General features: G+C 32.9%; 3 protein-coding genes and 4 long non-coding RNA genes across 8 annotated transcripts; all 7 read right to left on the reverse strand.

Annotated features, from left to right (window-relative positions):
• Positions 1-336: 336 nt before the first annotated feature.
• On the reverse strand, positions 337-22,236 carry LOC132742749 (serine protease inhibitor Cvsi-1-like). 2 transcript variants are annotated; one of them, XM_060731213.1, is made up of 3 exons: positions 22,135-22,236; positions 1,253-1,381; positions 337-489 (listed from the first exon to the last, which is right to left on the reverse strand). In XM_060731213.1, exons 1-3 carry the CDS (start codon positions 22,172-22,174, stop codon positions 383-385), a joined length of 276 nt encoding a protein of 91 aa, XP_060587196.1. In that variant the 5' UTR covers positions 22,175-22,236; the 3' UTR covers positions 337-382. The 2 variants fall into 2 exon arrangements, with proteins under 2 accessions (XP_060587196.1, XP_060587195.1); XM_060731212.1 differs by lacking the exon at positions 22,135-22,236 and adding an exon at positions 2,358-2,516.
• On the reverse strand, positions 5,045-9,702 carry LOC132742755 (uncharacterized). The gene is made up of 2 exons (XM_060731216.1): positions 9,561-9,702; positions 5,045-7,693 (listed from the first exon to the last, which is right to left on the reverse strand). The coding sequence occupies exons 1-2, from the start codon at positions 9,568-9,570 to the stop codon at positions 6,849-6,851; spliced, it is 855 nt and encodes a 284-aa protein (XP_060587199.1). The 5' UTR covers positions 9,571-9,702; the 3' UTR covers positions 5,045-6,848.
• On the reverse strand, positions 19,462-20,097 carry LOC132742750 (uncharacterized). The gene is made up of 2 exons (XR_009627468.1): positions 19,982-20,097; positions 19,462-19,572 (listed from the first exon to the last, which is right to left on the reverse strand). It is a non-coding gene; the product is annotated as an uncharacterized LOC132742750 (long non-coding RNA).
• An 848-nt stretch (positions 22,237-23,084) lies between the features above and the next one.
• LOC132742751 (uncharacterized) lies at positions 23,085-28,724 on the reverse strand. Its single transcript, XM_060731214.1, has 2 exons — positions 28,636-28,724; positions 23,085-25,787 (listed from the first exon to the last, which is right to left on the reverse strand). The coding sequence occupies exon 2, from the start codon at positions 25,783-25,785 to the stop codon at positions 24,064-24,066; it is 1,722 nt and encodes a 573-aa protein (XP_060587197.1). The 5' UTR covers positions 25,786-25,787; positions 28,636-28,724; the 3' UTR covers positions 23,085-24,063.
• Positions 28,725-30,315: 1,591 nt separating this feature from the next.
• LOC132742752 (uncharacterized) lies at positions 30,316-33,591 on the reverse strand. Its single transcript, XR_009627469.1, has 4 exons — positions 33,435-33,591; positions 32,449-32,577; positions 31,091-31,199; positions 30,316-30,432 (listed from the first exon to the last, which is right to left on the reverse strand). It is a non-coding gene; the product is annotated as an uncharacterized LOC132742752 (long non-coding RNA).
• Positions 33,592-45,721: 12,130 nt separating this feature from the next.
• Positions 45,722-46,820, reverse strand: LOC132742753 (uncharacterized). Its single transcript, XR_009627470.1, has 2 exons — positions 46,699-46,820; positions 45,722-45,834 (listed from the first exon to the last, which is right to left on the reverse strand). It is a non-coding gene; the product is annotated as an uncharacterized LOC132742753 (long non-coding RNA).
• Positions 46,821-53,900: 7,080 nt separating this feature from the next.
• On the reverse strand, positions 53,901-55,687 carry LOC132742754 (uncharacterized). Its single transcript, XR_009627471.1, has 2 exons — positions 55,549-55,687; positions 53,901-53,964 (listed from the first exon to the last, which is right to left on the reverse strand). It is a non-coding gene; the product is annotated as an uncharacterized LOC132742754 (long non-coding RNA).
• Positions 55,688-58,842: the final 3,155 nt, after the last annotated feature.

A 58,842-nucleotide genomic window follows, 5' to 3' on the forward strand; every position in this document is an offset into this window, starting at 1 on the left:
TTTCGTTTAAAACCACCAAAACAATGTTTTGTTTTAACATTTTTCTATTCTTCTAGAAAATCCCGCGATGTCATCATGAAATAGTGTGATAATATGCTGAATTCGTTCATAAATTTTGGAGCTAGCTTTCACCCTAGGAATGATTTGATTCATCATTTTCCATTGCTTTCTTTTTTTCGTGGAATTGATAATAAATGTTCCTAGTTGTACAATACTTTATCGGTTTTTTTTCATTTAATATAATAGTACTTAGGTCAATTAATGAGCTTGTATAAAGTATGTATTGTTTTAGTTCAATTTAAAATATTTTCTTTCGCCATGCTTTAGTGAATAAAAATGTATAAGCTATAATCATGGTAAAATGTCTATTTTATTTACCATATCAATTAAGTCGTCGACATTCACAATGGCCATCGATACAATGTCTGCTATTATGTCTACAATGATTTCCAAACCAGTAATTATGGCAGTCATCCAAGCTATTGCACGCTGAAATACATATGTGCATGTATCATTTAAACTATAACATTTATTCATTTCATTTATGTATAACTTGTTGAAATCCGGCACCATTTGTCAAATATTTGTTCTAAAAGCATCAAGTTGACACGGTTTATGTGGCTCTTGATTCTGCGGCATTTGCATGACAAGGGTCTTCACTTTACTTATTTATCGCAAGTTCAAGATTTTAATATAAAATGCTCATAAAGTCACAGAAATGAATACAAATATCTATGTAAAAGGCAAACCCGTGTTGCTGTGTTTTAATGTTATAACAATGTGATATATAATGTCCTTCATACTGAAAACTAAAGCAATAGCCAAAACGCAAAAGATGACCAATGAGTATCATAAATTAAACACTTGAAAAAAAAAAATAATAAAAAACTTCGAATTATAAAAAGTATTGCTTTTTATGGTTTTAATGAACCTTATATATTTATATATAGTCTATGCATAATATAGAGCAATTCATATTAAGATCACCTTTTTGTGATATTCAATGAATAATTGGAGTAGATACGTGGTCTATTTATTGTATCCAAATTTCCAGACAGATTAGATTTAAATTCAAAGCCCTTTGCTCGTAAAAAGGGGCCAGTTGTGTATGCTAGAGAACTGTAAAACGCAATTTTACTTGAAAATAGTGCCGCAACAATTTAAATGAATGAAGTTTAAACACAAGTGATGAAGAAGAAGTTGGCAGTCTTGATAAGTAACCTAATACGGTAACGGCATTTAATCGTTTTACCTGATTGGTCGGGAGCTGTGATACATGTGCAAATATTTGAGTCACAGGTTGGCGTAAATCCGGGAGCACACATGACATGTCCGCATGTTGTGGTGTCCGTGTTGATACAGTCTTCTGCCGCAGAGATGCCTAAATTGATTTGTGAAATTTTTATTAATCTTAGTAAACGTTTTTAAATTCATTTGCCGACATTCCAGTTTTACAGTTGAAGGGTTATTGTGTGTTATTTCTAACACGAACGAGTATCTCATAAGAGCGGAATTGTTGCCTCGATCAAATAAATGAAACGAGCTAGTTTAGTTTTGGAAACAAGCTTAAGGAGATGAGGCTCAAATTTTATTGTCAGTCAGTGACCTCAAACAAGGAAGCATCTATTAAATGAGACTACAATTATGTAAAAAATGTAATAAAATATCATTGTAAATATTATTATGTATTTTTTCATTATTTGAATTGTTACAAAATACGGCCTGCATGGGAAGAATCGATTATGAATTGATATGATTTTATCCTGAACTTCTATGGATAGTCATAATTATATAGAGCGGGTTTTGTCTAGTAAATAAAAGTAGTTCTCTGCCACTTTACACACATGAAACGTATATATGAACATATTTAACAATCAACAAAATATAAACACTGCTATATGAATGATTACATATGACTTTTTTTTCAAAACTATGAAATATTCTACCAATGTCTTAATGCATTGTTACGTGTGCATGCTGCATTTATTGTAGCTATGTATGTGCTAAGATAAACTCTAACGGTTGTTGTAGGCGAAACATTTGCTTCTCGCGGGACCATAATCATCGCCTTTTATTATCATATCAAAGTCTAATTTGTGACATAACAACTTGAAAATAAACATTTGGTCTAGCCAGGTCACCGCCAATGATTAAAGTGGTGCACTGAATGATGGCATAAGATATACTTCTTTAAAAGTAAACATACAAATTTTACAGTGCCCGTTTGAAACAAAAATCCGTTAATAATAATAACAAACGAATAATCAAAAAGGAAATAAAAACAGTATTTTTAGAAAAAAGAAAAAAAGTACAGCAGCTATCAACAGATTTTATACGGAAGATAAACGTGTACTTACCGATACAGACAACTAAAAGAAAGGCTATCTTCACGTACATGTTCAATTGACGTCCTTTAGGGAACAAATTGTCATAATGGAACTGCCAGTTGTGAAAATGGCTTTTATATGATATGGTATGAGAGGTGCGTGCGTTAGATTCTATAAATAGATTTTCTTTTCTCATGTAAAGCAACAATTTATTACATTTGAGCTTTGATCTTTATTCACGATTCGCTTCTTTTGGACAAATATGACTGAAAACATGCTCAAAACGTCCGTACTTTTATCAAAATATAACAAGGTTTATGAACTTATATGTGACAAACTTAAACCGTAAGAATTCGATGTCTCAAAAATGTTCAATAAAACTCAATATATCTTCGACCGGGGCTTGTATACTTTTTTGTGAAACAAATATAAGATGATAAAGATAATTTTGAAACCAGCAATGACTCAAACGTTTTAAGGATTCCTTTTTGATTACAAAGTTGATATAATTTTGGCTATTTAAAGGAAGATTATTTTGGCACATTTTGTTATGTAATGTACTGAATTAACATTAAAGATAAGAAATTGGATAAATGCTTGCATTAAGAAATATTACCAAAGTTTAAACAAAGTTTAAACCTATCAATGTGAAATGTTATATCCCCCAATCTCATTCATCACAAGTATCGCACTGAAATTGACAGCATCATCTCAGTTAATCATCTATAATATTCACCGGGTCTGGGGAGTTTGAGTTGGGGGAGCGTTGGACGAACCATACCTGTGTCTTGTAATAGAACATTGCTAAAATATATATTGTCGCGTATACAGAAGTGCACCAGAGCCCCCATATAATAATTCGAAATCACGTCATTCACATTGTAAGTTTTTTACTTTTTAAACATTTTTTTTTAAATAAAATTTAAAACTTTTTTAAGAAAAACGAAATGTAATTCTTCTCTTCTGACATTTTCGCTATCTGTACCCTTTTTTGTTTTAGATTTACATATAACGTTTATGGAGATATTCTTTCGGCGCTGGTCCTGGTGAGTCCAAACCATGCAATGCGTATACAAACAGAAAACGAACTTACAAGAATGTTTTCATGAAATCTGTTCACAGATAGATGCCAAACAAGGCAAGGCAAGGCTCGAGATAATTCAAATTCATTTTGTTTTTATTTTTTCAATATTTGTTTTGTTTTCTTTTCTTTTGGCAGAGGGTCGTATTTATCAGTTTTTCAAACGTTCATGGGGTACCACATGTATTTCAAAAAAGCATCAAAACACCAGAAAAATGGTGCCCGGTTTTCATCACCGAAGTAACTTTTCCGTTATGTTAAGTCCATTACTTTTCATGTTTTTTTCCGACTAGAAACGATGACATTTTCTATTATCTCAGAAGAAAATATGCTGCCAGATCATTTTTTCGCTCGCCTTCGTTTTCATTCCGACGCCTTTTCACATTTTCCCCCGAAGGTGAGATAACTCTAGCATTTTAAAACTGTGCAATTTACGTTTTGAATAAGCGGTGTTGTACGTTATCAACTTACAAATAATACTACAGTAAACAGTACAATCGGAAAAATGGCTTTAAGTTTTCAGAAATTTCAAACGATTTTGAAACGATTGAAATTGAAAATCTTTTCGTTTTTGAACGACAGCATTTGGAATTTAATTCGTGTTTGGTGACAAAGATAAAACAATGCCTATCTCTGGAGCCCTGGAAATCCTTATGGTACTTAACAAAGTAAAATTAACTCGTTATTTTCTCGCCATCACATAAAATAATTATATTGAATAAAATTCAACTTTTTTAATACTATATTATAGAATCTCATACTTGGAGTACAATGTGGATTTGATATGCAACTTTAGGACTCAGAACAAGGTGTGTAATATAATAGTACATGTACTACCATCATGCTGTTGTATTTATCGTTACTTATGTTGATTTTCTTTACTAGAACCCCTATCGCGGGACTTAATTGCTGTAAATATATAAATAATGAACAGAACTGATTGAGATGTAGAGAAATTATATTTACAAAAAGAAATGAACATACAATCATACATGTAAAGTAATATTTCATTCGTAAAATGTATTTAAGTAAATATGTATTCAAATATGAACTAAGTAAAGTTATTTCCCTTAGTTTATTATACATATTCTTTATTCATTACATCAAAAGTAATGTTTGTATAAACATGTTACAGTTAATTTCATTAAAACATGATTTATTTTTCAAAGAGCACATTAACTCTACACTAGCTTTTCTCTATATATGTTTTCATATGTCAATATTGATATTGTACAATCATATTTACGGGGCTGAGTAATTAACTGATCAATTAAATAAATAAAAATCTTTATACACATTGTCATGATCTGAATTCATCCTCTAATATTTAGACGCAGCCAAGATTAAAGGACTCCATCTTATGTGTTTCATTAAAACATGATTTATTTTTCAAAGAGCACATTAACTCTACACTAGCTTTTCTCTATATATGTTTTCATATGTCAATATTGATATTGTACAATCATATTTACGGGGCTGAGTAATTAACTGATCAATTAAATAAATAAAAATCTTTATACACATTGTCATGATCTGAATTCATCCTCTAATATTTAGACGCAGCCAAGATTAAAGGACTCCATCTTATGTGTTTAGGCTTTTTGACATCAGTTGAATTCCTGTAAGATTTCCCTAAGTAAAATCAAAGCACAGAAGGCGCTGAATTTGTTTGGGTCTCAGAATGTAAGAAAGGTGCAGGTTGTGAGATTATATGTATAGTGCCACCAATGCTTTCCAGCGTTTTAATTGTAGTAAATTGGCTATAAGACTAATTGCAACACTGATATTCAATCCAATGTTTATTTGACTTTAACAATTTGAAAAAAAAATGAGTTACCTTTACTGGGATTTGAACTCCAGACCTCTCGCTTCCTAAGCGAGCCCAAAAACCCTTCAGCCACGGTGAATTTATATGTGAACGGGCTGAAGAAAACCATATTATTCTAAATTAGGGCTTGTAACGACTTTAACTGTTGTTTAACACAGATGTAAATAATCCTGGAGCTTACTATAAGCATTTATATTTATAAAGAATCAAAGGGCTGCAAGTTCTGTGGTATTTTCTGATCTTTGCAATCTAAATCGTACTGTATATCTGTATGCATTTTCCTGTATAGGTATATTTTTATGTATTATAATTCATTTTGCAAGGCACCAGAGTTTGATACATACGGAATTCTGCATAACTAGAGTTGCATCAAAAAATCATTTATGTTCATTTTTTACTACAGCCACACTTTATCCTTGCATATCATGGCTACTTCCTTAACAAAAACACTTAAAAAAGAATTTAACAAAAAAAAAAGTTTCCTCGACTGGGATTCGAACTCGAGACCTCTCACTCACTAAGCGTGCGCGTTACCACTGTACCACGGAGAACTTATACTCAGAAATTCTGAATAATATCAAGTCATTCTAAATTTAGAACTTCCATATTGCATTTCGGGTTTGTAATCCTTATTAATTTCGAGGTATTTTGTTCAGGGTAAACCTGTTGTTTAAAACTGAAGTAAATATTTTAGCGAAAATCCTCTCGCCCAAACAGTCCGACATGTAGAATCTATATATTCCACTACTCGGTTTGTGTAGTATTCGGTAATAATTATAAATAGTATTTTCATTGATAAAATCATATTCATCCGCGTAATTTGTGATTGTGCATTTATTGACAATTCTATAAGCCAACGCTATTGTTTAACTTTAAATGCGTTGTAATTTGTTGGATACTTGTAACAAAATAAAATATTTCTTTCTTTTAAATCGCTAGTTTTAAGCTGTTTTGAGAACTACTTGTTGTTAGGTTTGTCGTAAACTTCTGTGTCAGAGATTGAATGTCCGCTTTGTATTTAGTTATTTTCGATCAGAAAATACAATAAAACAATATTAGAAATCTTCGACCATTCGGGAATTACTTTGCTTGAAAATTGATGCGCCTGTCTTTGACCATCTTTACGCAGTGATCTCCCCTGAATTTTTCGGCTTTAGTGTACATACAAAAGGGAAGTAACCGCTCCAAAAAAGTGGACTACTTTCGGCATTTGCAATTAACAACATTAGACTCTGAAATTTCGCTACCATTATTTGTTTGGTCTGACGACCCAAACAAATAAAAATCAAAGAATCATTTAAATGATAATACCGCTTATAATCTGATTTTTTACGGCCTTTCAATGCACACACATAAAATAACTTAATATGTTTGCCGCTTGATTGTTGGATTCAATTCATCTAAACACTCAGAAACATTCCAATGGTATATCATTACTAAAATAGCCAAGTGCAAGAAGATTGTTCAACTAACACGTAATAATATAAGTCTGAATTTAAAGTAAAATCTGGTTACATCAAAAGCTCTATTTATTTAGAATTTCCTTTTCATTTTTAGCATAATCACGAAACATTTTTGGTGAAATCTGCCAAATTCTAACTAAATGATAGTTTTATTGATCATTTTTAGACAAAACTTTTAACTGGTTACCATGGCAACCAACATAGACTTCACCAGAGTGTTTATTGTAGCAAATCGAATACGGATCTGGTATATTTTCATGCACGATCTTAACTTGCTTCAAGTCTTCTTTCACTTGATAAACTTTGTCATTACAACGACAGCAGACAAGTAATGATCTGTCATCTAGCATCAACAATCCACAGGGTCCACTAAGATCTGCATGTTTATATGCAACTCTAACTTCCTCTTGTAAGAATACACTCATCACACTGTCGTGACCAGAATCACTTATAAACATAAGTTTAGAATCCCTTCTCACAGCAATATACGGGGCAAAACCTATTGTCAGAAAATTCAGAGAGAAGTCATTCAGGATATCACCTTTTGTATTCAGTACAATCACACTAGGAGGAGACAAACAAGCAACATAAAAACAATCTTGATTAAGGTCTATACCATAGCATTCCCTACCCACTTTTATGCTGCGAATACATGATAGATTATCGTCTGTTGTCATGACAAATATGCTTTTGATACCAGGCATTGTAACAGCAAACTGATCTTGAGACATTACAGCAATATCCCATGGCCGTGTGTCTAGAGATTTCTCTTTTTGTACAAGTTTGTTCTCTATAGATACCAATTTTACCTTCTTGTTGTCAGTATCAGCTAGAACTAATTCATTCATGTTTAGAACAGCACATCCCGTAATGAAACTTTTTGCCATATCTGACTTAGTGTTAATATTGATATCTTCTTTTTCAATCAGATTATCACCATATTTTGTCTTCTTTGTAGTTTCATGACAATGAGGACTGACAATTTCGGCCATTTCTGAAATTATATAAAGCAACTAAAACATGTATATTTAAGCATCGGTTTATATCAAAACATGTCTAAAATAAACTTAAATAAGTTATCACAAGTAAGTTAATAATACTGAGTAATCCCTATAATAATCCCAAACGTTAAAAGCTTAGATTAACGATTAATCGACGATTTCTGTTTCTGATCAAAAACAACGAAAATAACCATTCACCGTTTAGAAATTAAACCCAGTTGCTTTCAATAGTTCAACACTCTACCTTTTGAGCTAAGGGTTATCATATAACTTTGAATCGGCTAAATAACTTGATTTCTGCATTGTAACTCTAAATCATATTAACCTTTTATTCATGAATGACTCATGAAAAGGCTATTTATAACAAAAATAAATAAATAAAATTTACTCATGTTGAATAATAAAACAAAATATTGTAAAAAGGTATCTGATCACGATTTATAATAACGACAATGACAAATATTGGCAGCTGGCCAAAATTAAAACTATAAACTATAAGAATAATATCTTAAACCCGTAATGTGATGTTATCATGTTGAAGTAACGATTATACGATAGTACGATTTTACATGAGTAACATTGTATTATCACGATTTTGTTATTATGCAAAATCTTCATTTTTTTAAATTCATTTTGTCTGTCGCCTCTTACAATCACACAGGAATAAACGATGGCTGTAATTATCATGTCTCAACTCTAAAAGGCAACCTCTCATCTGAAAGAGGCGTCTTTCGTGATCTGTTGTTTAAAAGTAACAATTAATTTTCAAATTTTAAAATCATAGCCGAACATAAGTAGATCATTACATTATATTTGAACAAGATCAGACAAAAAAAAGGAATTTACAAGAGTTTTTGATGGTCTCTATCTATTGTATTTGAATATTCAAAAATAAGAAGGCATTGTAGCACTTCCTTTTTCAGGTTATGGCATTAGCAAGAAATGTCCTGTAAAGCAGCATACATCATAAATAGTCTGTGATAATATTGTACTGTTATTTTGCAAGATAGAAATGTTTCGTTAAAATGATAATATTTCGTAATAAAAATCCCAAGATGTGACAAAAGTGACGTTTTCTCTATTTTAATTACAACATCAGTGTGATTTGTGCCATATGGAGACCTTAAAATGTCGCAACTACTATAATCAAAGATTTTATATTTTCCTTGAATATCGTTCAGCACGACATCTTATCTGTGATATACAGGCTTCAATTTACCAGCGTTTAATTTTAGACCTTTCAAATTGTATTTTGTTTAGTTTCGTCCATTATTTTTTATCGTTTAAGCAACACATTTTCTTTTACTTGGGGTCGATACGGTAATACGTCGCTTTTCATGGAATGGCAGAAAAGTGTCTCATCGAAGATTTCATAGTAACTTCCGTATGAACACATCTGTGACTGTTTTTGAATTCAAAATTTTACCAATGTCATGTTTAAATGTTGAATGCTGCTTAAGCTGCTGCTGTTGGGTGGACAGTAACTTGCACTTTCCAGAATCGTCCATGAACAGCCTCAAACAAACCTAGCCTGCAACATGTTCAGTCTGTCGTTTTGGGCGTTTTCTAGGGATTCCGTTTTTCTCTTTTTCATTTTACTCGGCTGACGTTACGATACATTGTGAATGAAATAGTTACCTTTACTTTCTTGTCAATATAAATCTGACATGATTGCCTAAGAACGCCAAAAACGGCAAAATTAAACTGCAGGCTTGGTTTGTTGAGCCTTGTTCACGGGTGGTACTTGAAAGAAAAATCTTCAGATCTACCGGTCACGCCCCCCCCCCTCCCTAGCACCGTCTTTAAACACGTGAAAAATACAAAATATTATCTAATTTGATAAAAAAGTATATTTCTTACCTTTTCTCATGTCAGGTATACTGTGTTCCAAAACGAGCTTTCCAAACTGTTCAAGATCTATTATAAAATATCATTTTTCGAATTTAATCAAACTATTGACCTACATTTTATCTCTAATTTCCGTACTTTAGTTTATGGAAAAAACGTCTATAAATAGCTTGTTCTAATTTATTCAAGGACAGTAATGATCGTATTTTTCCGCGGGTAATTCACTTGCATAATGATAATAAACCATGTCAACAATCAGAACGTCCTCAGAACGTCCTCGGCTATTTTTCATAATAACACTGGAGTTGATACGGATTGAAACTAGTTCTACCAAGTGGTTTAGATGTAAAATCAAAGTGCCGAAAGCACTGCAGTTGTTTCGTACTCGATGAAGGTGCATGACAAGCTCAAAATAACATTTTTGGGGAAGAGCTGCCGGTTGAAAAATATAAGGTGCACAATGTGGTTTAATCAATTATCATTTATTCTATAGCATGCATGTTTAAATATAATAGTTTGGTAACTTGTAATGTCATGTACAATTTGAGTTTGATATAATACATAAATATGTTGTCCTTAAGAATGTTCTGTTATAATATGAAATATATCCTGACAATAATACCAAAGTTATGCCTAGTAAAAATTTAAAATTTCAATGATTTGCCTTCAAAGTCAATGTCATTTATCAACGAAGTTTAGGGCTGTCTGGTCAACTTGAAGATCTTTACTACAAGATGTTCATGTTTACATATATTTCTGTTTTATTATAAGTGTCCCGGCTGATCTATGTAAGAACTGAACATTTTATGTTTTACCTTTAAATAAAATATCACTATAAATGAGGGGCATTCATTGGCAATTTAACTTCGTTTTTGAGTCTTGGTGCTTCAGAACTGACAACTAAGCCGGCAAGCCTTTTGACACACGCAACCTAAATACAAACACTTCCATTACGGATTACAGACTACATGATAAAGAAAAAATGTAAACGAACAAATAATCTCTTTCCATTCTTGCATGCTTATTAATAGAAAGAAATATAGTCAATAAATTCAAGTGGAACTGTATAGCTCGGAGAAATTATTTTTATGGTGTCATGTGGTTTATTGGCGTCACAGTTGACGTTCTCGGTGCTCTCGGGGAATTTTCTCTTTTAAGAAGTTTTGTATAAAACAGCGACTCACGACTGATATTTTGTACTTATTTCTAAAGTATATTCTTGTATTTAAAGGTTCCGGTAATAAGCGAGCAAATCCGACAATTTGAGGAGCAGAATGAAGACCAAACATTTTCAGCGTTCCTTATTCATAAATTAGGTCTGATAACAGGTTTCGTGATAATAATGATTCTGGTCATGTACTGATGAAATGTTGAAGTCTAACACTCGTTGAACGTCGACCAAAAGAAAAGCAAGCATTAGCAAAGAACCCTTATGTTTAAAACACAATTGATGTTGTTTGTTGTTGATGTTGTTTGTTGTTGATGTTGTTTGTTGTTGTTGTTTTGTTACGTTGTTAAAATAGCATACCTTATAATAAATTCGGTCACACAGCTATGTAAACATCAGATATTCATGAAAGGAATGTTGGCGGCCTGTATTGAATGCGAAAGCATACAGTTCTGTAAGGGTCATTTTAATATCATCCGAGTTTATTCGATGCCCGTGTTTACCTAGATAAAAATGTAAAACAACAATTTCCTCGATAGAACAGTAAATTATATGTTCGATGTTATCAATTATATATTGATTGCATTCACTTAAACTGGAACAGACTGCATTGTGGAAAATACCGAGTGTTCACGACCTTTTAACACAAATATTTCTCTAATCTTGTCGATCGCAAGGTCAAGATTTCAAGGTATATTTGTATCTTATACATATATCTTATCTTATTATTCTTACCAGATGCACTTATTTAAGACACATTATGCCTCATAACTAAATACGATTTTTCCTCTGAAGGAAAGGAAAACATGTGTTTGTAATGATTAATAATGCTTAAATGCTTATCATGTGAGAATAGCAGCACTAAATATGAAACAATTTGTCATACAAAAAGCAAAACATAAACAAAGTGATATGAAATACTAAATCACTACTAAACACTATTTCTCACTAAAGTACACTAAAAATACCAAAATTGCTGATGAGAAATGGAAATGATTGCCTTTTAAATTTTAACTAATAAGACTTTGTGTACTTGGTGTTCGTGTTATATCTATTTTACATGTAATTTATACTAGAGTCATTGTTTGTCATTTTCAATGACTCTAGGCCATGGTTATAGTTATAGTATGCACGTCTTCTGGAGGACGTGACTTTAGTTCAAAGTCATTTGTTTGTACTGGTTATAAATGTTATGCTTACTAAAGCATGTTTTATCGCTAACATATTGCTCCATATTTTACCCAATGTACGCGTGCCTGTAATTTAGAGCGGATATTATCCGACCTGCAACACATGACAGATAATTTCAATATAAAATTTTACGTAGCAGGAGGTATAAATGACTTATTATACTATTCTGTACGTGTCTAGTTGGTGTTGTTTTTAAGTTATTAGAAAATATTTATTGGCATTGTGAAAGAAAGACTGTTTTTTTGGTTTGGGAAAGTTTAGAATTGGGCATTATTTTTTTTCTTTTTAATTTTTGGAAACCCATCTGAAAGAACAAATCAAAACAATTTTTCCATTTTTAAAAAAGGGAAAAAACATTAAAATATTTTGACAATTTTTAAACCCCCTTTATGCGGGCTTTCCCTGGGTTTTCTGTAGTGTTCAAATTATTGTTGTTGTTTTTTCCCCCTAAAATGGCATCCTTTCCATTCCAACCAAAGCCCCAAAAATTATTTTACTGGTACTGGTTATGCAGAACGTACCTTTGCAGCGATTTTTTCAAGTACTGGTACTTTATACTGAATTTTTTAATTAAAAAATTTTTCTACTACTGGTACTTTGGGACTTGCCCGAATTTTTCTGGTTTTTAAAAATAATGGTCCTTTCTTACTCATTTTCCCTCACTTTTGGTTTTGATAAAAAATTAAAAATAACATCCAAAATTTTTTTTCAATTTAAAAAAAGCGTAAATTTTCATTAAATAATTTTTTTTTTGTTTAAAAAGTAAGTTATCAAATCTTAAAGATATTAATTTTTCTCCATTCTAAAAAATCCCTTTCAAAAAGAAAAAAAGTTATTTGTTTTAGCACCATAAAAAATTTTATTCTCTTTTGGGATAAATTTTAAACAGAGGTTTGAAAGGGGTGAAAAAGGGAACAAAAGAAATGTTTTTTGTTTTAAAAAGGAAGAAATTTTTTTTTGTATTCCCCCACAGGTTTTTATCCCGGTTACCTTTAAACAATTAGTTATGACATAAAAATATTTTGGGATAAATATTTTTTGTAAAAAAATTTTGTTTAAAAAATTAAAAAAAAGTGGAAATATTTAGTTTTAACCTTTTTAAAACAGGGACGCCTCCAATTCATTTCCCTTTTTTTTCATTTAAAATTTTTTTTAAAAATGTATTTTTTAAAAGGGGGAAAAATTTTTGTTAAAAAACAAAAGAAAAATACTGAAAAATTACCCCAAAAACGGAACTTTAAAAAAAACCACGTTAAAAATTTTCCAAAAAAAAGGGCAAATAAACATGCATAAATTTCCCCCACACTTGGGTTCCCGTTATAAGATTTTAAATATTGGTGAAAAATTAAAACAAAATACAGTTTTATTAAATTTGCACAAAGATTTTAATTTATTCCCTTGAAACTTTAATTTGTTTACTTTTTAAATTTTTTTTTCCAAAATTTAATTTTCTTTAAAATTTTTATTTTTTTGGGCATCTGGAGGCATTTTCAAACTTTTTAAAAATAAATTATGATTTTATTTTTTTGCTGGGGAATTTAAAATTTTCCCCAAATTAAATTTTTTTTGACCCTGTTTTTTATCAAAACTTTTTTTAAAGAAAAATAAAAAAATAAAAGGTACGATAAATTAATTACCAACCAAAAAAAAAAAGTACTTGGGACCCGCATAAAAAATGACTAAAAAATCTAAAAAAGGTTTTTCTTTTGGGACGGGGTTTAAAGCGTTTTTGCAAAAAATTTTTTCCAAAGTACCCCGGTATTAAGTACTTTCACCCCTTTTACTGATGCAGCTTTTGCACACAAAGAGACATACTCTAATTTTTTGGATACAGTCGAAAGTAGAATTATTAAATGGGCCCCCAAAATAAGCTCATTTTTTTAAAGGAAAATTTCGTCGCACTTGGTTTAAATTTTAAACCCAAACAATATAAAAAATAAGTTTTTTTTTGAAAAACGTCTTTGGGATGGGGGGGGAAAATTTTTACTTCTTTAAAAAAGAGTCTCAAAAATAAAAAAAGAAGTTTAAAAAATAAAAATACTAAAATCGCCATCTAGATTTTAAAATTTGGCCCCCTCAAGATTTTATAAATTTCCACTCTAGAAAAAATTTAAAAACGCCGCTCAAAATAATTTTAATTGCCCCCTCCAAAAAAATTTTAAAAAAACCCAAAACCCAAAAAATAAAAAATTGCCAAATCTTAAAATTAAAAATTGGGCCCCTCAAAGATTATTAAAAAACGCCCAAATTTTAAAAAATTTTTTTTTGATATCAAAAAATTTAATTTAAATTTTCTGTCAAAATTTTTTCTATGGGGGATCCGGACTGGGTTTTCACGGCAAATATTTGTGGTTTTACATTTTGGGGGTAAAATTTGGGCAGCACACGGACAGCCCCCAAAATTTTTTGGTGTCCGTATTGGTACCTCCCTTTTGCCGAAACGAAAAACCCAAAAATTTAAAAAAGTTTTGTTAGACTGATATAAAAAGTTCTAAAAATTGATTTATTTTACGGTCTTTTTTGGGAAAAAATAAAATAAACATGTTTTGATTTCACAAAAAATAAGAAAATTTAATTTTTTAAGATTATACCTATTGGTGGGCGCAATATGAATAATAGAGGGAAAATTTTTTTGTTTATTTTGAAAAATGAAAAACAATTACAAACACACAACAAACAAACAACCCTTTTTTTTTTATTTTACTTTAAAAAAAAACTTAAAACGAAAAATTTCCTTGAATTTTTAAAATTTTTATTTTTAAAAAATTTGTTTTTCCCAAAAATGGTTACCCCTTAATTTTTTACATGTTAATTTAAAAATCGAAATTTTTTTATTAAATACAAAAAAGTATTGGCTGAAAAAAATTTTGAAAAATCAAAGTTAAAATTTGGGGTTTTTTAAATTTTTCAAATTTTTAAATTAAAAAAATTTTATGAATTTTTCACCTTGCTTAAAAAATTAAAAAAAACAAAATTCTTTTGTAAGAGGAAAAAGTCAAACCATTTCCCCTCCCCTAATTTTTTTTAAAATTACCCCGCAAAAATTTTTATTAACCTTGGCCCTTTGAAAAGTAAGCGGCCCGCCCTTTTTTTTTTAAAATTGTTTTTTTTCAAAAGGGGGAAAGTTTTTGTTTACAAGTTAATGTAAGTTGGCTTAAAAATTGTTTTTCCCAAACCCCCTACCCCTGAAAAAATTTTAAAAAACATAGTCAAAATGGTTGAAATGGGTTTTTCCCCAAAAAGAACACATTCTTGAAAAAATTTTTTGAAAAACTTTTTTGGGGGACAGTTGGGGGCTTAATTTTTTGCACTGAATGGGGAAAAAGGGGTGGGTAAATGTTTTCCCCTACGAAAAACCGGGAAAAGGGCCCCTTTTTGTTTTAATTCAAAAGGAAAATCATTTGGTTTTTTGTCAAAACACAAAAAATTTTTTTAAAAAGAAAAAAAAAATTTATTTAAAGGATTTTACAGAAAAAATAAATAAGTTTTTGACAAAGTGGGAACACATTCAAAAACGGCTAAGGGAAAAAATTTGGATTTAAAGGGTGCCTTTCGAATGCTGAGTTGTTTTTAAAATTATTTTTTGGGTTGGGGTGGCTTTCCATTGTTTTTTCCCTAAAGGGATACGGCAGTTATTGCTCGTTTTGGATAACTTAAATATGCCCAAAATAATGTCAACGGGGAAATTTTTCATTGGGTTTTTAATTTAGAAAGTTAAATTTTTCAGACTGTAAATATTTTAAAAAAAAAAATTAAAAGGACGATATTGGTGATTGGTAATTTGGGAATTGAAATAGAAAAGTTTTCTTCTTTTTATTCCCCTTTTTTATTAAAATTCCCTTAATCAAAGTCAGCTTGCTTTTTCTCTTAAACAAGGGGCCCACATTTTAGAATTGTTTAGCCCAAAAATTTAAAAAAATTTTAAAAAGGTTTAAAACATGGGGAAATCTTTTAAAAAAGTATTTCGTTTTATTAAATTTTTTGTGAAAAATTTTATTTTTGATAATGTTCACCCGTGAAATTTAAAACAAAAGAATTTTCCAACCGGAATTAAATCCAAAATTTTAAATTTCCCCGGAAAACATAAAAAAAAATAAATGGCCCTTCAAAAAACTGGCAAGGGTAAAAAAAAAAATCAAACCTTCATTGTCCTTTAAAAACAGAAACTCAGGTTACCAAAAAAATGTTTAAATTTATTCTTTCATTCAGTGAAAAAAAAATAAAACTTCCCCGTCAAAAAATTTAATAAAAATTTTTCCAAATTTCTGTATTAAAAAAATTTTTCTCAAGGAAAAGAAGGGATAAAGTAATTTTTTTTATACTGGGTACCCTTTATACTATTTATCCCTTTTATCTGTAAAAAACCTTTCTTTTTTATACAATAAAATTTTTGAGAAGAAATGAATTTGCCATGTAAAAAAGAATTGTTTCCAAAGATTTTAAAGGGAAAGTTTTAAAGGGCCCAACAAAAGGGGGAAAATTAAAGTTTTCCCTTTGGCAACCTAAACCAAAATTTAAATTTGTTTGCATCAAATGAAAAAGGGAAATTTTGCTTTAAAAACGAATCATTTGCTTTTTAAGTTTAAAACTTATTATCTATTTTGGGTTAAAAGCAGCAAAAGCCTCCAGAATTTATGCAATTTTCCCTTAAGGGTTTTAAAGTGATTTAAAAGGAAAATATTTGTAAGTAACAAAAAAAAAAAAATTTTACAAAAATTTCAAACCCGCACTTACAATCCCCCAAAAGTAAATTACCAAAAAAAGAATTTAAATTAAAACAAAAAATCCTTTTTACTGCGATTATAAAAAAGGCCAAAAAATAAAAATTACAGTGGGTTTTTAAAACTGGGAAAATCAGTCATTAATCGCACATAACATGTAAATAATTAATTGAATATTGAATCTTTTTACTTTTCTTAAGATCTTATTTTATTTTTCTAAAAATTGAATTTCTTGAAATATTTTGGCTCATCTGGAGGCGTGCAGCTTTAAATTCACAGATTAAGATTGGTTGTTGCCAGGTTAGTGCCAATGGTTTAGATATATTGCAGTGAATTAAACCACTGGCTTGTCTTCAAAAAGAACCTTGAAAGTTAACACAAAATAAAATGAAATGAGTCTATTTTCAACAAAATATATTAAAACATAAAATAGGTGTTGAAAGAAAAGAAGTAAAGTGAAGAGCTGCTATCTAGAAGGATAATGCGATTTTACTTACCGATACAGACAATAATAAATGCTATCTTCATGTGCACGTTTAATGTCGTCCTGTAAAGTTAAGAGCAAAATCGTCATTTAAAGAAAATTTTGTAAAACCTGTAGGTTGGGTTTTACACCTTTAAAATTTACAAATGTAAAAAAATTAACGTCTTATGAAAATTTGGGGCTTTGATCGGGTGTTCAAGATACGCTGCCTTTTGGCCCAATCCCTGAACCCTTTTACGGAAGACATGAAAAAAGTAAATCAATTCTTCTTATCAAAAATACCTGGATATATTTTAAAATTTCCCTTTAACAAAATTTTTTTTTTCCCACAATGTAGAAACAAAATTCTTTTTTAATTTTCTTCAATGAAAAATTCCAAAGAATGGCCCCAATTATTTTATTTTTCTAATCTGAAAATACAAAGCATTTTTTTCTTATTTTTATTTGGGGGTTTTAGTTTAATTCCCCCCCTTTAAAATTTAAAACGGGGAAATTTTTTCCATAACGAAAGGTGTGTAAAAACCCTAAATTATTAAATTGCCCCTTTTTTCTTAAAAATAGGTTTAAACCATTTCTCAAGGAAAATTTTTTGGGAAAGAAAAAACCCCAAAAACACATTTTTTTATTGGTTTTTATTAGTTTTTTTGAATGTAGCATAAGTAGAAGGGAAACCACCCTTAATATCGGCCCTCTTTTTGGATATAGATTTTTAATGAAAAACTTAAAGTACGATAAAAATTTTTGTGAGCAAAATTTTCAATTTTGGAGTTTTCAAAGTCAGGGTATGTTATTTCCCGCCCCAAAACCCCCTTTCACAAGTCGTCTGTGATATTGGGGGTGGGGGGGGGGGTTTGGGCGCAAAGCAACTCAAACTCTTCCTCCGGGAGTCCGGGGCAAAAATTTAATTTTAAAATACCTCTCAAACCCCAATTGACCTTTACTACTTTTTCATACTATGGGCCTACACATTGTAGTAACATTTCACATCGTCTTGCCTCTATGTAGCTTTTTTTCCTCGGTAATAGTCAGCACATCGACAGCAACAGTGTGTGTTTATACTTTAAATAGGATACAATTAATGTACAAGTAAAATGGTTTCCTGCGGGGAACATTTTTGATGATATTAAGATATTTCATTTAACTATCTTCAACATTGTTTGGGTGGGTGGATAAATAAACGTTTGTATCAGGAATATAGTTGACAATAATCGATCAATATAGAAGAAGGTCTTTGGAAACTGGTGACCGTTAATGACCGGAGAAGGTCGAACATAAAACAATTATTTCTTTTTAAGAAAATGATTAAATAGGCCTACCATTTTATGAATAATTCCGAGCAAAAGAAAGAAGAAAAAAAGCAAACACACAAGTTTTCGCAGAAAACATCTCTATTTATTATGGCAGATGCCACTACGAATATTTTAATGTTGTAGATTTTCAGTATAAACAATTTTTTGTTTGTAACATTTTGAGATACGTATTAAAGAAACATTGATAATTTTCAAACACATCATTCAAGTTTTTCCACCTTAAACGGTATTATATTTAAAGAAAATAAAAAATATCACGTAATAGTTTTTTGTTCTTAATTAGGTGTAATTCTTATTCCCTAGAGGATTATCTGTAACGTACCGGCAAACGGTATTTAGCCAGGTTTTCGAAAAGGTCAATTAACCAATCATGTACGGTTTACAGATCACATGCTCCTCCATGTACCGAAAACAGGTCACGTGCTCCTCCATGCCTCAAAAGTTAAACGCGTACCAATACCCTGCGGTCTCCAGACCGCAGGGAATAATGTCTTACAAATAAGCCCATGAACACCATCTGAATTTTTCTTCATTATCATTACCAGGAAAATTGTGTTGTCTAACTTTATGCCTGATATAACGAGTGCCCTTTGCTTTGAAACATTATATTTTCTATTCAATTTTTTTCACATTACAGTTCTGCTGTTCTGTGTTTAAAAAACTACATTTGTATATGTATTCATATTTCATTTTATCATTTATCTTTCTTCATAATTCACCAGTTAGAAATAGAAAATTATTAATGAATAAATAACAAATTATAGCTTTTTTAAAAACTGTAAAAATAACAAATTAACAGGCCCGCGTGTTGAAATATAAGGCCGTTTTTTTTTAAAAAAACATTTCTGTTTCTTTGATTAGCTTAAAAGGCGAAAAATTTGTGGATTCATTTAATTGAGGCAAGATGAACAAATATGTACACGTTTGTCATGTAAGACCGTCTACCAATTTTAGTTCTTAAATCAAAATGCAAAATATTCAATCATCTATTATTAATAACAATCAATCAAGGGTAACAAAGTAAAACGAAAAGAAACAATAACGTCCCGGAATTAATTTCAGTTTTTACAATTAATTTTCTTAAAAAGGTTTATATCAATATTCCCTGAATATAAAATCCCATGTGTTGAATGTTGAGGATCATGACAACCTGAAAAAGAGATAAATTACCGAATCATGTGTTTCGTTTAAAACCACCAAAACAATGTCTTGTTTTAACATTTTTCTATTCTTCTAGAAAATCCTGCGATGTCATCATGAATTAGTGTGATAATATGCTGAATTTGTTCATTAATTTTTGAGCTAGCTTTCCCCCTAGGGATGATTTGATTCATCATTTTCCATTGCTATCTTTTTTTCGTGGAATTGATAATAAATGTTCCTGGTTGTACAATAGTTTATCGTTTTTTTTTCATTTAAAATAATAGTACTTTGGTCAAAAAATGAGCTTGTATAAAGTATGTATTGTTTTAGTTCAATTTGAAATATTTTCTTCCGCCGTGCTTTAGTGAATAAAAATGTATAAGCTATAATCATGGTAAAATGTCTATTTTATTTACCATATCAATTAAGACGTCGACATTCACAATGGCCATCGATACAATGTCTGCTATTATGTCTACAGTGATTTCCAAACCAGTAATTATGGCAGTCATCCAAGCTATTGCACGCTGAAATACATATGTGTTAATTAAGAGATAACATTTACTCATTTCATTTATGTATAGCTTGTTGAAATCCGGCACCATTTGTCACATATTTGTTCTAAAAGCATCAAGTTGACACGGTTTATGCGGCTCTTGATTCTGTGGCATTTGCATGACAAGGGTCTTCACTTTACTTATTTATCGAAAGTTCAAGATTTTAATATTAAATGCTCATAAAGTCACAGAAATGAATACAAATATCTATGTAAAAGGCAAATCCGTGTTGCTGTGTTTTAATGTTATAAAATGTGATATAATGTACTAAAGCAATAGCCAAAACGCAAAAGATGACCAATGAGTATCATAAATCAAACACTTGAAAAGAAAAAAAAAACTTCGAGATATTGCTTTTTATGGTTTTAATGAGCCTTATATATTTATATATAGTCTATGCATAATATAGAGCTATTCATATTAGGTTCACCTTTTTGTGATATTCAATGAATAATTGGAGTAGATACTTGGTCTATTTATTGTATCCAAATTTCCAGGCAGATTAGATATAAATCCAAAGCCCTTTGCTCGTAAAAAAGAGGCCAACTTTGTATACTAGAGAACTGTAAAACGCACTGTTATATTAAAATAGTGCCGCAACAATTAAAATGAATGAAGTTAAAACACAAGTGATGAGGAAGAAGTTTTGGCATCTTGATAAGTAAACCTAATACGGTAACGGCATTTAATGCGGTTTACTGATTGGTCGGGAGCTGTGTTACATGTGCAAATATTTAATTCACAAGTTGGCGTAAATTCCGGGTGCACACATGACATGTCCGCATGTTGTGGTGTCCGTGTTGATACAGTCTTCTGCCGCAGAGATGCCTAAAATATCTATTTGTGAAATTTTTATTAATCTTAGTAAACGTTTTTTTTAAATTCATTTGCCGACATTCCAGTTTTACAGTTGAAGGGTTATTGTGTGTTTATTTCTAACACGAAAGGTACCTCATAAGAGCGGAATTGTTCCTCGATCAAATAAATGAAACGAGCTAGTTTAGTTTTGGAAACAAGCTTAAGGAGATGAGGCTCAAATTTTATTGTCAGTCAGTCACCTCAAACAAGGACGCATCTATTAAATAAAACTACAAATATGTAAAATATATAATAAAATATCATTGTAAATATGAGTATGTATTTTTTCATTATTTGAATTGTTACAAAATACGGCCTTCATGGGAACAATTGACTGTAAATTGATATGACTTTATCCTGAACTTCTATGGATAGTCATAAGTATATAGAGCGGGTTTTATTTAGTAAATAAGAGTAGATCTCTGCCACTTTACACAAACGAAACGTATATGAACATATTTAACAACCAACAAAATATAAACACTGCTATATGAAGGATTGCATATGACTTTTTCGAGGAAATTTTCTACCAATGACTCATTAAAGGTGGGTTCATAATTGTCGCCTTTTATTATGCTATGAAAGTCTAATTTGTGACATAACAACTTTAAAATAAATATTTGGTCTAGCCAGGTCACCGCCAATGATTAGTGTCCAGCTTTATTTGTCATCCAATGAAAACGCTGTATTTCTTAAAAATTATGTGTGTTAATTTTCACAGAAGCAAAAAAATCGATAATATTTTGAAATCCGTTCATAGTCGCCTTCTATTTTTCATAGTGCTTCATAGTACCGCGTAGTGACGTAATCAAGGGCCAAATAAAGCTTGACACTAAATATGTTAGTGTTCATCCTTAGCTGTTCTACAGAAATTAGAAACATTCTCCTGTCACTATCGCTCCCGTCGAAGTTTCTAATTTCTGTAGAACAGCACGGATGAACACTAACATATACTTAAAGTGGTGCACTGAATGATGACATAAGAGTTCCTGTTTGAAAGTTAACATGCAAATTTTCAGTGTCGGTTTGAAACAAAAATCTGTTGAAATGGCAAACGAATACTCAAAAAGGAAATAAAAACATAATTTTTAGAAAAAAGAAAAAAGTTCAGCAGCTATCAACAGATTTTATATGGATGATAAACTTGTACTTACCGATAAAGACAACTAAAAGAAAGGCTATCTTCACGTACATGTTTGATTGACGTCCTTAAGGCAGCAACTTGTAAGAATGTGACTGCTAGATGTGAAAATGGCTTATATATGATATGGTTTGAGAGGTGCGTGCGTTAGACTCTATGAATAGATTTTCTTTTCTCATGTAAAGTAACAATTTATGACATTTGCGCTTTGATCTCTATTCACGATACGCTTCTTTTGGACAAATATGACTGAAAGCATGCTCAAAACGTCCGTTCTTTTATCAAAATATGACAAGGTACATGTACTTATATGTGACCAACTTAAACAGTGAGAAATCGGTGATAAATAAAAAAAGATGATAAATAAATCTCAATATACTTCAACGTTTTAAGGAATTTTTTTTTTGGTTTAACCGTTTATATAGTTTTGGCTATTTAAAGGAAGATATTTATTATTTTGGCACATTTATTCATGTTATGTCTTGAATTAAAATTAAAGATAAAGAATGGGATAAATACTTGCATTTAGAAATACTATCAAAGTTTAAACCTATGCATGAGGAATGTCTATTCCCCAATCTTATTCATCGCAAGTTTTGCACTGAAAATGACAGCATCATCTCAGTTAATCATCTACAATATTCATCGGTTGTGGAGAGTTGGAGTTGAGAGGGAGCGTTGGATGAACCATTCATGGGTCTCAAAATTTGACATTGGTGAAAATAAATATTGCCGCGTATCCAGAAGTACCCCAGAACCCCCATATGTGAAGTCGAAAGCATGTCATTCACATGATAAGTTTTTATCTTCTTTAACATTTTTTTCATGAAATTCAAAATTTTTTTGAAGAAAATTGAAATATAGAATAAACTCGTTATTTTCTCGCCATCACATAAAATATATCGAATTAAAAAATGTACCCAAAATCAACTGTGTTTTTAATACTATATTAAAGAATCTGATACTTGGAGTAGTATATGGATTTGATATGCAACTTAAGAGCTCAGAACAAGGTGTGAAATATAATGGTACTTGTAATACCACCATGCTGTTGTTTTTATTGTTACTTATGTTGATTTTCTTTACAGAACCTTTATCGAGGAACTTTATTGCTTAATATATATAAATGTTGAACAAAACTGATTGAGATGTAGCAAAATTATATTAACAAAAAGAAATGAACACACAAACATACATGTAAAGTTAATTGTCACACATAAAAGTAAAGTGTATTTAAGTAAATATGTATTCAAATATGAACTCAGTAAAGTTATTTCCCTTAGTTTATGATACATATTCTTTATTCATTACATCAAAAATGATGTTTGTATAAACATGTTACAGTTAATTTCATTAAAACATGATTTATTTTTCAAAGAGCACATAAACTCTACACTAGCTTTTCACTATATATGTTTTCATATGTCAATATTGATATTGTACAATCATATTTACGGGGCTGAGTAATTAACTGATCAATGAAATAAATAAAAATCTTTATACACATTGTCATGATCTGAACTTATCCTCTGATATTTAGACGCAGCCAAGATTAAAGGACTCCGTCTTATGTGTTTAGGCTTTTTGACATCAGTTGAATTCCTGTAAGATTTCCCTAAGTAAAAAATCAAAGAATCATTTAAATGATGATACCGCTTATAATCTGATTTTTTACAGCCTTTCAATGCACACACATAAAATAACTTAGTATGTTTGCCGCTTGATTGTTGGATTCAATTCATCTAAACACTCGGAAACATTCCAATGGTATATCATTACTAAAATAGCCAAGTGCAAGAAGATTGTTCAACTAACACGTAATAATATAAGTCTGAATTTAAAGTAAAATCTGGTTACATCAAAAGCTCTATTTTTTTTAGAATTTCCTTTTCATTTTTAGCATAATCACGAAACAGTTTTGGTGCAATCCTAAATGATAGTTTTATTGATCATTTTTAGACAAAACTTTTAACTGGTTACCATGGCAACCAACATAGACTTCACCAGAGTGTTTATTGTAGCATATCGAATACGGATCTGGTATATTTTCATGCACGATCTTAACTTGCTTCAAGTCTTCTTTCACTTGATAAATTTTGTCATTACAACGACAGCAGACAAGTAATGATCTGTCATCTAGCATCAACAATCCACAGAGTCCACTAAGATCTGCATGTTTATATGCAACTCTAACTTCCCCTTGTAAGGATACACTCATCACACTGTTGTGACCAGAATCACTTATAAACATAAGTTTAGGATCCCTACTCACAGCAATATACGGGGCAAAACCTATTGTCAGAAAATTCAGAGAGAAGTTATACAGGATATCACCTTTTATATTCAGTACAATCACACTAGGAGGAGACAAACAAGCAACATAAAGGCAATCTTGATTAAAGTCTATACCATAGCATTCCCTACCCACTTTTATACTGCGAACATATGATAGCTTATCGTCTGTTGTCATGACAACTATGTTTTTGATAACAGGCATTGTTACAGCAAACTGATCCTGAGACATTACAGCAATATCCCATGGCCGTGTGTCTAGAGCTCTCTCTTTTTGTACTAGTCTGTTCTCTATAGATACCAATTTTACCTTCTTGTTCTCATTATCAGCTAGAACTAATTCATTCATGTTTAGAACAGCACATCCCGTAATGAAACTTGTTGTTTTATCTGACTTAGTTTGAACATTGATACCTTCTTTTACGATCAGATCATCATCATATTTTGTCTTCTTTGTAGCTTCATGACCAGGAGGATTGACAATTTCACCAAATACCCTTTTCTTGGTCAATACGGTTTCGAGGTCAGCATTTCGTTGGAATGAGTAGTGAATAGTGGTGTTCATTAATGATTCTTGTGCTTCATTTAATATATCTGATTTCAGTACAGACTCAGAACGCTTAATATCAATGTAGACTTGACCATTCTGATGTTTTGCCTTGCTTAAATGAAGCCTTGACTGCAAGCTATTAATATCAGAAATTATATTTCCGCATTTATCAAGGACCATCTGAACAATTCTGCAGTTGTTTGACTTAATTCCTTCAGTGTCTTTCAGAACATCTTGTTGCATCCGATCGAGTCGGTCGTTTATGTCTTTACGAAATTCTGTAATTGCCTGGATGATTTCTTTATTGTTATCATTTATATCGCAACTACTACGTTTAGCCCTCTCAGAAATTTCTTCTGCTTCTTTTAATTTCTCCCCGAGTTTCTGCATGACGTCGTCAAAGTCCTTGTCGTCTGCAATACCTGTGCATTTTTCAGGAATGTTATCAATTTTGCACGTTCTATGGTCTAGATGTATGCAACCTTTACATCCGAGCGCATGGTGTGATGGACAATAAAAATTGATAATTTCTTTTTTGTGAATTGAACAATGTTCGGTGCATTCGTTGTATGGTTCTTGCGTTGCCTGGAGCTTATCAAAATCATCTTTTCTTAGAATTTGGTGACTCCGGGATATTTTTGCCTTCTTGTGACAATCTAGACAGTTACAACAAAGGTATTCTTGACAAGTCACGCAAAATCCATGTGCCTCTACGTGCTGACCTGTGGTAAGACATGGCTCACAACAGTAATCAAAGTCTTCTGTTGATCCTGCTGCTATAGATCCTAGCAGGTCACTTTGTTTACGCCCTGATACGGCCATGTCTGAATTAATATAAAATAACAAAAGAATGTATATTTAAGCATCGACTCATATTAAAACATGTCTAAAATATTGTTTAAGTAGTTACAGCATTTGAGAGCTTAGGATAACGATTACTCGACGATTTTCCTTTTTGATCAAGTGTAACGAAAGTCATCTTCAACGTCCGGAAATAAAATCGCGTCGCCCGATTCACAGTCCAACTATTTTTCTATTGATCTAACCGGACGGTGATGTGGTCCTGCGCATGCACTTCTTAAAGTATTTGAATCGGCTTAATTCCTTCCCACAACTACGCTTAGCCTTAACTAAATTTCTGCATTGTATTTCTCAGTCTTATCAATTTTTATTCATGATTGACTCATAAAAATTCTATTTACATTAATAAGAAAAATAAATAAATTAAGTTTCCTCTTGTTGAATCATAATATCCATTATCGAAAAATGAAGTTGATTATAATTTATAATTACGACAATGACAAATATTGGCAGTGGACCAAGAAGAAAAACTGTAAACTATAAAGAATAATAAGTCACTTAGATATAGTCCGAACGAACATGTATCACTGCACATTACCATCGTAAAGCGATAGCACGAATATGAAATTGCAATGGCACGATTGTGAAAATGCGATGGTAGACCTACGATGGTGAACACGCGATGGCACGATGGTGAAAACGAGTTGGTAGGCCAATGTTGGGGTATATAAATCACAGTGAAAAAATGGCACGATGGTATCATGGTAGGCCACCAATGCTGACCACGCGACGACACGATGGTGAAAACGAGATGGTAAGCCAACAATGTGAGACACGATGCTTTTGTGGTTAAAAAATCTACAATATAAGACTTGTAAAATCACAATGGCACGACAACGATATCATGTCATGTTTAAATGATAGATTCTTGCTGAAGTGATTGATGGCGGTAGTTATTTTTTAATCGAAGGTTACTTGTGTACTTTGCAAACCATTCAGTTTTAAAAAGGATTTACAACAAATAGATATATTTGATAATAATTTCAATTAAAAATGCAAACACATACCACTTTGAAAAGAAAAAAAAGAAGAAATGATTTGACTTTCAAAGTACGAGTATTTAAAGAAACAAAGTCCAATCGTATTTATCTTACATATGTGACGTTGTTATCGTCCTTTGTTAAACCTGTTATCAGGCATATCACAATTCAATAATCTTGTTCACGATAAACTATATTCATTTTAATTTACTTCAAAATTATTGGTGCAGCAAAAGGTCAACGCAAAATTAAAAAAAAAAACGACACAATTGAAATATATAGGACAAATATGCATGCAATGTGTATATAAATTATTCAAATAAAAAGTTTGTCCTGGTTTGTGTTTAGATATACGGCACTCTAACACAGTTTAGGTCATATGGCACCGAAACAGGAATGCTGATTTTGGCTAACCTCAGGCAGCAACGCCAAGGATCAAAATCGCCTCACCTGCTGGGGCTAAGAAATGCAAAGACACCTAATTTGTGAAGCCATTTTGTCGCCTCTTCGATCACGCAGGAATAAACGATGGCTGTAATTTTTATGCCTCAACTCTTAAAGGCAACCTCTCAGACACAAGGGGAATCTTCTGTTGTTTAATAGTAACAATAAATTTTAACGGAAAGTAATAGCCGAAAATATAAGTAAATCGTAACATTTATTTTGAACACGTTAAGACAAAAAATTAATCTACAAGGTTTTTTATTGGTTCCTGTCTATTCACTTTCAATATTCAAAAAATAAGTAACAATATAGTACTAACTTATTATTTTTTTAGGTTATGGCATGAGGTAAAAATGGCCTGTTAAGCAACATACGTCATTAATAAAGATTCTGTGATAATATTGTATTGTTATATTGCAAGATTGAAATTTTTCATTTAAGTGAAAATATTTCGCAATAATAACCCCAAAAGTGACGAAAGTTACATTTTTCTCTATTTGATTGCTACATCAGTGTGATTTGTGCCGTATGGAGGCCGTAAAAAGTCGCCCCGTTGAGGTTGACATATTATTGTATTGTGTACATGTTTGTGGTATTTTCAGTTCATTTTTTTACCTTTTTCAACTTTTGTGGTTCCAGTATTCCTCCCTGAATACTGTATAACCCTTACGATATGGTGCTTGTTTTTTTAGATTTTTCTTCTAACATCTTATCTGTGGTATGTAGGCTACAATGTACTAGTTGTAGAATTTAAGACCTTTCAAAATTCCATTTGCTTTAGTTCCGCCCTTTTTGTTTTTATCGTTTAAGCAACACACTTTCTTTTACTTGGGGACAATACAGTGATACGTCGCTTTTCATGGAATGACACGTAAGTGTCTCATTGTAGTTTTTATAATAACTGCCGCATGAACACATCTTCGAATGTTCTGATTTCAAAATTTCGCCATTTTCATGTTTTAATGTTGACTTCTGCTTAAGCCGGTGCTAAGGGGCATGGACAGTAACTTGCACTTTGCAGTATCGTCCATGAACAGGCACAATCATGCAACATGTTTAGTTTGTCGTTTCAGGCGTTCTCAAGGGATTCCGTTTTTTCTTTTTCTATTTCAATTTTCTTCACTGACGTTATGTTACATGGTTATTGAAATAGTTATTTTTACTTTTCTGTCTGCATGTTTAAAATAAATCTGACAGGATTGCCCAAAAGCGCCAAAAACGGCAAAATTAAAAGTTGCAGGCTCGGTTTGTTGAGCCTTGTTCGTGGTACTGGAAAGTACAATCTACAGCCCTACTGGTCACGCCCCTTCCTCAAGCACCATATTTAAACACGTAAACAAATTAAAAAAATATATAAATTAAATTTGATGAAAAAAATATTTCTTACCTTTCCTGTTTTCGGGTATACAGTTTACTTAATATAAGCTTTCCAAATTGACCAAGAGCAATTATAAAATACCGTGTTTTTCATTTAGTTTAATCAAACCATATGACCTACACGTTTATCTCTCATTACCTTACTTCCGTTTATGGAAAAACGTTTATTAATAGCACGTTCTAATTTATTTAAGACCAGTAATGATAATATGTTTTCCGCAGTTAACTCCCTTTGATAACAAATAAATCATATTTCATAAGAATACAAGACTGAAGTAAATAAATGTTTATTAGAGTAACTTTACAGAGATACATTGTACGAGATAAACGCTAGTTTTTTTTAATATAAATAAACTGTATTTGTACAAAAACAGTCTTTGCTAAAATTTGAGGAAAGGGTAATTATTGCTTAATCAATCGCTATTTGAAACTCGCCCCTCTTAATATTCAATTTCCCTTAATAAAAAGCTGGCTATCTGATATAATGTTCCTGTACGTTTAAGAAGGTTAATGACTCTGAGTTTTTGTTTTGTTTCACAGATAGCGATGGGGCAAGAAACAGTTAATGACCAGGGATGTTTCTAGACAATATAATTATTTCTGATTATCTCGATTGACACCAAAACAGTCTATGAGCCTGTCAGAAACAGTCGCAGATCGGTGGAATGGACTCCGGACCGAAGGGTGATTACACATCAAAGATCTCATTATCTCCCATGGAATCAAAAATCATGAAAGTTTTCGATAGTGCAAGAAACAGTCGTAGACTGGTGCAATGCACTTCGGAGTTTTTCGAGACATCAAAGATGTCATAATGTCAATTGACATCAAATTTCATGAAAATCTGAGACAATATAAACGCTATATATATAATGTAAGAAAGTAGTTTTACAGTCTTTTGATCACTTAAAATAATTTCAAAGTAGCTGGGAGAATGAGTTATTCGATTGAACTGTAATGTTAAAAAACCCATGCATTTTAAGCCAACAAATTTCTTAAACGCCATATGTCATTCTTGCATTTTTTTCATGGTACATGTCATTTTCTTTCTCTCTTTTATTTCTTATTTCCTTTTTTATCTTATTTTTATTTATTTTCTTAGACTTGCAATCGTTTGTTATAGATGAATATTGGGTAAGTTAATCTCGTACAAACAATAAAATGACAACACGTACCAAACACCCATTGCTTGGATCCTTAACCTTGTCGTTATTATATAAATACATAAATATATATTTTTTTCTGTCTTACTTATTTCTTTCATTGTTTTATTTTTTATGTTAATCTGTCTTTTTTTTTCTTTGTTCGCTTTATATGTATACATGTCACACTTTCTCATATAAATGCCATCAATGTTGATTAATATATTTTTCTGGGGGAGGGCCGATCGCTAATGTTGTAAGGACTTGGGCCCAACTCTTTTGCTATTTGTTATTTCGAAATCAATTTGTTTCTCTGTATATTTACATGTATATATAAGCAATAAAATATGAATAAACAAATCCATTGGTTGGTGAAAACTAAAACTTTTTGTTCAAAATTTGTAATTTCAAGTGGCTGTGTAATATGTAATGAACGTGAAGAAAATATATTGAAGAGCACACTATATCAGTATCATGGAACAGTTTTTGGTTGTAAACGAGCACATTCAAAACATTACATTCTACGTTACTAGACATAAAAGCATTCATAACTGTATTAAAAGTTTATTTCATTAAAAGTACGATTTCACTACATTTTTGAACATTTGAACAAAATTCATCCGAGAAGACCATGGTGTTGAATATTCCTTCCCTTTCAAAACGCACTGGAAAAGAACAATAACCAACTATTTCATATGCATAAGATAGACTATAGATATCAAACTCCTCACAGTGATTACCTCCCTTGGCAGATTGTACAGATAAGGGGAGATCACTGCGTAGGAGATTGTACAGATATACGAGTACATGTATTAGAATATGTATATCACTGACTAATGAATGCGGTTTAAAAACTGAATGCGAATATTATCTTTTATTAAATATATTTGTATTGGATTAGAATAGTTTTATCCATAACGAATATTTCAATTATAATTGAATATTTGCATTCTTAACATATATATTTTAATTGAATCAGATTAACTATATTCATAATGAATATATCAATCCAATTTTTGTAATTGAATTAGTAAACAATTTTTTTTTTTGCATTCAAAACGAACATTGGAATCCGAATTTCGAATTGTATTAGAATATTAACATTCAAAACGAATATTTAAATCCGATTTTTGAATTGAATGCAAATATTTGCATTAATAACGAACAAATAAATAAACTAGCAAAATCAATGGCATTTTTTCAATTATTCTCACTCTTAAAGAACATTCGAATACGAAGTTTAAATTGAATTCGAATATTCGCATCATTATAGTACTTACTACAATTTAAAACATTTTCCCCGATATTTAACAAATAAAATACCTTGTCTATAGGCGCCGACATTCGCAATGTCCGTCTATACAGTGTCTGTCCCTAAATCTACAGTGATCATTGGCCCAGTAACCGTCACAGTCACTTAAGGTTGCACATGCTGTAATATAAATATATCATGGAACATTATGCCTACCATAAGCATTTTTCAATGAACATAAAGGAAATAGTGATATTGGAAGCATATTATACGAAAGCTTTACAAATCACTAATTTCTGAAATTATGGGTGACCTCTTTCCCACCCCGCCCCGGACGTGGCCAGTCGCCTTTTGGTAGTGGGCTTAACGCCAATTAGGAGCATAAAATAGACTTGCATAGAAGGTAGACCTAAACACGTATTCAAAAATATACATCCGTGCAATAAAACGGCCTTAACATTTCAATATTTTTCATTTCCCATAAACTTTTTTTTATTTTTCTATATTCATTTAAAAGCCATGTTCATCTGGGCAACCACACGTGTTCTTTGGCGCCATGAAGCTGATAAAATACGAATACACGCTAATAGCTCAGTGCTTTCCTTCCTTTCATTTTTTTATATAGCTCAGTGCTTTCCTTCCTTTCATTTTTTTTTAAATTAAAATTCTTTCTTTTAAGCGTCTACAAACCACGATGATGTCTCTTTATCTGTGTTAGGGTGCTACATTATGTTTTATATAATAAAAACAACTTTTGATAACTTTGAGAGTGATTGTATAATGAAGAGGTAAATAACCAAGTATATGCCTTCGGCCTCCGTTAATGTCACATAAGCGAGGTCCATAAAATTGGATATTCACTTCATCGCACAATATTTATTATAATAACTGCTATCAGATTAACAATTAAAAATTTCTAAAAAAAAAACACGTGGTTTATTACTAAAAATAAATAGCAAGACGTCTGAGATCTCGTTTGACAGACGACTCCGTTTTTTTTTGTAGTTGATTATCTTCATGTTTTTGTTGACAAAAATGTGGGTAAATCATATTTAGGACCTTTGACCTTTTTCATAATTTGAGAACGAAGGATAGATTAAAATGCCAGATTTGGTTATACAGGCTGGTTTGCACAGTTTTTGTGATTGTTGATGAACCGTCAATATTCTAGTAGCCTTTACTTTTGGGGTCGACCGATAACTTTACTAACATAACGTAAACGTAAAAGTTAAAAATCAACACAACAACAACAACAACAAAAAGAAGACTTTTAAAATTATTGAAGTCGGAACTACTTGCGTGTTTACTTAAAAATGAATTGTTACTCTGTATAAAGACTGTGTATCTTTGACAAAACAGCAATATCGTCACTCTTGTATAGCGTACAATTAAAAAACAATACAATCAAAATTCTAAACTATAAAATTACTTGATCTATCTGGGGCTGGGTCGCACGTGCACACATTCGTTACACAAGTAGGTGTATATCCGTCGGAACATAATACGTGTCCACAAGTTGTGGTGTCAGTGTTCGTACAATTTTCAGCAAAAATCATGCCTAAATTTGATAGAGAAGAAAAATAATTAGAATCAAACTGTTGCTTGCCCTATAAAAAAGTCTACTTGAACACACGAACTTGAAATTCTATCAATATTAACGATAATATGCAAAATCTACCCCCATATAATATAGAATTATATAAGTTATCATTAATATTGGTTATTTGATAGAATTTCAAGTTCCTGTGACTTGATTAACATAGTAGTGTTTTAAATAAAGATTTATTCATATAACTGCCATTATATATATTTTTTTCAGCATTTATTTCTGGGTGAAAATGACAACATAAGTAACAGCGGCCACTTTAGAACAGCTTCAGAACTTCCGGTGTAATCCAGTTATAAAAGTAAAGTCAAAAATATCGAAAATTATTTTATGAGCCCGCATAGCTCAATCGGTTAGAGCGCGAGACTTGTAATCTCGACATTGTGGGTTCGATTCCCGAGCTGGCCAACTTAAATTAGTAATCAGTCTTTCGGATGAGACTTTAAATCGAGATCCCGTATATGGGTGCTTAAACACTTGGCACGCTTAAGAATAAGGAGAAGCTTCTGGAATTGGGTCGTCTTTCTGTATCTGTAATTGTACTATCCTCCAAAATCTAAAATGACTTATACTCTTCTGGAGGACTCGCCCATGTGGGCAGCCGGTGGCGAGTATAAATTTACGCAAATGCACACTCGAAAACCACCTCAACTCATAAGCCATTTAGTACCGGTGTGCACACTTACGTTTTTCACGGCTCTTGCAGATTTCATGCCACACCAGTACAGTTTGCTGTTTATTACATGTATATATTACCACTCTTGAACATAAAGAACCATTTACATGTATAATAATAAACAAACACTTACCGACACAGATCACTAAAGCAAACGCTATCTTCACGTACATGTTTAATTTTCGTCCTTTGGTAGCAAACCGTAATAATGAAACTGGAAATTGTGAAAGCGGCTTTTATATGGTATAACAAACGCGTGCGCTGATGTCATGGTTGTGTCCAAATGATCTTTTGAATATGTGAATTAGTAACCAATAACCTTTCAAATTGACCTCTATTCACGAATCATCCCTTTTAGACGACTATGACCTGAAGCGTGCCAATTATCTTGTTCAAAATGACACGAACAATTAAGACAGAGATTAACATATTGCGTTTCTCACATAGCGTAGTACTTGTTTATAAAATAAAAGAAAATAAAGTAGGGAAATGTGGCAACATCGTAAAAAGCAATTTTAACGTTGTCGGGTTATGCGTTGCCGATCATGTCATTTTTGGCTCTATTTAATTGAGCCATTTCCTTGAAGGCAGTTGTCAGTACTTGGTACCAAACAAAGCAACAGCATGTGTTATTATGAGGTTAATATGAAAAAGGCAAAGCCTTAAAGCGAGCTCGATTTACTTTTACCGAGAAATAGTATAAAATAATCGTTCATTTTTATTTTATGTTTTCCGTTTCCGTTTATTTTGACCCCTGTTCCTATAATGTTTCCTAATGAAGTGCGCAGGACACCAGTCTACGCATCCGTTTTCAATCAGAATACCTTGGCTATAATCGTTATCTTGTAATTCGAAAAGTTGCGATGTGTCAATTCAGTACTTCCGTCGAACGTTTACAAAACCATTACAGTTAAGCAGGTACTTGCGTTACCGTAAAGCTCGCTGTGCGAGCAGGCCCTTCGGGCCAGCTCTTCGAGCTTGCTAATACATGTATAAATTTAGGCAAAGCCTATGAACGGAAAAGTGGGTTTAAAAATCGTTTATTTTTCCGTTTGAAGGGTGTCATTTTGTATTTCATGCACCGCTTTCTTTTTCACTGGGAAAACCCGACGATTATTATTAAACCGAAAGTTGCGAAAGTTCCGTTATCGGAATACCCCGCCTATTATCATTGAATAACATTGAAAATGGCAGCGCCACTGTTTCTTTTTTAATTGATAAATATAGAATTCTATATGTTCTTGTATTTTTTATTTGATTTCCTTTTGATATACGCGTGTGGTCTTAAGGTTGGCAAACCAATGTCCGGGACCCCATCTTTTAATGTATTTTATAAATAACAAAAAATTAAAACTATACAATTGTGATAATATCTGTCATTTGTTAAGGCTCGGGTATGAATATCCGCCTCGAGGGTATCCCGTCTTTTTGGCGGTAACGAGGCTTGCCGAGATGCCGCCCATGAGAGGGTACCCGATGGGCGGATATTTTGATCTAAATTGCAAACATATGTCAGATATTTTTCTTGTATACTCTGCCATATTCTGCCCTTTTTAAAACGGTTTACCTCAAGAAGATATTTTTTTATGGAAATTAATTTCATTTCATTTGTAACTGTTTTCTATAGTGGCATATTTCTGCCACCAGATAACCATATAACTAACTTGTTAATTAAGAGGTTTACTAGTTACGTAACTAGTTAACCTCTTAATTAACTAGTTAGTTATAATTAAGGTTAAATACACCGTAGGGAACGTGTTACAGTATCGCGTTTTTCGGTTACAGTATAGAATTTTCAAGATGGAGGATTATTTATGGGAAGAGAGGTAGGTGATTTTTATTCAGGTCCATACTATACTAGTAGTTTAGTTTCTAAAAGCTGTTTTTGTGCTTTGCTTGTAAGGAACAGAATCCGGTATCTAGTCATATATTTCTTCATACCCTGCACCGCAGATTTATCTCTATATTGTCTCATAAATGTGCAGATTTGACGGTTTAAAAATTTGAATCGAGAGACCAACACATTTTTCTCCCATTCCGACATTATTTAAGCATGCCTAGATAAAGTAAATCTACAAAACGTTAGTCCTCTATGTTTAGAAACGTTTATAAAAGTAAATGACCAGTTGAACCTATTTTCCTGTTAGTAAAATGCGTTTGAAAAAATAAACAATGTTACAGTATAGAGCGAGGTTAATTTTGAAGTGTTACAGCATAGACCTAGCGACTTTCATCCAATTTTGTTACAATTTATACCCAGATTTCTGTTACAGTTTAGATACTTGCAAAATTTCAAACAAAGTTCGTGTATCCATTATTTTAATGAAATAACTCATACCTTTCTATTTAATACATTCTTGAAAGGCTGTATTATTTTTTTTCTTCAGCAGAAAAGTTATAGTTTGCTATTTTTCTTACTTTAAGTTTCAGATTGAGGCTTTTTGCAGAATAAGTAATGTCCTAAGTAAGGACTGTTTTCACGACAACAACAGTAACTTTTATCGAATTGTATTGAGAGAAGAAAGAGTATTGCTTGATATCATTACACATTATAATAATGCCTATTAGTAATAAAATAGAGAAAACATAATCCTTAACAGAAGTCCAACACGAAAAACATGAAAATGTTGCAGGCTCAGTTTGATTAAACCTGTTCATGGACGGTAGTGGTAACTGTAAGCTACCGTCCACGCCTCCTAGCATCGGCTTCACATTAGCAGAATTCACATTAAACATGAACTGGTACACTTCAGATTTTTTAACATCTGTGGATGTGTTCATAAGGCGGTTATCATGGAACCTTCAATGTGACACGTTATTGCCATTCTGTGAAAAGCGGCATATTACCCCCAGGTTAAAAATTGCGTGTGCCCTAAACGAGAATACAATGAGTGAAACTAAACAAAATGAAATTTTGAGAGGGGATCGGAGGTCATGAAGCCTGCATACCATAGATAAGCTGTCAAAAGACACAATTAACAGGCAGGCAATACCCTAAGAATGATTAAACAGTATTTAAGTGAGCAATACTACAACCTTTAATTTTATTTTAAGTTGGAATTTCCATCTACCATAATGTATTTTGTAAGTATTTAAAAGGGTTTATGAATATTTTCAATTTTGTTGTGTTGGAATTTCTTTAGGGATTCTGTTTAACTCTATTTTGTTACGTTTGGCTTTCTTGGATTTTAAGTTTCAACGACACTGAAGTCATGTGAAAACATTTCTGCTTTAGTGTAAAGAAAGACCCCAGATACCCTTTGTGAAACATTAAAGACACGAGCGGGCACCTGACTAGAACCACCGACCTTCCGTAAATTAGCTTGATAGATTCCTCACATACAAAGAATCCAAAGTCATGATTGGATTTCAACTACAGCAGTAAATGAAAGATGATTTGAAGTCGACGGCCTTATCCCGACTCTGCCACTATTATGTACCTCCATCAGGCTCACTAGAGAAAATATTGTAATTGTCTGACCTTAATTTATACTCTTTAATTTTCTTTTTCAGAAAATTGAAAACTGCTATACAGGATGTCTGAAATAAAGAAAAACGACTTTTAATTTAATAATGACAAAATAATCGTAACTTCAACAAAGAAGCATTCGAAATGACGCCATGATCATGATTTGATTTTGAACGCTTTTGGTTCGGGATGAGAAGGGTCTTTAAACATTGCCTTTTTTCAAAATCTTTGTTTTGGGTTTTCGTATCCCTGATTGCAACCGAAACCATTTGAACAACTTAATTGTTAGAAAGTCATATCAATTTCATCACATTTAGTCAAGTAGTTACTGAGCGGATGAGATTGCACACACATATGTACGACAGACGGACGAATAGCCATCGGGCCAATGAGCTCACAGAGATTTAAAAGTCTATGTAACATTCATACATTTTACCAAGTATATATAGAAAATATCGAAGTCTAAACTGTAACAGAAATCTGGGTATAAACTGTAACAAAATCGGATACAAATCGCTAGGTCTGTGCTGTAACCCTGCACAAATTACCTCGCTCTTTACTGTAACATTGTTTATTTTTTCAAACGCATTTAACGAACTGGAAAATAGGTTCAACTGGTCATTTACTTTTATAAACGTTTCCTAACATAAAGGACTAACGTTTTGCAGATTTACTTTTTCTAGGCATGCTTAAATAATGTCGAAATTGCAGAAAAATGTGTTGGTCTCTCGATTCAAATTTTCAAACTGTCAAATCTGCATATTTATGAGACAATATAGCGATAAATCTGCGGTGCAGGGTCTAAAGAAATATATGACTAGATACCGGATTCTGTTCCTTACAAGCAAAGCACAAAAACATCTTTTAGAAACTAAACTACTTGCAGTATGGACCGGAATAAAAATCACCTACCTGTCCTCCCAAAAAATAATCCTCCATCTTGAAAATTCTATACTGTAACCGAGAAACGCGATACTGTAACACGTTCCCTACGGTGAAATAGTTACGTAACTAGTTAACCTCTTAACATTATGGTTCTTTGGTGGCAGAAATATGCCACCATAGTTTTTTACAATAGCGTATGAATTAAAAACTTTTTCGTAATTGCGAAATGATGTTATCCAGGACACATAGATTCATGAAATTACGACATTTTAATTCATAAAATGCGCTTGAATGGCATTGTATAGCACGCGACTCACCTGGCACCCCAATGCCAGATGAAATTTCCGGCTGATATGTAAGAAAGAGGTAGCGGTGCAAGTCACGCCGGCATGTCCGCATCAACGTGGCTCAATGAAATTCTCACTCGGCATGCCGGCTATAATATATCATTTATTTGCACTTTATAATTTGCATTGGCACCCAGCTTAACAGATCAATTTGCATTCCAAAAATTCTGTCAATATTCTGTACGAACAATCTTTATTGAACCCTAATTGGCCCAATAAGCAGAGCAGCACAATATCGCCCGTTAATCTATTTCTCTGGGGCCACAATGGCGCTTTCAATTAGTGCTCGGAAATCGCCCACAAAACTTCTTTCCACTTTCGACGAAAACTCTCTCTAAAACTACGTCTACGTCTTTGTAGTACTTCCCAGTGATACTTTTGCCGTTTATCACCGGCACTTTTATTGCAACGCCTTCACCAGAGAAGAAAATTACATACAAAACCTTTTTTGCACTCAAAGACCGTTTGGCAATTATTGGGCGTTTGTTGTGTTTAGTGACCCAGATTTTGTTGCTAACTTTTCTGACGGGCTCAAAATAATGGACCCAAGTTTCATCACCTGTGACGACATTGGCAAACTGTTTTTTGTCATATTTTGGAAACATTTGAAGTAGATTTTTGGCCACCTTAACCCGTTGTCTCTTTTGCTCATCGGTCAACAGATGTGGCACCCATCTAGCAGAAATCTTTCTGACTTTCAAATGCTTCTTCAAAATAATGGGAACCGTTGAAAGTGATATGCCTACCTTTCGTGCAATATCACAAACTGTAAATTTGGCATCTCCTTCAATGATATCCTTTATTTTGCATTACGATTACATTACTTGATGCAGATTTTGGCCTACCTGATTTTGGTGCATTTTTTATGCACTCTACACCAGACTCAAATTTCTTTTTCCATTGCCTAACTGTGTCATAAGACACACAAGAAGGCCCATAAGCAGTAGAGAGTTCAGTCATTAACCGCTTCAAAGAGCAACCCAGTTTTGAGCGAGCTTTGATGTAAGTCCGTATTTCGTCTTTTTTGTCGACGCTGCTACTACAGTGGTCAATGACATGCTAACTGCAAACAGAACATTTTATTCGTCCTCAATAGTTTTATTTCAGTTCATTTTTACCCGCAATGTTTTTCCCCATTAATTGTCATCTTAGATTTAGACAATATTACTTACATTTTTTTATTTTGATCAAAATGGAATCTGATTTGAATAGGAATTTATAATAAAACAAAGATTTAGTAGATACTGTACACTTATTCAACGGATAATTTTGCAACTGTAAGTTTGTCGAAATTTCGTTTCAATCGTCTTATGCCCGGTTCGAGAAGAGAATACAATGACTAGAAAAGCTTAGAAGGAAATCCAATCGAACGCAAAAGTATCAAAAAGGCGACCTGTCATATTTGATTTCATATATTTATTGAAAAGCTTTTATAAGCATCTAGAAAATATCATTATTGTGTTTTTATATTTATTCTGACATATCTTTTTCCAACACTTCTTGCCATCGCGCAATCGAACAGACCTTTACCTTTAACGGTTGTTCTTCTAAAGTATCAATCGAACAGGCTTTTAGGGTTAAAATGACCACTGAAAATTCTGCCTATTTTCATTTCTTTACTGTTAATTTAGCGGAAGTTAAGGTGAAAATTAGACGGCCTTCGGCCGAAAATTTAGTGTCCGTTTCTCGATGCCAGTTTGAAACGGAGAGTGGTAAATACTACGCCATTGTTTACATACGGGTCTTGTAGTGAGGTCCACAGGTGCTAGTTGCATTTATTTTACCTAAAATGTGTTTGACCTTGTTATTTATACAATAAAATATCAATATATTAAAAAAAAAAAAAAAAAAATTTTCACTGTTATATTATTATAGACAAGGTATGCAACATTCAGGTACGAAAATTATGGGTACGCCGGTTATCTGTGTTAAATTTTTTCACCGGGCGGTAATATCGTCGGGTTTTTGCATGGAATCAATGCACAATATATTTTTCTATTACAATTTACTATTTACAGATCCCCAATTAACCACTTGTTAATGTTTTAAAGCCCGAAAGTAAGAAATCACCCAGGTCCGAAAGATGAGACCGTCATGACATGTACATTGTAAGCTGGTATTTACGCTTGAAATACATCAACAAAGAGATCAAACGGGTCGAACTCACATGCAAACAACTGGATTTTACATACTTTTAAATGGTTTTTATCCTCCACGAGTCAAACTTAGTCCTATGTGCCCGTATTTTAAGAAAAATTCTACATTTATAAGGTAATTCCTAAATCGGAAGTGTTCTTCCGCAACACGTGCTTGGTTCCCTGTTTCGGTCTTTGTCAATGTATGTGAAACGGAAGCCGGAGAATACTTCCGGTGGGTATTACCTTCTAAAAATATCGTCTACATGTAGGATATTTCTTTAAATACAGGCTCATAGGACTAAGTTTGACTCGTGGAGGATAAAACCATTTAAAAGTATGTAAAATCCAGTTGTTTGCATGTGAGTTCGACCCGTTTGATCTCTTTGTTGATGTATTTCAAGCGTAAATACCAGCTTACAATGTACATGTCATGACGGTCTCATCTTTCGGACCTGGGTGATTTCTTACTTTCGGGTCAAATCAATGCAACTAGCACCTGTGTATGCCACCGCATCGCAGATGCTGTGGTGGCATAAAAAAACTTTTTATATACAGGTATGGATTTTTTTTTTAAATCTGACTTTTCAGCGATTATTGATAGAATTTCAAGCTCCTGTGATATAACCAATGAACCATACACCATTTATGTATTAATTGACCTAAATTTTGCACAAACTTTTTAGCGACCTCACCACAGGTGCTAGTTGCATTGATTTGACCTAAAATGTGTTTGACCTTGTTATTTATACAATAAAATATCAATATATTAAAAAAAAAAAAAAATTTTTTCACTGTTATATTATTATAGACAAGGTATGCAACATTCAGGTACGAAAATTATGGGTACGCCGGTTATCTGTGTTAAAACTTTTCACCGGGCGGTAATATCGTCGGATTTTTGCATGGAATCAATGCACAATATATTTTTCTATTACAATTCACTATTTACAGATCCCCAATTAACCGCTAGTTAATGTTTTAAAGCCCGAAAGTAAGAAATCACCCAGGTCCGAAAGATGAGACCGTCATGACATGTACATTGTAAGCTGGTATTTACGCTTGAAATACATCAACAAAGAGATCAAACGGGTCGAACTCACATGCAAACAACTGGATTTTACATACTTTTAAATGGTTTTATCCTCCACGAGTCAAACTTAGTCCTATGAGCCTGTATTTAAAGAAATATCCTACATGTAGACGATATTTTTAGAAGGTAATACCCACCGGAAGTATTCTCCGGCTTCCGTTTCACATACATTGACAAAGACCGAAACAGGGAACCAAGCACGTGTTGCGGAAGAACACTTCCGATTTAGGAATTACCTTATAAATGTAGAATTTTTCTTAAAATACGGGCACATAGGACTAAGTTTGACTCGTGGAGGATAAAACCATTTAAAAGTATGTAAAATCCAGTTGTTTGCATGTGAGTTCGACCCGTTTGATCTCTTTGTTGATGTATTTCAAGCGTAAATACCAGCTTACAATGTACATGTCATGACGGTCTCATCTTTCGGACCTGGGTGATTTCTTACTTTCGGGCTTTAAAACATTAACAAGTGGTTAATTGGGGATCTGTAAATAGTAAATTGTAATAGAAAAATATATTGTGCATTGATTCCATGCAAAAACCCGACGATATTACCGCCCGGTGAAAAAATTTAACACAGATAACCGGCGTACCCATAATTTTCGTACCTGAATGTTGCATACCTTGTCTATAATAATATAACAGTGAAAATTTTTTTTTTTTTTTTTTTTTTTAATATATTGATATTTTATTGTATAAATAACAAGGTCAAACACATTTTAGGTCAAATCAATGCAACTAGCACCTGTGGTGGCATATAGCGATTCACCTGTGTGTATGTGTGTGCGTGCGTGTGTGTTTGTGTGTGTGTTATAAAGATTATATAGTGAACTTAAAAATCTTCTTGTGAAAAACCACTAGTCCAATTTCAACCAAACTTGGCAGGATTGTTCCTTGGGTGAAGGGCTTCCAAAGTTGTTCAAAGAATTTCATTTCATGCAGAAATCTGGTTGCCATGGCAACCAAAAGGAATTATAAGAATAAATTTAAAAAATCTTCTTGTAAAGACCCAAAAGGCCTAGAGCTTAGATATTTTGCATAAGGCATTGTCTGGTAGACCTCTAACAAGATTGTTCAAATTATAGCCCTGGGGTCAAAATTGGCCCCGCCCCGGGGGTCATTGATTTTCACAATGTACATATAGTAAAAACTTAAAATACCTTCTTGTAAAAACCCAAAAGGCATAGAGCTTAGATATTTTGCATAAGGCATCATCTGGTAGACCCTTACAAAGATTGTTCAAATTATAGCCCTTGGGTCAACATCGGCCCCGCCCCGGGGTCATTGATTTTCGCTATATTTACATATAGTAAAAACTTAAAACACCTTCTTGTAAAGACCCAAAAGGCTTAGAGCTTAGATATTTTGCATAAGGCATTGTCTGGTAGACCTCTACCCAGATTGTTCAAATTATAGCCCTGGGGTCAAAATCAGCCCGCCCCAGAGTCATTGGTTTTCCTTATATGTATATAGTAAAAACTTAAAAAAAAATCTTCTAGCAATTGACAAATGCTAAAGGTTAGATATTTTGCATGAAACATTGTGTTGTAAAACTCTAGCAAGATTGTTCAAATTATAGCCCTGGGGTCAAAATTGTCCCCGCCCTGGGGGTCATTGATTTCAATTATACATATAGTAAAAATCAAAAAATCTTATTGTTTAAAGGTAAAAGGCTTAGAGCTTTAATATTTGTTAAATAATATCATCTAAAGGTACTCTACCAAAGTTGTTCAAATTTTGAATCTTGTGTCAAAATAAGCCCCGCCCCTGGGAGCCATAGGTTTATCCTATATGTATATAGTTAAAACTTAAAAAATCATCTTCTCTAAATTTACAAAGGATAAAGTAAAGATATTTTGCATGAAACATTTTGTAGTGAACCTCTAGCAAGATTGTTCAAATTATAGCCCTGGGGTCAAAATTGGTTCCGCCCCGGGGGTCATTGATTTTCATTATGTACATATAGTGAAAAAAAAATTTGTCTGAAGGTTCAAGGCATAGAGCTTTGATGTTTGATAATATCATCTATAGGTCCTCTACCAAACTTGTTCAAATGTCAAAAATTGGCCCTGCCCGGGGGCAGTGATTCTCATTATGTACACGTAGTAAAAACAGAAAATAAAACAAATGTTTTCTGAATGGGAGAAAGCTATAGCTTAGATATTTGACTTGAAATGTTGTTTGTGGACCTGTATCAAGATTGTAATTAAACCCTTGGGTCAAAATTATGCCTTGCCCAAGGGGACAGTGACCTACTTTCTTGTCCTTTGATGTACAGCAATGACATTTTGACCATGTGCACAGTTTTAGTTGTAAAAAGTTTAAAAATTGAACTTTGACCTAAATTTTGATGATGTGACTTACTTTATTGTCCTTTGATGTACAGCTATGAAATTTGAACCATGCGGTGGCATAGCATTTTTCTCAAATGCAATCTTGTTTTTATTTATATATAGGTATGGATTTTTTTTAAATCGGACTTTGAGCGATTATTGATTCCTGTGGTTATATTTAATAAAGGGTGAAATGAAGTTCTATCTGTGCCATGCAAACATGTAACAAATTATTACAATAGTTTCTATACGTGCATCTATATGCGTCTTGTACCTGCGTCAATGTGCGTCTTGTTCGCGCGACAATGTGTTATGTGTACGTGCGTTCACGTACGTCTATGTGCGTCTTGTGTACGTGCGTTCACGTTCATCTTGTTTGTGCGTCTTGTGTACGTGCGTTCACGTGCTACTTGTTTGCGCGTCCATGTGCGTCTTTTGTACGTCTTGTGTACGTGCGTTTATGTGCATCTTGTTCTCGCAGCCATTTGTGTCTTGTTCGTGCGTCCATGCGCTTCTTTTTCTCGTGCCTATTTATGTCCTGTGTAAGTTCATGTGTACGTGAGTGTCCATTTCCGTCTTGTATGTGCGTCCATGTGCGTCATATGCATTTATTTGTCATTCATATTCTCTTGGGTCGACAAAAAGAATGTCATTTATTTTATATTTTGATTTAATAACCAGGCTTACCTTGTCAGACACGGGAATATTACTTGTCTTTATAGTACATGTACATGTGAAATATTCTATGTACTAGTCTTCGGTTTAAAATACCATAAATTCAAATTCACATGTAGTGTTTTTATTTGAGTCACAATGTATGAATTTAATGTAAATTCGCGTTCCGTTTGGGCGGAGCTTCCGTTGTTTATAATTTGCGGTTCGCAAAATATAGATTCAGACAACACAAGTTTTATATCTAGCTGTGTTAAATTGGCTCTATGTCCCATTTTCTTATTATCTTCAAAGTTTCTTTTGGAGTTTAACCGCTTAGCAATAGGCCGATCGACGTCATTTTTTTCAACAATTATTTTAGACTATAGGAAACAATATGGTGGTGTTTCCGTTCAAATGCTGTATCTGACGTGAAATTAACCGGAAGTGTCATTATTATAACTTCATTCTGCAAGCTGTCGTGTTGGTACCTTTCTGATTGCTTAAAGTTTTATTTAACTGACAATCTATTTTAGAACTTTATATATTTTTTTAATGACCCGGGTACTAAGAACCATGTTTCTATGGAAATATGTGCTTCTTTTTACAAAAGGTGGTTTCATTTTTTTATATTTTTTTTCAAAATAAATACATACTTGAGACAAGTTTAGGTATTTACACACCAAACTTTCAACAATATTGAATAGGTATGACAAACTTTGCAAACTTACCCAAGTACTAGTAAATGACAATTTATGAAAACACAGTTTTACTCAAAAACACAACATTTTCTTTCTATAGAAGGCTAATAAACCATTATAATTATCTTATAAGATGCTAACCAGTTCGACGTTTTTATCCGGAAATGGCCGGAAAAGTGGCGAGTCATTAATTTTAGGCGATAATGATCGGAGTGTGAGCAGTTAGGAGAATTTGTTGACAAGGTTTGATTTTCGACGTTCCATACTGATTTGTCTTGATGCTTCAAGATATTAGAGAATGGGCTAGTCCATAGTTAAATCATAACATTTTTTTCTTAGTCATAGCCCTTCCCTTATAAAGCAACTTGATATACCCTGACATGCACGAACTTTACTGCGATAGGATGCAAATGCTTTGCACAAAGACTGTTTAACGCTATATGGACCTTCCAGCGCTTTGGTCAACTCACATGGAAGAATTATACGCCCAAGCGGTGAACGGGGGTGGGTAGCGTAAAGTTGTATTGAACGTGTCAAGGATGGCGGCGTTGTAACAGGCGTAAGTCTCGAATCCTAATCATCTTTGTACCACGTGAATAGTCACATGTTATCAAAGTAGGGGCGACCTACTAAAAATAAGTAAGTCTTTTCTCGATATCATCTTAAGTAACAATTGCATCTTGTATTTACCCAAAATTCAAAGGTTGCTTGTTTGTATAGACCGATCGACCCGATATACTGATAAAACTCCTATTTTCCATATTGTTCAGGAGATGAAAAAATAAATACAAAAACCTTTACTATTTTTATAACATTTATTTATCTGTTTTCATAATACTAAATATACTAACAAAATTACAAAGATTTGTTTAGGCAGCCACGATATTAATGTCATGAAATTCATCAATGGTCAAATCTGAAAGACAAAAAATTAAATACATATATTAGACTTTTTATCACCCCTTCTAAATATTCATATTGCTTTGATAAATCATTGCTTTTACCCGTTGATCGGTCTCTTAAAGTTCGTCATTTGAATTCTGTTCAATATGCCTTAGACTGTCCATAATTTTTTTCATTGACCTTAAAGAGACTGGCCTGGAATAACTCCCTGAACCAAAATATTTTATTGATTGACAAGACTGTACTTGATGAAAGAGACAGTGATTTTAATAATATATAATAGAAAAATGAATGAATAATGGGATAATGGAGTGTATAAGTGAAATTGATATGATTAATCCAGAATGGGAGAAATGGAATTAATAAAATAAAATGTAAAGAATAAGGGATAATGAAACAAAAAAGGGATACTTGAACGATAATAAGGGACAGTGGTATAAAGTAGGGGTTACAGAATGAATAAGGATTAATGGAATGAATAGGTGATAATCACATGAAAAGAATGAATAATGACATCAATAAGGGATAAGGGAATCAATAAGTGATAATTGATTTATATGAGCCGCGTCACGACAAAACCAACATAGTGGGTTTGCGACCAGCATGGATCCAGACCAGCCTGCGCACCCGCGCAGTCTGATCAGGATCCATGTTGTTCGCTTACCAAGCCTATAACAAGTAGAAAAACTGAGAGCAAACAACATGGATCCTGATCAGACTGCGCGGATGCGCAGGCTGGTCAGGATCCATGCTGGTCGCAAACCCATTGTGTTGGTTTTGTCGTGACGCGGCTCATTATGTATTTGGTTAATGAATAAAGGAAAGGTGAATAGGATAAAGGTGCGTTTTAAATTATGATAAAAAAGAGAACTCGAACCTATCAGCGTCCATGACCATGCGTGCATGTACAGTGACCATTCATACACTGTTTGTGTGGTTTGCCACAGTGATGAGAGAACCAGTACTGGTCACAGTCGGCAAGGGTAGCGCAACCTAAAATTAAGAAAATATATGAAATTTATACACGTTTTATAGTCAGTAGTGTGTAACAGTAGTTATGAGGGAAAAGTTACATTTTTGTTTTATTTTTAAATGGTAAATTATAAATTGCACTCCGTGGATTTCAGTTTGCTATGATATTAAAACTGTCTGCATCTCCAACAAACTCTGTTTGCGTGATAGTTTCTTAACTGTTAGAACGGGCCGTGTTTTTTTTTTTTTTGTTTGTTTTTTTTCACATATTATGACCTTTTTGTTAAGGTGATAAAACATTTTGTCAACTATCTCCGCTTGAAAAAAATGGCGTTAGTGGTCTCCCTCATTTTGTCATGTTAGAACCGAAATAATATCGGTCTGAGCGGTGTTTATCGGACACTTACACCGGTTTTTGTTGTCTTGATGCAAAAAAAAAGAAAATACTACTGTTTTTGTGGTCAATTTCTACGCCATCAAAAACTCCTAATAGGTGTTAAATAACCGAGACCGGTTTTATTTCCAAACTGACCGCGTGGTTCAAAAACCAAGTCAGGGGCCATACGCCGTTCACCCGACACACATTGGTTGATTCAATGAACGAATTCAAGTGTGTCTATAAGCTTATAGCTCCATACACATTCGAAATAAAATAAATATAAACTAATAAATTTTTTATGTTCCGATTTCTTGTATTAATATCATATCAATGTTTGACCAATAGGATGAAAATTCGTTCTATATAATTCACACACATATCAATATTGAAAGCAACTTACCAGTTTTGTCCCCGGTGTTGGGGCTACATGTACAAATTCCAGATTGCAAGTTGGGACATTTGCCTACAGCACACACCTTCGTACGCACACTGGGTAGTGTCAACACCATCACATTCGTTCCGCAACCGCAATTCCTAAAAAAATGCACGTTAATCACTTGAATTTTTAAATACAATTAACAGGTGCTCTACTCAGCTTCATCAGTTGTTACTTTGTTTTCTGTCTTTCAAGCAAAAAAATGATAATGAAAGTTATAAATGAAAATATCTGTCTTCCTTTCCAAAAGAATATTTGCTTAAACAATCATATAACATTTTAAAAAATTGCGATGACGATGGCGTATTTTAACAATTATTGAAAATAAGTAAAAAGGTAAGAGTTACAACAAAATATAATGACAATCAAAAGTACTGACCTGCCAGACAAACCAACAGTATTACAATTTTCATGGTGCTTTGCTCTCAAGTCAGAAAGAAATGTGAAAATATATGTCTCTGGCGTTTGATTAATATAAGTCGGAGCGATAAGAAGATTGAATTATGAAATCATGATGCGAGAATCGTGATTATTTTGTGTCGAGATATGGAACTGTTTGGCATCTAGATTTCGTACATGACTAAACGGTCACGAAGGGTAAGGCTTTGTCAGATATGTAAGAAAATAGGTCCTAGACAGAGATAAGAAACTTTTTAATGAATTATAATTTTATTTGCCAATTTTCTTTTCTTCTTTTTTTAACTCGGTACTGGGAAAAGGGTTTTTGGGGTTTTATTTAAAAACTTTTTCATTTTACTTTTTTTAATTGAATTCCCTTTAAATTTTCGCCGGGGCCCCCCCCCTTTTAGTATTTAAAAGCACCAAAATTTCACAAAAAGAAACCCATAAACTCTGTAAGCTAGCTGGATAGCTTCTGCCGATGAATAAATTTACTCTTTTTTTGGGGGGGGGGAAAATTAAAATTCCCCCACAGGATTCCCAAACGTTTAAAGGTAAGGGGTACGTGATTTAACCCGTCAAACAAAGCACGAAAGGTTTCGAGGTGAAAACAACGACCCGGGACGATGGGGAAAAAACGACGGTTAAAGATGGGGAAAAACGAAAGGGAAACGAAATTTAGAAAAACGCGAATGTTTTCGATGGTTTCGATGGGAAAAAGGATGTTTAAAAATCGCTTTTTTTTTAATTCACCATCGTACCATCGCGCCATAACGTTTTGACAATCGTACCATCGCGTTTTTTCTATCGTGTCATAGTGCTTTCACTATCATACCATCGCGTTTTCACCATCGTACTGTCGTGCTTTCTCCATCGTGTCATCGCGTTTTCACCATTGTACTGTCGTGCTTTCACTATCATACCATCGCGTTTTCACCATGGTACTGTCGTGCTTTCACCATCGTGCCATCGCGTTTTCACCATCGTACTGTCGTGCTTTCACCATCGTGCCATCGCGTTTTCACCATCGTACTGTCGTGCTTTCACCATCGTGCCATCGCGTTTTCACCATCGTACTGTCGTGTTTTCACCACTGTGTCATCGCGTTTTCACCATCCTACCATCGTTCATTGCGGGTACAGATCACGATTGTCCAAACGGAACACCGTAAATTACACACTAGCTGATGAATAATTTAGATAACCGTACATTTCATGTCCAATGATTTAAACAACTATGCCTTTACTGCTGAATAATTAAGACAACTCTTTCTTTGCTAGTGAATAACTTGGACAAGTCTGCATTGATTTGATGTCTTGTTTTGCTTATTCATTTATTCAAAAATATTGCAACTAACCCATTACTTCATAAAATGGTTGTTTTCATTGAAATGTCTCCCGTTGCAAGTTCAAATTGCTATAAAACTATAAAAACTGCTTCAATACAAATCAAACTTGGCACAAATGTTGACTGGACTTACAACATGCTTAGACTTAAATTGCTTTTACCATGGCAACGAGGGGACATCTCAAAATTGCCAAAAAAAACCCACTATTTTGCCTTGATTTTTTTCCATCAAAATTGATTTCAAAGTGCTGCAACTTCTCAATGGATTGAGATAGAGTCAAATGCTTATCAGCGTTGGTTACACGATACGTTATGATCGATCTGGGGTCATTTTTAGCCTCTCACAAGTCCAAAATTTTTCTGGCGATGAGGGGGACTACCGCTCTCTTCAAACCCATACATCCCCCTTCTGGCAACCCCCTGATGTATTTTTGGTTGGGGTGCAGCGCCGAAAAAGTGGTTACTTTTTTAACAACATTTCTCAAATGAAAACATGTGTTTGGCGCACAAACAGGACATTTTTTCACTATGTGAGGCTTTGATGAGGGGGTGGGGGATAAATATTGATAATATACTTGTAAATAAAATATTGAGAAATATTGATGATTTTTTTTTTTTTTTTTTTTTTTCTTATTTTACTCTTATACATGTATATTATGTTCACTGCAGTGAAACATATTTTCCGTATTTTCATTAATGTCATGCCGGACTACTTTTTTCTTAATTCAGTGTCATAACACAAATTAAAAGGGAATACTTTCAAATTGTAATGTCAAAAAAGAGAAAAATGCATTTAATAAAGTGTAAATTCAATATTTTTTTTGCTATAAATACAGGATTTATTTTCACCTAGTGTTTTGAAAATTATCATATTTCACTCGTGCCTGACGCCACTCATTAAACTATTTATTTTCATACCATTCGATGAAAATAAATTCTGTATTTATAGAAAAAAAACTTGAATGTACTCTTTATATTTTCTGTGTATTAATCTTAATTGTAATGTAATTGTTGATGCCAATGTTAATGAATTATTTAGACAACCTTGCCTTTGACAAGTAGGTTTTTATTGTATGTGAGAAGTTAGCAGTTAACAGTGAGCTAAGCAAAAAGGCATTATGATTTATATAGGGAAATCAATGATCTGCTGTTATGCTCAGCTGGGTAGGCAATCTAGCAGTGCATTCCAAAATAAAGTGTAAAAAATTAATGCTTTGCTGGTATGCTCAGCTGGCTAAGCAATCTAGCGGGACATTCTAAAATATAGTGCAAAAATGTTCTGCTGTTATGCTCAGCTGGCTAAGCAATCAAGCGGGGAATTCCAAAATATTGTACAAAATGATCTGTTGGTATGCTCAGCTGGCTTGGCAATCTAGCAGGGCATTCCTAAATATAGTGAGTGTAAAAATGCTTAGCTGTTATGCTCAGCTGGCTAAGCAATCTAGCGGGGCAATCCAAAATATAGTGTAAAATTGCTCTGCTATATTATACAGCTGGCTAGGCAATCTAGAAGGGCATTCCTAAATATAGTGTTAAAATGCTCAGCTGGCTAGGCAAACCTAGACTTTCAGGAATTTTTGATGTCAAGCAGATAATAACATTTTTTACTTCTAGGGACCATCCAGGGTCCATGTTTTGGTCTGCGACTTATTCATGCACAGTCACAGACTTTCAGGAAAGTTTGGTGCCAATAGAGAAAATTACAATTTTGACATTTTTGACCATCCAGAGTCAATTTCCATGGTCTGCGACTGATTATAGGGCACTTGCAGACTGTCAGGAATTTTTGATGCTAATGCAGATAATGACATTTTAGAGTAAAAATGCTCTGCTTATAACTAAGGGGTCCTTAAAAGTAAAAAATGTCATGATCTGCAATGGCACTAAACATCCTGAAAGACTGCGAGGCTCAAAGAATCAATCGCAGACCCAAGAAATGTACTCTGGCGGTTCACTAGAAGTCAGAAATGTCATTATCTCCATTGGCATCAAAATTCCTGAAAGTCTGCAAGTGTCCAAAAATCAGTCACAGACGAGCGAAATGAACTCTGGTGGGTCGCTAGAAGTCAAAAATGTCATTATCTCCATAGCCACCACAGATTCCTGAAAGTCTGCGAATGTCCCAGAACCAGTCGCAGACCATAAAAATGGACTCTGGCGGGTCCTTTGAATTAAATATTGCCATCATCTCTATTGGCACCAAACTTTCCTGAAAGTCTGCGAGTCTCAAAGAATCAGTCTCACACCCAAGAAATGTACTCTGGCGGTTCCCTAGAAGTCAGGAATGTCATTATCTTCATTGGCATCAACATTTCTGAAAGTCTGCAAGTGTCCCAAAATCAGTCGCAGACCAGCGAAATGAACTCTGGTGGGTCGTTAGAAGTCAAAAATGTCATTATCTCCATTGGCACCACAGATTCCTGAAAGTCAGCGAATGTCCCAGAATCAGTCGCAGACCATAAAAATAGACTCTGGCGGGTCCCTAGAAGTAAAAATTGCCATCATCTCTATTGGCACCAAACTTTCCTGAAAGTCTGCAAGCAGGCCAATGAAATGGACACTTAAAGGTCCCCAGAAGTCAAAAATATGATTATTTCCATTGGCACCAACCATTTCTGAAATTCTGCGAGTGTCCAAGAATCGTCGCAGACCAACAAAATGGACTCTTGAGGGTCCCAAGAAGTCTAAATTGTCACTATCAGCATTGGCTAAAAAATTCCTGAAAGTCTGTAAGTGTCCATCAAAAAGTCGCAGGACAATGAAATTTCTCTTAAAGGTCCTTAGAAGTCAACAATATCATTATTTCTATTGGCACCAAAAATTCCTGAAAGTCTGCGAGCGCCTCAGAAGTGCCTAGAAGTCGAAAATGTCAATAAAACGTTGGCAACAATAAATCCTGGAACTCAGAATCAGTCTGCCAGCAGAGCTTATTAATATTCAGAATGCATCGCAATATTTTATCCAACAAAGCATTTTCACACTATTTTTCAGAATGTTCTGCTAGGTTGCCTAAACAGCTTAGCATTCCAGCAGAGCATTTTTACACTAAATTTAGTAATGCTCTGCTAGATTGCCAAGACAGCTGAGTATTGCAACAGAGCAAATTTACACTTTATTTAGGAATGCCCTGCTAGATTGCCTAGCCAGCTTAGCATTCCAGCAGAGCAATTTTACACTTTATTTAGTAATGCTCTGCTAGATTGCCTAGCCAGCTTAGCATTCCAGCAGAACATGTTTTCACTATATTTAGTAATGCCCTGCTAGATTGCCTAGCCAGCTTAGCCTTCCACCAGAGCATTTTTACACTATTTTTAGTAATGCCCTGCTAGATTGCCTAGCCAGCTTAGAATTCCAACAGAGCATTTTTACCCTATATTTAGTAATGCCCTGCTAGATTGCCTAACCAGCTTAGCATTCCAGCAGAGCATTTTTTTCACTATATTTAGGAATGCCCTGCTAGATTGTCTAGCCAGCTTAGCCTTCCACCAGAGCATTTAGTAATGCCCTGCTAGATTGCCTAGCCAGCTTAGCATTCCAGCAGAGCATTTTAACACTATATTTTGGAATGCCCTGCTAGATTGCCTAGCCAGCTTAGCATTCCAGCAGGGCATTTTTACACTATATTTAGTAATGCCCTGCCAGATTGCCTAGCCAGCTTAGCATTCCAGCAGAGCATTTTTTCAATTAAGCTAGGAATGCTCTGCAAGATTGCCAATACAGCTGAGTATTGCAGCAGAGCATTTTTACACTATATTTAGGAATGCCCTGCTAGATGCCCAAAACAGCTGAGCATTACAGCAGATCATTAAAATGCCTTTTTGCTAAGCTCACTGTTAACTGCTAACTTCTCACATACGTTTTTATTAATGATTGACCCATGGGAAGTTAAGGTTCTTTGGCTTGCCAATACAAGATGACATATTCATGTTTTGCTATACGACATCAGTTTTTGTTTCTACAACAATAAATATTCAAATAAATAAATAATAAATTATAAATAAATGAATAAATAAATAAATTATTTAATTAAAATAAATTAAATAAATAAAATAAATGAAATGAATATTAAAATAAATAATATAATAAAATAAATAAATAAATAAACAATGGCATTACTTCGGCTTAATGGGCCTTTAAAAAGATTTTTAAAGTGACAGTTTGCCCATCTAATGGTACATAGTGAGTGAACAGGTGAGAGTCAAAATAAATTTTCATTTTGCCATAATTCCTTTGGACTTAATCATTTACTTAAAATAAATGATATATAGCGGCCTGATCCAAACGAAATTTCTGTAAATATGATTTAGAATTTACTTGTAACGTTCAATTTATAAAAAAGAGTGGGGCAGTCTTTTTTTATGTTTTAGCAAAATTTTAAATATTACCCTAAACATTTTCCAATATAAACAGATGGTCAAACATCATTCAAACAGTCAATCTTTTGAAATTTAAAGTCAATTCATCTCCACCTGACTATGAATATGAGCATAATATGTCACTTTAACTCTTGTGATGCTGATGTTCAGTACAAGAAAACGACAACCTATATGATTCAAGATTCATTTATTACAAAATTAACACAGATCAGAGAGTGTGGCACTGCTCCGCTCCTGCAAAAGAAAAAACCCAAAAACATTCATAAGAAAACTTCATAAGTGCTTCATTATATCAATATATGTAAAAAAATGTTTCTTTTAAACATGTTAAAGGGAGACAAGGCAAATTTTTTTTTTCTTAGTTTTGAATTTTTCATTCATTATTCTGTAAATGCCATCAAAATGAACAGTCAAAGGAACAAAATGTTTCTCCGTACAAAGGATAAATGGTGGTTTCCTAACTTGTCCCGCGTGGGTCAGGTTACAGCGCTAAGAGTTCACAATAGTTGTCACAGTGAACCCTGGAAACGTTAAAGAACATGTCAAATGAATGGCTTTGACTTGTTTCAATTATACAATATCCACAATATCTGTTATTGTAACTTCAAGGGTTTATTCAAGTGACATGACTTGTTTTAAAACTATTCGGTGATTCTTTTGGCGTCTAAATTTTGTTCAACATATACAGACATATTTACTTTTCAAACCCAAAATATATAGAATTTAAACAGAAATTAGTGTTGGGACTTTAAGAAATGTCATGTTGGCGTGATTTGATAACATGGTATCATTTTACTATTTTTGTCATTTTGCCTGAATATCCCCTTAAAGCAGCTACCCTACAGGTTTATGGTGTTTTTTTTATGAAAACTGAAAACAAATCAAGGGATTTAACATAACCGACGACATCTATTAACAACAGCAAATAACTGAATTTTGCAGCAATTTCTGTAACTCCGTTATAAATGGATTTGAAAGTTGTTGATAAATATTGTAAATTTTGTCATATTTTGAACAATCGTCTTGATTTATATTGTATATGAAACACTAAGAACTTTTTTTACCCTTTACCTCATGAGTATATTGTGAAAAATGGCCATTTTCATTGAAAAGCCTCCTGTTACAAGTTCAAACTGCTATGAAACTATGAAAAATGCGATAATATGCTCCAATGGCACAAATGTTGATTGGACCATAGCCTCTGTTACAGCATGCTCAATCTTAAATTTCCTGTTATACTTTATATATTTATTTATTCTACTCATTTGGAGAACTCTGTGTTAAAATGATCAAATATTTGTGGCTTAATTATTTGAACAGGAATGCAAATGTTTTAATGTTTTACACATCTTGCATAAATGAGGATTCAAATAATGCATCTTTCAGAAAGAAAAATAATAAAAGAAAACCAACAATTATAGTGATATTTATGTACCTATATCGGTAATGTTTATATAATATAAAGAAATAAGTGTTTAATAAAATTAACATTGAGAATTAATGTTTACATATTTGAGGGAGGATAAAATATGAACACTTTCCTTCATAATTTTTATTTTCATTCCTTTGGCTAAAATTAAAGCCCTTGATGATAAATGAAAGCATGTTACAAAAAATAGACCTGCAGTGATATGTTAAAGGCCCATGATGCCCCAGAAATGCTTTGATTTTTATTTCTTAATAGCTTTCATATATTTGCTGTTCTGTCAATAGTAAAAATGTTACTTGTTAGCCAGTTATTTGAATTTATATTTTGCTTCCGTTGTTTTTTTTTTTTTTTTTTTTTTTTTTTTTTTTTTTATTTTATACTTTATTTACCTTTTGTTAAAAGTGGCCGCACGCACATTTTGTGTCTACACAGTGACGTTGATCCTTATTGCAATGATGACTGTGAGTCCAGTAGCTGTCAGGGCAGTCATCTTTAGTAACACATCCTGTTACAAAAATCGTTCGATTAAATTATTAATAAAAATATTTTTTTTTTATCAAGAATCAAATTTGACGGATCTCTTGCATTCATATCTACTTTGCTGTTTTTCGGACGAAGTCCGTCTAAAATCATTTTGTTTTCCTGTAAAATTAATAGGGTAGAACTGAATATAAGAATACTTTTCATTAGTCATTTTAAAATTACTATCTGAATTCTGGGAATCTCATTAGTCATTCAAAAACAAAATGGCAAGGATAATTCTAACTATTTTAAATTAAAATTTTAAGGCTAGTTCTTACATTGAATGTAAAGGATGATTCTTGCCATTATACATATTTAATGTAAAAGATAGTTCTAAAATAAAATGTGCAGGATATTTCTTCAACTTTGTAGTGAAATTGATTTGATATTTAAGTTCTGTTTAAGGTAGTACACCTTTACATTCGGAACTGCCTCGGCTATTATCTATAATAACCTCGGAAACAATACGGATTGAAAGTAGTTCTACCACGTGGTTTCAGATTTAAACAGAAACAGAGATGATGTAAAACATATGTTTATATATATATGACATTTAATGTCTGTTCCGGTACTCTTTTGCTTGAAAATATGTCTGACAACAATTTGTAATTTAAATATGCCCACTGATGTTTAAACAAATCCGACTAAATGTCAACAGGTTGGTTTTTTGTACTTTCGGTTTCTACAACCATAATAATAAATACAGTAGAATCCCTCCTTAAGACCACCCCGGAATTAAGACCACCCCGCTGTTAAGACCATTTTTTTAAAAAAGAACGGAATTTTCTGTTCTTTATGTCAATGGTTACATGATCCAGAATTAAGACTACCTCGCTTATCCAGTTTTAAGACCACCAGATTCAGTCCCAATTCTCTATTTTGTTCTTTATTTGACCCCACTATTGAGACCACAGATTTAAAGTCAACACCTGCCTAGATCTTTAATTTGTTGTTATGTTGTTATTTTCTGCTTAAATGCTCTTAGGCATAACACTTCATTTCACGAGGTGTCAAAAACACCATTCATTGTTGGGATATTGTATGAAATAAGGTGAGAAGGTGGATTTTAGAGTGGTTTAATGTTGCTTTAAGCACATTGATTTTGCTATAAATTTATTTCTTATTTGATGGGTGTATTATATACACCATATAATATTTAATATTGAAATCAGATCAAATAGAATTTGATATTAAATTGCTTCCGAAATGTTTTCTTCCCATCAGATGTAACTTATATCATACTTTATGTAATATTTGTAGGTTTGGATACATATTGTTTATTCACACAAAATGACTAAAATAGAACATGGTCGTAAAGTGTATAAACAATAAGAATACTCACAATTAAGACCACCCCGCAATTAAGACCACTTTGTTCCAGTCCCGATGGTGGTCTTAATTGAGGGTTTTTACTGTATATAAATGATGTATTGTTTGCTTTTGGAACTATGAATTCACTTATTTTTGGTGGACTTTTACTATATATATTGGAAATAAACCAGTATTAAATTGCTATTTGTTTACATGTCAAGTTTCTTAGCGTAGGTTAGACCGAAATACCGCATCCGTTCTGTGTATTTCGAGGTTCTTATCCGAAGACTGACGGAAAGGGCCGAGTAGTTGCACTATCTCCACTTTGAAGAGTATAAAAATAGGCTAGAATCACTGACGGTCTCAACCCGGTACGGAATTAGACTGAACCCATTGTAGACTAGAAAGCTGTAGTTCTTTAAAATTTTGAAATGGCCCAATTTAAGTCATCTCTAGTTAGATTGGTCATAATTAAAGTGTATTTATTGCATGTGTGTAGTTTGTGTGTGTTATATGATGACTTTCAAAGTTGGTTTTTTTTGTGTATTCTCCAGGAACTCATTTGTTGGTGGAAGGATTAAAGATGTCAGGAGTTTTAAAGTGGTGAATTTAAACAGTGTTACAACAGAATGAAGATTTCTGAAAATATTAGATGGCTAACCTATTATATTGTGGGCCTCATTGGACTTCGATAGTGTTAATGTTTAAAGTTGGGACAGTATATAATTCATCAAGAACAGTGGAATCCAGAATTAATTTAAGTCTCAAATTTGACTGATTTACTATAGAACAAAAAGTACGAAAATTCACCGGGCCGAGTCGTGACAAGTGTATGGCGTGGGTTCAAAGCCCAGAAGGGGCAACTTTTTTCTTTATTTTCTTTCTTTTTAACTTATTTATGTATCTGTCAGATCCCTTATAGCAGGAAAAAGAGTTTGTTTGATTTTAATTTTATAATTATTGTAGATATTTATTTGCTAAAAATGCCAAATTTAATGGCAAATATGATACCAGTTATTCTCAAAGTTTAATAAAATATAAACTACACGGTTAAAGTATTTTGTATTTTGCAAGACCTGCCAATATACATTTAAGAAAATTTAGGCAAACTTTGAAAACAGCCCCTCATTTTGGTTACTTTAGGAATATTTTGAATAAGGCTTTTTGCATAGGGAAAAGGTCAAATAAGTGTGTTTTTTTACCTTACTATAACATAACATAACATAACATAACATAAAGTTTCAAAAGATTTAATATTTGAAAATTGTGTTCTCCCTTAATCAACACTGTGTTTATTAGAATTTAGTTTTAGATGGCAGGTTTCAATTATTAAGAAAATCTACAGTTTCATTTTTTAACCATTTTTTTTGTTGAAATTTAAACAGAAGATACTGCATGTTACTATTATTGTCCAATGCATACCTAAAGTTCAGCGTTTTAAAGGGACTAAGGATTTTTTTTTACATGACAGGACTGGAAATATTTTTTCCAAGATTTGTGTACATTTTGATGTTGGTCTGGATCATTAACATGTGTCCCATTTTTGAGAATAATAATTTCTGTTGTGCAAAGTGACCCAAAAAGTTACAACGCTTTTCACTCAGATTCGGCTCAAATTCGATATGCACTTTTGGTAAACATGTATTCTTTATAGTATAGGAAATTCAAATTTTATGTTAAATTAAGGGTTTTTGACCTCACTGCAGTGATTTAATTATCATATTTTTTTATCTTCAAAAGGTAAATTTTCAATTTGTTTCCTAGGACTGAAAATTATGTATGTTTAGAATATGCACAATGTATATTATAAAATTCTTGAAAAATTAAAGAGAAATTTTTTGTGAGTGTGT

This window comes from Ruditapes philippinarum, unplaced genomic scaffold, assembly GCF_026571515.1.
Source record: "Ruditapes philippinarum isolate M1 unplaced genomic scaffold, ASM2657151v2 ctg8340_1_1_1_1, whole genome shotgun sequence".
In the NCBI taxonomy this organism is placed as follows: Eukaryota; Metazoa; Mollusca; class Bivalvia; order Venerida; family Veneridae; genus Ruditapes; species Ruditapes philippinarum.

Coding starts and splice junctions, on each gene's coding strand:
- LOC132742749 (XM_060731213.1), bottom strand. CDS start 22,174: ATGTACGTGAAGATAGCCTTTCTTTTAGTTGTCTTTATCG. Junction 1,382..22,134: donor TCTTTTAGTTGTCTTTATCG/GTAAGTACAAGT, acceptor AAATCAATTTAG/GCATCTCTGCGGCAGAAGAC. Junction 490..1,252: donor CACAGCTCCCGACCAATCAG/GTAAAACGATTA, acceptor TATGTATTTCAG/CGTGCAATAGCTTGGATGAC.
- LOC132742751 (XM_060731214.1), bottom strand. CDS start 25,785: ATGGCCGTATCAGGGCGTAAACAAAGTGACCTGCTAGGATCTATAGCA.